The sequence below is a fragment of the Melopsittacus undulatus genome, chromosome Z (assembly GCF_012275295.1).
Source record: "Melopsittacus undulatus isolate bMelUnd1 chromosome Z, bMelUnd1.mat.Z, whole genome shotgun sequence".
Taxonomy (NCBI): Eukaryota; Metazoa; Chordata; class Aves; order Psittaciformes; family Psittaculidae; genus Melopsittacus; species Melopsittacus undulatus.
In genome coordinates this window covers 80,079,293-80,151,381 of record NC_047557.1, presented here as the reverse complement: position 1 = coordinate 80,151,381, position 72,089 = coordinate 80,079,293, and the positions used below count along the sequence as shown (strand labels likewise).

The 72,089-nt window shown below is 41.4% G+C and overlaps 1 protein-coding gene across 2 annotated transcripts; it reads left to right on the top strand.

The window, feature by feature from the left end:
- Window positions 1-27,112: 27,112 nt before the first annotated feature.
- PCSK1 (proprotein convertase subtilisin/kexin type 1) lies at window positions 27,113-59,132 on the top strand. 2 transcript variants are annotated; one of them, XM_034072877.1, is made up of 14 exons: window positions 27,113-27,472; window positions 29,241-29,345; window positions 32,830-32,940; window positions 35,190-35,336; window positions 35,775-35,851; window positions 37,748-37,836; window positions 41,959-42,131; window positions 46,061-46,273; window positions 47,416-47,516; window positions 48,630-48,863; window positions 50,335-50,492; window positions 52,466-52,599; window positions 54,610-54,771; window positions 56,148-59,132. In XM_034072877.1, the coding sequence occupies exons 1-14, from the start codon at window positions 27,293-27,295 to the stop codon at window positions 56,508-56,510; spliced, it is 2,247 nt and encodes a 748-aa protein (XP_033928768.1). In that variant the 5' UTR covers window positions 27,113-27,292; the 3' UTR covers window positions 56,511-59,132. The 2 variants fall into 2 exon arrangements, with proteins under 2 accessions (XP_033928768.1, XP_030907683.1); XM_031051823.2 differs by lacking the exon at window positions 27,113-27,472 and adding an exon at window positions 27,556-28,070.
- The last annotated feature ends 12,957 nt before the right edge of the window (window positions 59,133-72,089 follow it).

Genomic DNA, 72,089 nt, shown 5'->3' with positions numbered 1-72,089 from the left:
CAGGCTCATGTTCATTTTCTCACTGACCAACACCCCCAAGTCCTTCTCTGCAAGGCTGCTCTGAATCTCTTCTCTGCCCAACCTGTAGCTGTGCCTGGGATTGTTCCGACCCCGGTGTAGGACCTTGCACTTGGCATGGTTAAACTTCGTAAGGTTGGCATCAGCCCACCTCACAAGCATGTCAAGGTCCCTCTGGATGGCATTCCTTCCCTCCAGTGTAGCAACCGAACCACACAGCTTGGTGTCATCGCAAACTGATCAGTGTAAGTCCTTTCAAGAGGCTGTGCCACGGCAAGGGATAATTGCTGACACCAGGACCAGGTAGGCAGGAAATTTGCATCTGATTTTAAATCTCCCATTTGTCTCAGTAAAGTGCAAACCCTGAGAAGGAGGCAGGGTTTGACCGGTATCTTGTGCTGCTTGAAGCTGGCAAAGGAAACCATCCCCAAAGCAGCCCAGTGACATCTCTGTCACTGCTCAGGTGCCTGTGGCTTTGCTGCTGTCCAAGGGATGGGAATTGCTTTTACTATCCTTTGGTAAAGAGCAATGCCTTTCTCTGTCTCACACACACTCAAATTTCCAAAGCTGTACAAGATCTGAAGCAAGAAAGTATTATACAAAGACACTGCTGTTTTATTTTCCAAGTCATGCCAAATGACTTGGGGTGGGGGGGAAAGGCATATAAATAGCTGCAGGCAGAGGAGAAGACTGTTGTGCTCAATGCCAGTTTTGTGATGCCGAGGTGAAGCTGGTATGAGTCACGGCTATAACTTACATGAGCATGACATAGATTTTGACATTCAGTATTTTCTTTTTCACTTACCAAAAGTTATAATTACCCCTTGAAAGGTTGGTTCTGCTTTTTTCCCCCACTATTTAGTCCCTTTATATTTGGCATTTTGCCACTTTTCCAGTGCACGTAGTTTAACTGGGCACTTTTCTGGTTCTTACTGCTCTCATAGCTAAGTGCTCACATGATGGTATTCAGTGCATGTCTCATACTGTCCTTGTTAACTAGAGACCCAGGGAGTCAACACACCAGGTCACAGTTACACAGGCACTCTATGGCACAACCCACAGGAGGATCAGAACAGGTGTATATTGTATTTTGGCTGTGGGATCAAGTCTGTGCTTCAGCTCAATTTTCTTTTTAACCCAGATTACTTGGAAAGAGCCGTGGTATTTAAGAGAACTCAAAAGCAGGGTGGAGGAGAAAAGCTGGCCTTATTTCAATCATAGGCAGACCAAAGCCTATTCCTCTGGCTTGCTATCTTTTCTAAAGAGTGTGTTGTGTCTTAAAAGTAGCACAACCTAATTTTATTATAATGGCCAGTTCAAGCTATAGTGCAAGCAAGGAAAAACATTTATTATTCTTGCTTTTTCTTTTTTTTTTTTAACTTAATCATTATTTATATACAAATCCTTACCGGAAAAAAAAAGAACAAAACAAACACAAAAAAACCCCAAAGCCCGCAAAAGCCCCAAAACACAAACAAACAAAAACATAAACAAAAAAACCCCAAAAACCAAAAAAAGACCACAACAAAGAAACCAAACCACACTTTCTATCAGTGTACATGCCTAACTGTGTAACACACACACAGAGACATGCATATTTTCACAGTGGTACGTAGCATCATCCATTACAGACGTATGGGGGCCATCATTTGGCAGATGTGTCCTGGCAGTACAAAAATCTCTGGTTGTGTTTAAGTAGAGCACCATGCCACTGTAGGAACTGACCTGTTGAGGGTTTTACAGGTTGGGGCTCTGTGCTAGGTTCTCATGTCCTTTGAGGACCCAATAGAAAATGCATGTCCCCCATCCGTAAGTGTATTTACTTTACTAAAGAGGTTTTTACTTAGGGATGAAGATTTGAGCTTTCTGAGCTCAGAATTGCCTCCCCGCTACCCGCTCTGGAGACAGGAGAGAGTCCTGGCCCAGCCAGAGCACCCCGCTGCTTCTTTCTTCCACAAGGGAATAGCAGAAAGAAGCAACTGCCCAAAGAAGCTGTGGCTGCCCCATTCCTGGAAGGGTTCTAGGCCAGGTTGGAAGGGACTTGAAGCAACCTGCTCTAGTGGAAGGTGCTTTTATCAATGGTCGGGGTTTCAAGCTAGTTTTAAGGATACATTTTAAGGTCCCTTCCAACCAAAACCAGTCTGTGATTCTATGAACAGAAGAGGATAGTAGGTTTTTACTGCATGTGGAAGACCAGAATATTTCACTTACCTTGTAAGTCTTGAAGATGAAGCTTTCAAGCAAGAAAACACCACTTGTCATGAGGCAGTGCATGATTGCCAAAAAGTCACATGTTGGTAGTCCATGCCTGCACTGTATATTGCTTTGAAACAATTGCTTGGCTCTCATTTTTTAAATTATTTTAGGAAGGGTCATCACCTTTCAAAGAATCATATGCACCAACTGAAGAAGCTTCATTTCTTTCTTCTTGTGAGCCAGACCTCTCCCTGTGCTCAGGCATCGAATGGGAAGACAGGCAAAGATAGGAGAACCACTCCTATTCTGCTGCTGGTGTGGGTCCTCTTTGCCCCTCCCCCCGCCATCATTCATCAGCATCATGGGATCTCCAAAGACCCCTGGTGTTTATTTTTTCTGTGGGAAAGGGTGAGCAGGAGGAATGGGAAGTGCGGTTTGGTTTAGTGAGAAGCTGGCAAGTGCTCTGCTGTGTGTTACAGCAGCTCTTTAAAGATGCTAAGCAGGCTGTACAGCATCAGCTGATGCCTTTGCAGTCCAGGCAAAGATGATATTCATAAACGATGAAGAAGCAGATTTCAGGTGTGTCCTGGTGGGCAGAATCTGCAAGATGGACAGCTTGGGGGGTGGGCTTTCGCAAACCAGTGCAATTTTCTCTGCCTCTTTATCCATGAATGATGGACAAAAAGATGAAGTTCTTTTGTATAATGCCTTGCAATTTCCATTACTTACTAGTAATATTACTAGTACCTATTACTACGAAATCCTCTGTGAGAGGCACTGTGTGTTGTTATCTATGCTCCTTTATTTATCTAGGAGTTGGTAATAATTTTTTATTCCAAATGACATGGCCTATTTTAAAGGACATTTAAAATCTTCTTTTTCTCATTCTCCATAAAATTGTCCTAAATGCATGTTTCCTTACAACAGGGTATTAGAGTGCTGTGTGCATCAAGGATAAGATTGACAGGATATTTTTAGCATAATGAAAAAAAGACAATCTTGAGAAAGGTCAGTTCTTTCACTGTGCTAATTAAATTGCCGTGAAAGGAGATTATATCACGATGGTGGCCAGTAAGCTTGCCAGAACATCACACAGCAGCAGGTAGCCTTTGTGAGAGGGCTGGCATGAGCGCAGCTGACAGGCATGCTGACAGATTGCCCTGAGTCATTCAGCAGATTTCTTTCTTTGATGTTTTCATTTCACAAAGCAGGGCAAGCAGATAGATCTCTTCAAAAGAGATAATTTTTATCCTCTTTTTATTACATTTCCTATTAACTAAGTGCAGTTTGGTATATATGTTCTGTAGCAGCACAAGTGCCAAACCAAGGGATGCGTGCAGGGTGGTGCCTGTTCATCACAGCCATCAGTGAGTCTATGCTTACACGCAGCATACTGCTAACACAGCTTTTGAAAGAAACTGAGGATGCACTGAATAAATGGCAGGAGGGTAATTTCCCCCTCCAACACGATGGTGTCCCACAGCCTCTGTGTGGTTCACAAAGGCTGACCAAATCCTCATGTGTTTTCATGTCATGGCTTTGTCAAGTTTACTTGTTGGCAGCACAACCAACTTTCAAGCTGCTAATGACTTGACTTGTTACCGAATCATAGAATCTTAGACTGGTTTTTAGGGGATGGGGCAGCCACAGCTTCTCTGGGCACCCTGTGCCAGGCCCTCACCACCCTTGCAGGGAAGAGCTTCTGCCTAAGAGCTCATTTCAATCTCCCCTCTGTCAGGTTAAAGTCACTCCCCCTTGTCCTGTTCTTAGAGGCCCTTGTCCAAAGCCCCTCTCCAGCTTTCTTGTAGCCCCTTTAGGCACTGGTAGCTGCTCTAAGGTCTCCCCTTAAGGAGCCTTCTTTTCTCCGAGCTGAGCCAGCTGAGCTCTCTTAGCCAGTCTCAAGAACAGAGCTGCTCCAGCCCTTGCAGCATCTCTGTGTCCTCCTCTGGACTCGCTCCAACAGCTCCATGTCCCTCTTGTGTTGTTGCCCCACAGCTGGACTCAGGACTGCGGGGGGGGGGATCTCCCCAGAGCATAGCAGGGAGGCAGAATATCCTCTCTGACTTACTGCTCATGATCTGGGGATGCAGCCCAGCATTCATGGTCTGACTGGCCTGAAATGGTGGTTGTGCCAGACTTGGCCCTCATCCCTGAAACCCTCTGCACCCCTATCACATGTGCTATCTCTTTCCCAAACTGTCTGCAATTCTGGCCAGCCACCTTCCCTCCCCTGCACCCACCAGTGACTAGTCCAGCACTGGTCCTGTGTTCCTGCACCAGCATAGCTCTCTTCAGGGTTTCTGTCTGGGAACTGAGCAGAGGCCAGTTTTTGGAGCATGGTCACAGATCTCCTGCAGAGTCCTGAGGTAATTTAAAAAAGACCTTTCTGGCTAAAGACAATATTGACTGGTGACCAATGAATGGGACAAGGACTGCTCAACCACCCCGCCAGGCAACTGTCCTTTTCTAACAAGAGTGAACACATCTTCACACTTCTATCAGCAGACAACTGCTTGGGTTGTGTCTGTTCAGTGGGGGTATCCATCCTCTGGATTGGACCTGTCACCGTCTTTCAAGACATAGATCTTAATAAATATGTGCACAAAGCATTTAAACTCTAAACTGAATTACTGCTTTAAATGCAGCAATTAAGAAGATGAAGGGGGGTAAAGCTAGCCCATATACACTACATTAAGTGTCATCTGCTTCACAAGAGTTCCCAGGGTGGGTGTGATAAATTCCTGAGTGAATGGGCCTGTAGAAAAAGATCAGCATAATCAAACATAGGTGTTACAGTCATGGACCCCGCAAAGGGAAGTCGTGACTGAGGATCCCAAAGGGATCAACAGGGCTTTCATTTGGGTCAGATTTAGGATAGTAAATTTCTTATGAAATCCTTTAACACAATATATTTATATTCAAATTAATTGCCCCAACCTGCTGTTGGTTTTCAGAGCTGCTGACAGTGTGTCTCCACCCTCCTAAACACAGACATGAAGGAGGCTTCTGAAGGAAATGCCTTTGGGTTAGCTTTCACCCTGCAAACCAAGGAGCATCGCTCCCAGTGTCACATTGGTGGCCTCTGTCTCTTCTAGACATCCTCTCATAGACATTTTGGGTTGGATATGCAGGAGAATCGCAGCTCAGTATTTCTGACACTGTTTCTTACAGCAGCAATAATTACATGGTAAAATGCAAACTAACAAGCTGTATCTACTCAATACTAAGGATTAATGATCTGAGCTTTAGTCTTTGCTTCCCTGCAGGGCAGCAAATTTACTAAGATCATGCTTCAATAAATGCAGAAAGTGTGATACACAGCCTATGCAGAGTGTAGGTGTAGAAACAAGGTTCTTAATCTTCTTCCCTATTATCTGAGACCAGACTGAATGCTCTGTAGTTTCACTTGCCTGAGGATAAAACAAGATGTTGATTTGCCATCACCTGTGATGGAAACCCAGCTCTGCTCTCCCCAGGGGTCTTTATCCCCATTTCCATGCCACCTTCACCAGGTCTTTCTCATCATCCTTAATATGTTTTTCATATGGGTGAGTAGGTGCTTCCTGGATGCTGTGGGCCACACCACACAAAGGACTTGCAATGCAGCACTTTCCTTTTGAGTCTTCTCAGCAGAGCCACTTCTTACTGCAAAGATGTATTACTTCACACACCCTTGGTCCTGACCAGCCTGGACCTTCCCTGTGAACCATAGCACACTTGGATACCTTGTCTGATTGCTCTTTTGCTGTTGTTAGCATCCATCTCTCTGTCATGGTTTAAACCCAGTCAGCCACAAACCACGCAGTCTCTCACACACCACCCCTCTCCCCCACCTCCCCCTTGCCCTCCTCTGCTCCTGTAGGGATGGGGAGGAGAATCATAAGAATGTAACTCCCACAGGCTAAGATGAGAACAGTCCAGTAACTAAGGTATAACACAAAACCACTACTGCTGCCACCAATAATAATGCTTAAGGAAATAACAAGGGAAGAGAATACAATACCACCCACCAAAATAAGCCTGACTGAGAGAGAGTACCCTTCTGGGTAACCCCAGTTACCTCCCCAGGCATGATGTTCTGTGGTATGGAATACCTCTTTGGCTAGCTTGGGTCAGGTGTCCTGTCTCTCCTTCCTCCTGGCCTCCCCTCCTCCCTGGCAGAGCATGAGACTCACAGAGTCCTTGGTCAGAGTAAACATTACTTAGCAACAACTAAAAACATCAGTGTTATCAGCTCTGTTCCCAGGCTGAAAGTCAAAACACAGTGCTGCACCAGCTACTAAGAAGGAGAAAAACTGATTGCTACTGCTGAACCCAGGACACTCCCATCTGCCCACTGATGGTGGGCTCTTCTCGGGCTCCTTGCTGCTGGCTGGGTGGGTAGCAGAAGGCGATGAGCACAAATGGTGAGAGACGTGGGCAAGCTGCTTCAGTCCCACTTGGTTTATCTTCATGTTCATGTTTTGAGCCTTCTCCAAAGCCACATGCAAAGGGAAAATGTTGTTTGTCAGAGTATGTGGAACACGGGTTAGTATGAAAACAGAGCTGCCCATCCCTGTGAAGTTTCTGTTAAACCCTTGTCTCTCACATCACACCTCTGCAGGCAATGTGTGCATAGAGGCTGGTTTATGTCATCATCACCACAAACCACAGCAGAAAATGATTCAGTTCCCTATCCATTTTGATTTCAGTTTAAAGAGACTTGCCACTTCAAAGCAAGCCTCAGTCTCTGTTTGTGGTCACTTGTGTCAGATACTTATCCAAGACAGCAAATCTGCAGGTGCTCCTGCAAGCATGCAAGCTTTAAAAACTCTTCAAAGCAGAGTACAAGCTTCAACCATGAATGCAACTGAAACTTTCAGGGAGGGTTTTGCTATATGTTTGGTTTTTGTGTGTGTGTAAGCTACTTGAAAATGCTGCTCTTTCTTACCTCGCTTTAGCAGCTACTGCATGGAGTATTTTATCTGCATGACGGTGGCTGTGAGGGAACCAATGGGGTGTTTGTACAGACATCCAACTTGTTCAGCTTACCTGTACTAGCCCCGTGGGAAATGATACACTCAGAGCTCCCTGACAGATTCAAGTTTAACATCTGAAGCAGGAAAAAAAAAAAAAACCCATAAAAAAGTGGTATTTCTGAATGCAGAGAGCTGGGTTTTCTAAGTCTTACAGGCAGGACATACCAGAGCTGCCTTGGGCTCCAGGTGTTTGAGATCTCATCAAGCACCTAGAAGGAGAAGTGCATCTCTCCTCTCCTGCAGCACAAACCCTCTTTGTCAGGCTTGCTCACCAGCTAGTACATCTGTATTCTGGAAATATGCTGAAGGTTTCTTATTATGTCTTTTCTGTGGCTGATTGTGTGAGTAAATCTTGTAGTCAGGCAATGCGTGAATAGTTTGGCATATATAATTTACTCAATGTATTCAGATGTGGCATCCTGAATACTAAGCACCATGTTCCCATCAATGAAAAGGGACAATTTTAATGTCGGGTTTTAATTTTCCTTGACAGTTGGAGTTATATGTAAATCTTGTACTTGTGTGTATGTTTCAAATAAATTGCTCTGGTTTTGTGTCTGTTTTGTGGTTTTTTTTTTTTTTTTTGATAACCTACACAGACTTGCAATAAGACAACTCGCTTGGCAAGTTAGACTCCATGGGGTAATATGCAAAGAAAAGGCATCTCTGAACTAAAATGGGTGTATAAACCTAAGGCTCAAAGAAGTGTGCTCTGTTCCACCATGCCATGAAGCTAGAACATTCAAGCTTTTTTCAGTTCCTGAAGATGGTGTGAATCTCTGTCACTCATATCCAATTCTGTTAACCATTACCAGTGGCATTTTCATTAACATAAGAGTGCCCAGTGCTCCTTTCATTTGCACCACTGTAAATCAGAAGCAAATATACAGAATGAACAGAGAGTAGAAGAGAGTACAAGAATGAAGCCGATACACTACTTCCAAGAGCTTTGATCTTTATACTCTCTCTGCAGTTTTATTCTGGGATCATTCCCTTTGGATTTACACCATGGCTCAGCCCCCTCTGAGGGTACAGCCTGGTGCCCTTGCTTAGGGAAGCTTCTTGCTGTGGGTAGCAGCAGCTCTGCCAGGTGAAGCCTATGGGTGACACTTCTACCCCCCATCCCCAGGGAACAGCTAGGAATGTGTTGGCATTCACATTGGGAAATGAAGGGTGTTTAGAAGGGAAGCTTTCTGCTTTCCTTCTTTTCTTCTTATTTTTTCCTTTTTTTTTCTTTTTTTCTGTAATTAGGAAGCCAGGGAGCACTGTAACACTGAGCAGCTATTGTGCCACAGCCTGTCAGCTGTAGCACTGGCAGGTGGGTGTCTGCTGGTTGTGTCTTGTGTTTGCTGATAGGAACCTTGCACGAAGAATATCTTCTGCCTTCATCAGACCCTCTGAACTAGCCTGCCAGCTCAGGAGACAGGGAACAAGGCTTAAGCCATGGTGCTTGCAAGCCTCCAGCTCCTGCTGGCGAATAAGGAAGACAGGAATCAAATCTCATTGCTGATTTCTGATTGGTGAGACAATCAGACAGTTGAAATCAAACAGCTACAATTAGGATGAGAGGCACTACAGAGATCAAGAGAAATGCTTCTTCATAAGAACAAACTGGTGCTTCTCCCAGTGGGTGGAGGAAAGGTAGTCTGCTTGAAATGGATTAGCTATGTTAGTTAGAAAACTCAATATACAGACAGAAATGTTTTCCTCCTTTGAGCTCACAACTGATTTCAATGAAATCAGGTCTCACTGAGAAATATAAATTAGTATTACTAATCTGGCAGCTTGCTCAGCAATAAACAACTGATATTATTCTCTTTACCTTCATGTTGGGAACATAATTTTTAATGGCTTTTATCATTTTCAAGGATTCATGGAGGAGCCAACAGGGCCAGCTCCAGTTGCAGTGACTCCATGCTGTATGAATGGTTGCCATTCCCTGGCTTGCTTCCTTCACCTGCACCAAAGAGCAGTCAACCAACCTGGGAAGGAAAAGGGTTCAGAGGTGCTTCTTACCCAGCACTCACACAAGGGAGGCGCACAAATGTTCACCATTTAGTCGCGGCAGACAGCAACTGAGATCAGGGCTGTTACCACAGTTTCTCGTAAAAAAACTCCTCCCAAAATCATAGAATCATAGAATCACAGAATGGTTAGGGCTGGAAAGGATCTCAAGATCATCCAGTTCCAACCCACTGCCATGGGCAGGAACACCTCACACTAGACCATATTCCCCAAGGCTCTGTCCTGAGCCTTGTCCTGAACACTGCCAGGGATGAAGCATTTACCACGTCTTTGGACAACCTCTTCCAGGTCCTCACTACCCTCACAGTAAAGAACTTCTTCCTTATATTTAACCTGAACTTCTCCTGTTTAAGTTTAAGCAATCGCCCTTTGTCCTACCATTACAAAATTAGTGGTAGAAGGCATCCTCCACTAGCACAAAGCTCTTATCAGAAAAGTCACTTCACCTTCTTATTTCCTTCAGTGGTAATTTTAGTCTTCCATATTTAACATTGTCTGCAGGTTGCTGGTATCTATGATATTCTGATGCCACAGAAAATCAGTCATTACACATCTTGGATGTGACCTGTTTATCCACAGGAAACTGGAGATGAAAACTTTAAGCATTTGAAGAATACTGCTTCAGCATATGAATGCTGAATGCAAGCAGCTGACATCTCCCTAAAAGTTACTCACAAGCACCACTAATAATCTTATTTTTTCCAAAATTTTATGAGCGGTGTCAAAGCTTCAAAAAAATGAAAACAATCTGGAGAAGAAGGCTCTCCTAGAAATGTCAAGTAGGGGCCAGAGCTGTAGATGTTAAGGTCACAGGAAAAAGGAGCACAAAAGCTGAATTCCTTCTGACAACCTTTGTGGTGCAGCAATGTTGAGTATCATAGGAAAGCAGAGGTTTCCATCTCCAAAAATAGATTCAGACCAGAACATCAGAGAGCATCTTAGCAGCACAGTGCTGTAGCAGCTGTGGCACTTTCCTTGATCTCTCCAAAGCTCCAGTTAGAAGGAATCAGGCCACTGCCTTTTGTATATTGATTAAATTGAAACTCTCAAAACAAGCAGCCAACAAATACTTGGACATAAAAAAAACTTGCCTTCAGGGCTTCTGCTTTTCCACATGCAGTTTATTTTTCTTCCTTTCTGTTTGTGCCTTGTTCTCCAAAACTCTTGTTTTGGGTCCTTTAAAAAAAATCCAACCAAAACCCAGGATCAAGCACCTCTTTATGCTGAAGAAGTGCAGCAGAGGGAATAGTAGGCTCCTAATTAGGCTGCTGCTGAAGCAGACACCCCTACCTTGGCACTCTCTTCACCCCTTGTTGCATGCAGGGAAGCAGTAGGGACATCACTGATGTGTCCCCAGGGATTGGGAACAGGGTTTCTGTCCTTCCCGTGGGGTGCAGACACCCAAGCATGGGCAGCACCTGGGGCCACCCCATTAAAAATCAGACTGTTGAGGTGACACAGCCATTAATTTCCCCATTTTTAAACATCTGCTTTCCTTTGTTTAAGACATATACACATTTGGATGGGTGAATCAAATTATTTTTCCTCAAAATGATACCTACATGATCACAGAGACAGAACTTGACATCTACAGCATGTTATCTCCTGCTCTTGAAGAAGATTTCTTAGGAATGATGAAAATCAGGATGTAAATGTACTTAAATAATAATAAAAACTTGATTTATTTTGGCAGATGGATCCCCATATCCATACTCTATGCATGTCACCAGCAATGTAGTGTTTGTGGTTCCCACACGCACCTATTCTCTGTGGCACAGGGAAGAGGGTGTTTGAGTGACCTGGGCGATTGTGATAATCTCAAACATGAGCTCAGATCTCTGATTTATTCTCCCTGGAGCTGTGGCAGTAAGCTATATTAGCAGCCTTACAACATGTTATCATCCCCTCTCCTCTACCACTCTGCCTGTAGAAACAATGGTGGGGAGGGAACTTACAAAGATGTGTGAGGTTCCCATCCTTTATTCACCACTATCATCAATAAAGTTCAATGAAAATGCAATGGCATCAACACAATTTATGCTGACGACGTGGTATAAGAACGATTACAGGTTATAGAGAAGCTTTCTGTATATCATTACATTTTTTTTGTCTTTCTGAAAATTAGCTCTTAACATTTTCAGTACGTACTAATGAAGTAGTTACTTTCAGCAACCTGATCTAGTGGAAGGTGTCTCTGCCCATGGCAGGGGGTCAAAACATGTAAGGGAGTTATTTCAGAGCTTGAAAACTGACTTTCAATGAATATGAGGAATGAAAAGCTCTCTGGATCTTTTAAGTTAACTCACTGACTGCACAGAGCCCTGGCCTGGCATTTGGGATGCCTAGATTTTGTCTGCCTGGCTGCATGGTCCCTGGTAAGCCAATGCATCTCCTTCTTCCTCCAGTTTTCCTCTGTATAAAAAAGAAATAGCAATTCTGTTCCTCACTGTAAAGCATAAGCTGATGAATCATGCTGTCTTAAAGCTATATCTCTTAACTCGCCATTCTCCCAAAGGAAATAATATGAGACTGTCAGAGTACATATAAAAAAGCCACAAAAACCCAAAACAAAAACCAACCAACCAAACAAAACAAAACAAAAAAAAAAAAAAACCCTGGGATTTCTTCTTCTCATGATTTTCTTCACATCTCTAAAATCAGAACACATCATTATTTTCTTCAGCTGAAACAGATCTATGATTTTTGGCTTTCTTTCCAAACTAAGAACTGACAAACTGGTCTTAGAAATGGTGGTGGAACCTCAGGTCTGAATAGATTTGGGGATTTTTGATTTTTCTTTAATTTGCACACCAGCATGAGGTTTCTGCATGTCAGCTTTGTGCCTGACAGTGCTTCATCCCCTTTCATTGTTTTCATGAGCCAAAAGGAGAGGTAGAAATGGAGACTGAAAACCTCTCCCACGCTTGCCTTACTGAAGACCATCACCTGCTCTGTATCTGCAGCCAATGACACACTCAAACAGATAGACAGGACATGGTACCAATCTCTGCAACCATGGTTTAGGCACATGAATGCCTGATGAGTGTGGCACAGGTAGAGGATATCCTAAACTGCCTATCTAGAAACATGTATTACTCTGGAAACAGGATGGATTTTACTGAAGGAAGCACCATGATAAAATATTAAGATTCTGATAAAAAATCTCTTACAGTTCCTCAAAAGAAGCATGACCAACAGGTCGAAGGAGGTGATCCTGCCCCTCTACTCTGCTCTCGTGAGACTTCACTTGGAGTATTGTGTGCAATTCTGGTGCCCTCAACATAAAAAGGACATGGAACTGTTGGAACAAGTTCAGAGGAGGGCCACGAGGATGATGAGGGGGCTGGAGCACCTCCCATATGAAGACAGGCTGAGAAAGTTGGGGCTGTTCAGCCTGGAGAAGAGAAGAGAAGGCTGCATGGAGACCTCATAGCAGCCTTCCAGTATTTGAAGGGGGCCTACAGGGTTGCTGGTGTGGGACTATTCATTAGGGACTGTAGTGATAGGACAAGGGGTAATGGGCTGAAGCTTAAACAGGGAAGTTTAGATTGGATATAAGGAAGTAATTCTTTACTGTTAGGGTGGTGAGGTACTGGAATGGGTTGCCCAGGGAGGTAGTGAATGCTCCATCCCTGGCAGTGTTCAAGACCAGGTTGGATGAAGCCTTGGGCGATATGGTTTAGTGTGAGGTGTCCCTGCCCATGACAGGGCGGTTGGAACTAGATGATCTTAAGGTCCTTTCCAACTCTAACTATTCTATGATTCTATGATCAGTAAAATGAGGAAGGGAAGGGAAAGGAAGGGAAGGGAAGGGAAAGGTGACAATGAAATGAATGCCATGGTCACTTTGAACTCAGCAGCAACTTTTCATCAACCCCTCTTGTCTCTGCAGTCAGTTGGATAGGTGATAAAAGCACTGTGATAGTGCAAACAAACATCTGCTCCAGTGGGTGTGCGCTTACTCACTCCAACATGCTCTTGAATCTAATTGGGAATTTCCAGGCATATATTGCTCATGCTCTTTCTGAAATAACTTTTATATGTGTAAAGTGTATGAATTAATCATCCTTTTAATCCAGCAAAAGCTGTGCTATATCTGCTCAATCACGAGATATTTATTTCTGTCCTGACGATTCAGTATGGAGTATTTTTGTTATATTCTTTTTCTTTTCAGAAGTGCCAGGAGGAATTTCCAGCTTAAAGGAAAAGAAGCAGTTGGTTTTTGCAAGATTCACAGCCTGCAGTGCAGAGAACACTTAGCAGAATGGTTGTCCTAGGGAGAGGGTAGATGGGGGCTGTTTTTATTTGCTTAAGTTAGTCCAGAGCTTCACGCAACTTCAAAGCACAGTGTCTTGAAGCTCTGAGCTCGACGTACATGCCAGGTAGTCAGGACCATTACTCCATCATGTCTCCTTGGTGTGGCTGAGAGCGAGCAACACAGCCACACATGCACCAGCCCAGGCACTGCATGTCGTTAACCATTCTGATCATGCTACTGGCATACTGGACCATGTAGTCAGCCATCATGGCATGAATTCTGGCACATTGTTTAAGACAAGTCTACAGCACAGAGTGTGGTGCATAGGGCTGTGGGCAAGGATGATCCAGGCAGGTGGATGTGACACAGCCAGTACCACCTGGGCATCCCTGTCTACAATAATAAGTGACTGGTGCACACCACACATCAGGGCTCCTGAGCACTGGGTGAATGTGCCTGTTTGGTTCCTCCTCCTGAACTGCACCTGGGCAGCAGCCAGATTGCTGAGAAATGCACAAATGTCAGAAGACCTCCAAACCCACCATGGGAACCAGGGGTGTATATCTCAGCCCACTGACGTGGGGACAGGTTTATGTGCACTTACTGCTCTGCCTGCAGTGAGATGGAGAAGATACAAAAAATAACGCAGTTCCAGAACTAGTGATATGTAATAAATACAGCTTTGCCACTAAAGGAGACACTACTAAAGCCACTGGGGGTAATGACAAATCCACCTGCATGCTGAACTGTTTAAGGGCACCTCTGCCAGACCCACCACAAGGAGAAAGGATGAGCCACCAAGGAAAAGCACACTTCTCTGCAAGACCCTTCCCAGGCTGTGAGGCACCATCCGCTTTCTCACTCTCTTGCATCTATGAGGCAGGAGAGTGATCATTCACTGAGGCCTCCACACAAAATAAAATGAAATAAAATGCAAGTGAAAGGACATTTTATGTTTTGGATTTTTTTTTTCCTTACATGGAGAGTGTTTAAGTGGTTCTCACAGCAGTGAACATAAGGAATTTTTTACAATAGAGCATTTCAGCAAAAGTTTCAATTGCTGTTATTTGACTGGAAGAGAAAAAGCCATCCAAGTACTGATAGAATAGTGGAAGGACTCTCTACTTAACATTCAGCCTGTATCACATATTATTCCAAGGTGGTCATTTAATAGTGGAAGCTGTCTAGCAGCTTAATCAAAATCATACCTTCTAGTCAAATAGCACAAGTTTTAATGTGATATATTCTAGAATATGGTGAAGTATAAAATAGTAGTCACATAGTAATTTTAGATTTTTACAGAAGAAAGCTGTTAAAGGAGAAGAGGTTACAAGAAAGTGAAATGTCTACAGCAATTTAAAGATGTGCTGGTGTGGCTTGTCTTCTATATTGATTCTGCTTTCTGCTTAGCAACAGGATTTCATGCTGGTTATATAAAAATACAGAGAAACCTGTACATATCCTCTTGCTGTTGCACAAACAGCCAACCAAATTATTTAGGATAACCTGATCTAGAAATGTTGCTGGTATTAATTTTAGATGGAATTGTTATTAACTTGGAAGATTTGAGCAATAAAATACAAAGCCAAAGTATTTAATCTGTGGGGAACTAACTGGAAGCACTTGCTTGTACCTGAAAAAAAGCTTTTTCTTCAATTTGATTGAATAGGTCATTATAGTGAGTCCTGTTCAAACACAGAACAGGCAACAGAAGACAGAAGACAAAGAAGATGGATTGATGGAAAGCAGCTTAGAAGAGAGGGCTGTCCATAATGACATCTTTTGGAGAAGAGGGTTTAATAAATATTATACAAAATTTCAAGATAAAACAAATATTTATATCTATGCAGTTCATGCAACTTCCCCACAATGTTATGGTAGCGTATCTTTTGGCCTACTATGTTCTGATTTTAAATAACACCCAATCTGCCAGCTGTCACAGGACTACTGAAACATTTCTTTGACATGACTGGTCCAAAGTTTCAAATGCACTTTTTTTGGCTGTGCTAACCTTTTTTAATGATACTCAATTGAGTGTATTCCCCAGAAAGCACATTTTTGCCCATGGCTGGATACCATCATCCTGGAAGATGCTTCATGTTTTCAAGCTGTCACTGGAATTAAGTTTAGCTTGCTGGGAGCTTAATTTTCTTTCCTTACCCAAGCAGCCTCATTTGCCTCACACAGTTGTCTCTCATATCTCCCAGCCCATGGTACTGTGCTCTGCCTGAACCTCCTTTTTTTAAAGAAGAGGTTGCTCTTTCCTGGATGCAGCAGTGGTAGCTAGGGAAATCACAACATGCCTTTTGTATGCAGTAGTAAGAAATGTCTGTGATTGTTTCGAATGAGAAAGGTGATTTAGGGAAGATTGGTTTTGAGACATACACCATTCTCTTTGTTTTGTTGCTTTCCCCAAATACGGGATGCGAATAAACCATCCAGTGACAATTGAATCAGCTCAATTGATGGCTACTTAGAATCAGAATCATAGAATAGTTAGAGTTGGAAAGGACCTTAAGATCATCTAGTTCCAACCGCCCTGCCATGGGCAGGGACACCTCACACTAAACCATATCACCCAAGGCTTCATCCAACCTGGTCTTGAACACTGCCAGGGATGGAACATTCACTACCTCCCTGGGCAACCCATTCCAGTACCTCACCACCCTAACAGTAAAGAATTTCTTCCTTATATCCAGTCTAAACCTCTGCTGTTTAAGTTTCAACCCATTACCCCTTGTCCTATCACTACAGTCCCTAATGAATAGTCCCACACCAGCAACCCTGTAGGCCCCCTTCAAATACTGGAAGGCTGCTATGAGGTCTCCATGCAGCCTTCTCTTCTCTTCTCCAGGCTGAACAGCCCCAACTTTCTCAGCCTGTCTTCATATGGGAGGTGCTCCAGCCCCCTCATCATCCTCGTGGCCTCCTCTGGACTTGTTCCAGCAGTTCCATGTCCTTTTTATGTTGAGGGCACCAGAATTGCACACAATACTCCAAGTGAAGTCTCACGAGAGCAGAGTAGAGGGGCAGGATCACCTCCTTCGACCTGCTGGTCACGCTTCTTTTGATGCAGCCCAGGATATGGTTGGCTTTCTGGGCTGCAAGTGCACTCTTCCCGACCTGTAGCTGTGCCTGGGATTGCTCCCACCCAGGTGTAGGAGCTTGCACTTGGCACAGTTAAACTTCATAAAGTTGGCATCAGCCCACCTCACAAGTGTGTCAAGGTCCCTCTGGATGGCATTCCTTCCCTCCAGAGTATCACCTGAACCACACAGCTTGGTGTCATCGCAAACTTGCTGAGGGCGCACTCAATCCCACTGTCCATGTCACCAACAAAGATGTCGAACAAGACTGGTCCAAACACTGACCCCTGATGGACACCACTCATTACTGGTCTCCAGTGAACGCTTTGCACAAGTCCAGGCAGATGACATCAACTGCTCTACCTCTGTCCATCAGCTCCATAGCCCCATCATAGAAGGCCACCAAACTGGTCAGGCAGGATTTGCCCTTAGTGAATCCATGCTGGCTGTCACCAAGCACCTTGTGGTTTTTCATGTGCCTTAGCATACCTTCCAGGAGAATCTGCTCCCAGATTTTGCCAGGCACAGAGGTGAGACTGACTGGTCTGTAATTCTCTGGGTCATCCATTTTCCCCTTCTTGAAAATGAGGGTTATATTTCCCTTTTCCCAGTTGTTGGGAACTTCACCTGACTGCCATGATTTTTCAAATATGATGGCTAGTGACTTAGCAACTTAATTCACCAGCTCCTTCAGGACCCGCAGATGGATTTCATCAGGTCCCATGGACTTGTGTACATTTAGGTTTTTAAGATGGTCTTGAACCAGATCCTCTCCTACAGTGGGCCCAAGATCTTCATTCTCACAGTCTCTGTGTCTGCCTTCCAAGACTTGGGTGGTGTGGTCAGAGTATTTGCCAGTGAAGACTGAGGCAAAGAAGTCATTCAGAACCTCAGCCTTCTCCAAATCCTGTGTCGCCAGTCCTGCTGATAGCTTCCAGAGAGGGTCTCTGTTGTCCTTAGTCTGTCTTTTATTCGCTACGTACCTATAAAATTCCTTCCTGTTATCTTTCACATCCCTAGCCAAGTTTAATTCTAACTGGGCCTTATCTTTCCTAACCTGGCCCCTAGCTTCCCAGGCAACATCCCTGTAATCTTCCCAGGATGCCTATCCTTTCTTCCACCTTTTATAATCCTCTTTTTTCCTTCAAAGTTTCCTCAGCAGCTGCTTATCCATCCCTGGGGGTCTCCTGGCCCTCCTGTTGTACTTCCTTCTAGTTGGGATGCAACACTCCTGAGCTTGTAGCAGGTGATCCTTGAATATTAACCAAGAGTCTTAGGCCCCCCTGCCCTCTAGGGCTATATCCCATCGAACCTTACTAAGCAGGTTCCTGAAGAGGCCAAAGTCTGCTCTCTTGAAGTCCAGGGCAGTGAGCTTGCTGCATGCTCTTCTCACTGTCTTGAGGAACTTGAATTCAACCATCTCGTGATTGCTGCATCCAAGGCTGCCCTGGAGCATCACATTTCCAATGAGCCCTTCCCTGTTGGTGAGCACGAGGCCAAGCATGGCACCTCTCCTTGCAGGCTCCTCTATTAAGTGCAGAAGGATGTTTTCTTCCACACAGTAGAGAAACCTCCTGAATTGCTTGTGCTGGGCTGTACCACCATGTTGTTGGCCATGGTTGATGGCCATCCCACTATGTTTCTGTGATGCCAGTGATATCAATCCCTGTAGATGTGCACATATCTCTAATTCCTCTTGTTTGTTCCCCATGCTACGGGCATTTGTATAGAGGCATCTAAGCTGAGTTCCAAATGAAGCCGGCTTATTGGCTGGAGTGGCTGGAATATTTCTACATTGCTCTGAGCATTTATTATAGGTGCTGGCAAGTGACTGGGTGTGTTGGGATGGAATGATGCCCCCCCCTCCTCCAACACTTGTGAAGACAAATGCCACAATCACTAAGGTTCCTGCATCTTACTCCCTTCTTTGAGCTTTTATTACTCAGCATGATGTCATATGGCATGGGATATCCCTTTGGTCAGCTATAACATTTTCATGTCCCCTTCCCAGCCTCCATCCCACTCTCTGCCCTGATGTTTCGTGAGCACTGATCAGCAATAGCCAAAACATGGATATGTTACAACATACAACACTGGTTTAGCCACAAACATGAAGCACAGCATCATATAGGCTGTTATGAGGTAAGTGACCTCCACTCCAGCCAGTGCTGGCACCAACAAGGACTTTGGTAGGTTTACCTTGGTTGACTGCCAGATGCCAACCCAGCTGCTCTCTCACACTCCTGCCTCAATGGGGCAGAGGAGAAATGAGATGGAAAGGCTCGTGGGTTGATATAAAACAGGGATATCACTTACTAGTTACCACCACGAGCAAAATAGACATGATTTTGTGAAAATTAACTTAACACTGCCAACTATAATGGATAATGGTTAAAAACAAAGACAAAAACTAAAACCAGCTCTCCCCTTTGTCCTGGGCTCAACTTCACTCCTTTACTACTGACTCCTCCCATCTAAATGGTACAGGGGGATGAACAGTGGAGATTGTGGTCAGTTCAGCTCTCATTCCTCTTCATGCTTTTATCCTGCTCCAGCATGGGTCTCTTCCCTGGACTGCAGTCCATTAGGATAAACCCATGTTAGTATGGGTCCTCTGCATGGCCACAGATCCTGACTGAGAACTGAGAACCAGCTTCTACATGGGCACCTTTCCCCACACCATATCAAAATCCAAGTATCATCACAGCATCGACCAAGGTGGACAATTTTCACACACAATAATACTCCAGTGCTTGGCCCCTCACAACATTACAACAACAAAAAATTCACCACAGTTATTCCCTTTTCTGGCGATGTTCAGTCCAAGTTTTGTCCAATACCACTCCCACAATCAAATTCCACTATCCTTGATCAGACTCTTCCTCCTCCTACTAGAGGGGAAGGGAGACCCGTATCCGCCCTGATGCCATCCTCTGGTTCTTTCTACTGACCAGGGAGAGGATGTGAGGAGGTGATGGTGAAGCCATCTGTAAGCTGGCAGCCCACAGACACAGACAGATGGGAGAGACAGCTGCTCAGAAGGGGTCACCTCTTCCTTACTAATTGGTAGTATGGACCCTTCTATCTCCTTGTCTAGTGCTTCTTTTTGAGAACTGGGTGATGGCAGTAGCTGGGGGTTGGGTTGCTATTTCATCCACGGCATCCTTAGAGTTGGTGTGTGTTCCTGTCTCATCCATGTTCCTCCAATGGTGCTGAATGGAGGTATGATAGGCACAGGCCAAACCCCAGAAGAGTGGTAGGAGGTCTAAGCCTCCCTGAAGTCAGCAGGGCCAGGGCAGATCAGCTGGTATGGTGTGGGACACTTAATCATGGTTGTGGGTTTAAGCTCATGAAGGGGGGAGGAGGTGTCTTCTTATCCTTTCTTCTCACTATCTGAGTCTATATTAAATCATCAATAAATTATTTCAAATTAAATTCAATTAGTTAAATTAAATTAAATATTCCTAAGTAATAGAATCATTGAACTGTTTGTGTTGGAAAGGACCTTGAATCTCACCCAGTTCCAACCCCCTGCCACAGGCAGGGACACCTTCCACTAGACCAGGTTGCTCCAAGCCCCATCCAATTTGGTCTCGAACACTGTCAGGGATGGGGCAGCCACAGCTTCTCTGGGCAACCTGTGCCGGGGCCTCACCACCCTCACAGGGAAGAACTTCTTCCTAAGATCTCAACTCTATCACCCCTCTGTCAGCCTAAAGCCATTTCCCCTTGTTCTGTCCCTACAGGCCCTTGTAAAAAGTCATGTCTGTTTTGCCAGCCACAGTAATTGCCAAGTGGTATTGTCCTTATCTCAACCCACAAGCTATTGCAGCATATTTTCCCCTGTTCTTTGTCAAGGACGATGAGTGATAGAGCGTGTGAGTGGGTACCTTCAAGCCAGTTAAGGTTAACCCACTAAACATAAGAAGGTATTATAACTTTGTATCCTTACTACTTTGTAGTTAGGGTAACATCTGAGTTTAGTTATTTTCAAATAAAAAGTGCAGACAGTTTTTGAAAACTCCACTGAAAATCCTCTGGAGAAATAATTCATCAGTATGACAGATGTAGAGCAGAGCACATCAAGATTCAGGCTTCTTTAGTGGGCTGCGTATGTATATGAGATAATAGAAATGTGTTACTCAACATTCCCTTCTGGGCTCCAGAAAATTCTCTGGCAAGCAGGCAGTGTGGTTCCATGCAGCTTAGAGGTAGGGACACGGACCTGTCATTGGACCATGTTAGATGTGGGGGGTTGTATGCCTATGCAAATCTGCTGTGGAAATCCTCTGATTTTTCTACTGCATCTTTAAAACATTTTCTAAAATGCATACCCTATCCCTAAAAATTGTATTTGCTTTGGCTACCACACTGCTCAGCACTGGTAAAAATGCTTTCAATAGAATGCAAGAGAGGCATTGAAGAAGGGCCTGCTCTGCATTTGAACAGCAGCTTTGGTAAAGGGTGAGTTACATCCTTTGTAATGCCATTGCTTTACCAGAGCTGAACCCTACCTTGGAGAATATTTATAAACTCTTTGCCAACTCAGTGATGCTCCAGTATCTCAAATATTTGCTTTTTCAAGATGCGTTTTAATCACTTAATATAAATCTGCACTTCAGTTATTAGATGAAATTACACAGGTAGCTCCCAAAAGCCTTAAAGAGCACAAGGAGTGTCACTCAGTAGCACAGGACGTATAGCAGAGACAACCAAAATACTGCCCCAAGGAGCAGAGCACAGGCACAAGCCTTGCCTATCCACAGCCTAATGCTGTGGTGGTTGTGTTGGTCAAACCAATGTGGGGATATTCTAATTTCAGTTTAAGAATGACTTTATTTTTCATTGGGCACGAGGATGATCGAGGGACTGGAGCACCTCCCATATGAAGACAGGCTGAGAAAGTTGGGGCTGTTCAGCCTGGAGAAGGCTCCATGGAGACCTCATAGCAGCCTTCCGGTATTTGAAGGGGGCCTACAAGGATGCTGGAGAGGGACTATTCATTAGGGACTGTAGTGATAGGACAAGGGGCAATGGATTAAAACTTAAACAGGGAAAGTTTAGATTGAACATAAGGAAGAAGTCCTTTACTGTAAGGGTGGTGAGTCACTGAAACTGGTTGCCCAGGGAGGTTGTGAATGCTCCATCCCTAATGGTGTTCAAGGCCAGGTTGGACAGGGCCTTGGCTGACGTGCTTTAGTATGAGGTGTCCCTGCCCATGGCAGGGGGGTTGGAACTGGATGATCTTAAGGTCCTTTCCAACCCTAACTATTCTATAGTTCTATGATTCTAGTGCAACCCACAGGTAGATGTTTTAAGATGAAACAATGACAAGAGAAATTTTCCCCTGTTTGAATAAATCAGCCTGATTTTGGGCAAGTTTTACAGAGGGTAGGTGCATCTCCTGGCAAGGTGACCTTGGACATTGATGTGAGATGTGCAGTCTGTGCCATCCCACCCATTCCAGTGTAACATAAAGAAATGCCTTGGGAAGATGGAGGTAAACACAACATGCTTTCACTTACCTCACATTCACCTGTGCTTGGGGTCACTACCAAAAGGGACTTGATAAGATACAGGCACAGCTATCTTCTGCAATAGTCTGAAAGCCTAACTTCAGCCATTACTTGCCACTGAAAGGATTGTCAAGTACCAGAACAGGCTTCCAAGGGAAGTGGTAGAGTCACCATCCCTAGAGGCATTTAAAAGACATGTAGACATGGCACTTGGAAGCACGGTTTAGTGGTGGCCTTGCCAGTTAATTGTTGGACTTGATGAGCTTGAAGGTTTTTTCCAACTGAAACTATTCCATTTTTCTACTCTGTTTTATGATTCTTTTTGCTTTCATGTGTACATTATGGAGCTGATGCTGACTTTGGTAGAAAGCACTTTAACTTAGTTCCTCAGTTTTCTTTGGTGAGATTACTCTTTTCTAACACAGGAAATTTTTACCTGAAATCACCATTTATTGTCACTTTATATTACTTACTCATAAGTACAAAAAAAAAAGGAAAGAGAGAATTCTTTTACAGGGCTTTTATATAGCTCTGGGTGGGGTTTAATCTGCTTTCCCATGTATTTTTACTCTTCTATATTCATGCTCTCTGTACTATCCAGTCTTTTCTCTTTTTCATCACACCTGAAATGGAACATGAAGAGGAAGAACACTGTATAGGAGCCATTTAAAAATAATTAATCAGTGTACTTAGCCTTCTAAAATGACTTCTACAAAACCACCCCCTTTAAATTGAACATGTAATGAAAATAGTAATTTTCTCAGAAGTGTTTTCATCAATGCTATTTGTGCTGTTATTAAAATACATCAATGATTCATGCATTTATTCGTCCTCCCTTAGGGAAAAGCTTGCAATACAGGACAATAAAGTCCTTTACTGTAAGTAAAATATTATAAAGATGTAGAATTTATAAATGTTGGAGGTTATATCTATGTAGCTGAAGATGATAAAACGTTCCCCTAAAATATTTCCTTTCTTTGATCACCTCTGTTATCTAAATTATGAGCAAACAGTGCAATTGTGCCTCTTTCTAATGCCAGCAGTAAAATACTTTCAGGGACGGACTTTGTCTCTTCTAAGTAATGGCATTATTGCTGGTTTTTTCTGTGCTTTTCCACCTCTCCAACACTCCTGGCAATGCATTTTCCAGGCTTTTTGTTTGAATTAGGTTCAGCTATAGAGTAAACAGAATTAGCCAGGTTGCTACAAACGGACAGTTGTTCACCAACTGCTTCCTGCTCGCCTGAGAGTGTGCACAGGCAATGGCTTGTGTCATTAGGCCCCTATTTAAGCATACGTATGGCTTGGAGGTCATGTTTGTGTTTCATTTATACAGATATGATTAGTTGTTCTCAGTGTTCATCTGCCACAAAACTGAAAATGTGTCACGCGCTATTACCCAGGCAAATGTAATGCCCTCAAAATAAACATGCCTGCTAGTTTGCAGGCAGTAATTGATGGAAAAACAGGTGTTTCCCATGTTCTCTGTGATTGCCTACACATATGGCTCCTTTTATACTATCCTTCAATTACTTTGCAGTTTTGGCTCCTACAGAAAAAGAAATAGTCTTACCAAAAAAGAGGGGGTTTCAAGACAGTTCTTTGGTCCACCACCAAATTACATATAAGCAGCACAGCCCATTTTAGTATTTAAGTAATTAAACTACAGCAGCTACCACATCCACTTTAGACATCAAACTGCATTTCCAATTACTCTCATTCTAAAGTGTAGTGCTACGACTTGGTGAATTAAAGCTACATATGACACAAATTCCCATTTAAAGGGTTAACATTCCCAAATAGTACCTTTCAAACAGTAGAATCAGTAAAATCATATTGAAACCTGAAAATCAGTTGGCTTTATACTTTACAACCTGAAGTTTTATCTTTCAAAAGCATTCAGCTCCTGACAGCTGTGTAAGATCTACTGACGTTGCAGTGTTAATAATGGGTGGATTTTATAATGGCACACAGGCAGAAATATCAGAGGTCAGTTTATATAACAGGTTTTCTGTGACGTATTGCTCTTCTAAGTGAATGTAGTTTGAGGAGGAATGAAAGAAGGACAAGAAGATGTGCTATCCCCCATAAGGGTAAGAGCAGCTCCTCAGCAGTCAGGGTAGAAGTCGTGTTCTGCAAAACCAGCATTGGGCCTGACCCAGAAGCTGCTCCATGCACACCCAGCCAGCAGAACAGCCTGAGAGCCACCCTCAAGTCATGAAATGCAGTAGCCAAAACACTTAATCTAGGATTGGGCTGATCTTTGATCCTTGTGCATTGATCTCCCAAACAAGTGTCCCTGCCTCTGCATCACTATTTCTTTCTGAGCTTGCAGAGGACAGGTCTCTGCTCCAGCTCTCTGTAGTGGTAGAAGATACCGAGCACTGAGACCTAGTCCCATCTCTCTCTGACAACTCAGCAGCAGAGTACAGGGACGCAGTAATGTGTTCAGGCCATATTCCTGCTGCTTCATAAACATGCCTCTTCTGGCTTTCAAGGTGAGGACCTGTTGTTTACCTGCCAAGAACGACCAATATTTTAACCTAATTCAGGATACATGTTGAAAGAAAGCCCTGTGGTTAAAGAAAAAAATGCTTAGTTTCATTTTTAAAAATCAAGTGGGTTGATTTCCCTTTATGAAGTGACATGAAGTGCTCCCTGGCTTTTATCTTGTTACTGATTCAAAATGAAATGTGACTATATAATACCCTTCTTAATAAAAAAAAAAAAGATGATAAAATAATGGCATTCCCCTGAAATATTTTGATTTTTTTTTTCTGCAGATAAACTTAAGGGTTCTTTTACCTTCCTTTGGTTTTCCTTATGCTCTGTTCCTGTTTATCTCTGCTCTTTCATTATTTGCTTCAGCAATGAAGACAATTAATCCTCTTCTACAATGTGCACAAAGATGAAGGAATGCAACATTATTTCCTTCTGCACTGCTTTAATTTCAGTGACAGCTTTGTCACTTCACCAGTAGCAGGGTTTCATGCCTGTGTTTCCCACTTTGTAATTGGTGTATTTCTCAGGGTACCACCTGCCATTCAGAGGCAGTGAAGCTTTTGAAATCCTCAGCCTTCTCCCACATGGCAGATTTCACCTGACTGCATGGTTCTGACTGATTGGATGGATTTGTGCATGGTGTGGACGTGGTGAAGCTGCATGGTACCAGCTGCAGAGAGCAGTTCCCAAGCCAGCTCAGCCCCTGCTGCTCTTCCCAGGACCCTGTTTGCATACAGCCCTCTCCCTGCACCAAGTCCCACAGCAGTCAGGAGTCGCTGTCCAGAACAATGCCACAAAGCTGAAGTGGAGAGTTGGGCTCAAGAAGATGGACTTGAGCTTTGAATAAGAATTGCTAGTTTTAAAATGTGTTAGCCCAAATAACGAGCAAGGAAACATGGTGTTTTGTTTAAGTGCTTGGCTTTTCAAAGCCGGTCTGCCTCCCTCTCCAGTGGGCAGGATCAGAAATGCAGGTACAGAAACACAGCTGTGGCCTGAAACCTTTACAGGCCTTTTGACAAGGAAATAAAACCCAGTAAGTTAAACTCCTAGGCATGAGAGAGCTGGAACACTGCCTTTGGCTGTAATGGAAGTAAGTTTTCACATGGTGTGTGTAAGGACATTTTCAATATGATTTTCATCCAGATGTAGCAGACCAAGTCACCAAATAAATAAAAAGTTCTTCAAAGTACCCCTGCAAGCTAAACGTGCTAAGGAGTTATCCAGAACATAAACAGTGGAGATATGTATATTGATGTATATGTATATTTACACTTGCTGAAGCAGTATGGGATTTGAGAAAAACTCCTGCCCCATGTATTCTGATTTGGGTTCATTTATGCTGCTGTAATACACTGGTGATTTACAACCTTGTTACGTCAATATTGGGACTGAGAAGTTTCACATGTGGCACTCCTGCAGCCAGTGGCTACAGGCCTTTGTGAGTTAGGATTTCATACTCAGTCTTACTGTATTGATGGACACCTAACTTATGTGCAGGGAAATGTTTTGCGTTTGATCTGCAAGAAGGCAGTTCAGCTCGGAAAATGTAATGATTCCCACCCAGCTGCTATGCATCAGAAGAGCTGATTTAGTAGCAATTCCCCACCAGATGCAAAGAGGTTCTTATCAGGATGTAGATCACATAGAAGTACATCTGACTTGAATATCATAATAACTGAAGTTTAAAAGTTGGGTGAATTGAGCAGTGAAATACAGTTAACTATGACCCAAAGCTTTAAGAGGGTGTATTTCGGAGGCAGAGGCTAGAGCATTTAGGGCGCATCAGGGAATTTTTAAGAGGCAGGTTTTTTACATGTGGGAAAAGTCAATGTAATGTTAGTGGTAAAGCTCAGCGAGACAGAAAGGAGCTAGGGAAATGCAGATGCAAAATAAAAACATGGAAATGATTGAGTCTTGGTCAAACTGCAGCGTTTGATTAGAAAGTGCAACGTGCAGACCACTGGATGTGATTGAAAAGAGATTTTTTTATTCCTTTTTTAAGAAAAAAGTTAATTTAATATAATTTTAGAGCGAGTGACTGTAGTTCGGGGTGGCGGTGCCCGTTACATAACCAGCCATGGTAGCGGTGCCAGTGAATACCGCATACTTACGATGGGGTCGCAAGTACCAGGGGATGCAGCGCGTCCATCGTGCACGTCCCGAGTGATGGGATGGATCGGAAAGAAGAGGGCTTGCTCTGCCCTTGCGCCGGGAGTGAGAAGGGAGAGAGGGACAGCTGCAGGGGGAGGGTCGGGAACTCGCTCCAGCAGCCCCTCATAGCCCACTGCCGCCAGGGTAGGGCACGGCGGAGCGGCACCTATCGTACTGCCTCCAGGGCCACGACCCCCGTCCCAGAGGGGCCGCAAGCCGCAGCGAATAGGCCGTCCTCCACCGCCCGCCCGCGTCCCGCCCGCTCGCTTCCGCGCACGCCGCCCGCCCCTCCCGGGAATTACCACCCCCCTCCCGGTTCGGGGGCCAGGTACACTTGACGTCAGGATGTCTGTCGTCGTTTTGACGTGTAAACACTCATTTCCATTCCGACTCCAGAGGGTCTGGGTGCCGCGCAGCCCCTGGCAGCCGCGCCAGCAGGCAGCAGGGAGGCAGCAGGCGGAGACCCCTATCCCGGCGCTCGCTTAGCAACACATCGCCCCGCCGCCGCCGCGCCCCGCGGCCATGGACCGGCGCCGCTGGGCCGGCCGGTGCTTGGCAGTGGTGCTGATGGCCGTCTGCTGCCTGCCCCGCGGCGGCGGCACTGAGCGCCAGTTCCTCAACGAATGGGCAGCGGAGGTCCCGGCGGGCCACGCCGCCGCCAGAGCCATCGCAGAGGAGCTGAACTACGACCTCGTGGGGCAGGTACGGCTGCGCACACAGGCGGGCTGCCCCGCGCCGGGTTCCCCTCAGTCCCTCCTTTTCTCCATCCTTCCCTTTCTCCGTCCCTTCCTCCGAGCCGCACCGAAACTTGCGCCTGGCGGCTGTTCGCAAGGCTCCGGGGAGTTTGCAGTGCGTTCTACCCCCGCCTCCCCTTCCTGGACCCGGGTCCACCAGGGCGAGGAGCCCCGCGATAGCGGAGCCCAGCCGGGTACTGCTGTTCCTGAAGGGGCCGGGCAGGGTCGGGCTCTCCCTGAGGAAAGCGGGGAGAGTCAGGCAGGGAGACTCTGCTCTCCCCGAGGGACTGGGCAGGGTCGGGCAGGGCACCTCGTCTCTCCTTGAGGGAACCGGGCAGTGCACCCCAGTCCTCCTTGAGGAGATTGGGCAGAGCACCCCGGCTCTTGCTGAAGGAACCGCGCAGTGCACCCCTGCTCCCCGCCGGGAGTTCTGGCAAAAGGAGGCCGCGGGCAACCCATCCCGGAGGCTCCGTCGCCATCGTGGGTCTCTTCTCCATGAAGCCCTCCCGGCGCTTTTTTGGGATGCTGTGACGTCAGCGTTGTCAAGGATGAGTACCCGCCTTTAGGTGATAGTCCCGTATCCCCCCACACCCCGGCCCCCAGGTGGGGGTCGTGCGCCGGGCAGCGAGTCTGGGAGCGTTGGGGACCCTGCTACCGGCCGCCGATCCACGGCCCTGTGCCGGTAGCAGGCTGGGAGAGGCGGAGCAGCCTCTGCCCGAGCGGGCCGTGTGCCTCAGGGCAGCCCATTCCCTCCGGGAGGGCGAGCGGGCATAGCCCTGCTCAAACCTGGGGTGTGATCGCACCGCCGTGGGGTTGGCCTTTCCGCCTTTGGAGCGAGGGGATTTGCCCCTACCGATTTCAAACTGCACTGCTCGGGGAAGAGGGATGTTTAAACCCACATTTGCGTGCGAGCGGGTACTGTGCCTGTCAAAATGCTTGTTTGGAATATGCCTGTACGAATCAATCTTGCAGTGAGGCTTCTGAAGCCACGCGGTGTTTTTTACACCTGTTCAGCAGCTGAAACTGGTGTGTGATTACGTTAAAACCTGTTCTTTGAAATGTGGCCATGTCAAGGTATGTCCATGACAAAGTATGTCCATACTGGTCACTACTACAAGTAACTACATTACAAAGTACTGTAGTAGTAATGACTGCTACCTCACTAGCTCAAATGCTTCTTCTAGCAGCACACAGTCTGTGATAAACACTCAATACTTGAAGAGTGATTTTTAGTTTAGATTAGAGTAGAATCATAGAATGGTTAGGGTTGGAAAGGACCTTAAGATCATCTAGTTCCATCCCCCCTGCCATGGGCAGGAAAATCTCACACTAAACCATGCCACCCAAGGCTCTGTCCAACCTGACCTTGAACACTGCCAGGGATGGGGCATTCACAACTTCCTTGGGCAACCCATTCCAGTGCCTCACCACCCTTACAATAAAGAACTTCTTCCTTATATCCATCTAAACTTCCCCTGTTCAAGTTTTAACCTGTTACCCTTTGCCCTATCACGACAGTCTCTAATGAATAGTCCTTCCCCAGCATCCCTTATAGAGCCCTTTCAGATACTGGAAGGCTGCTATGAGGTCTCCACTCAGCCTTGTCTTCTCCAGATGCTTGTTTCTTGCTCTTTTGTCTTTGAAGCACAATGAATTTGGTCAGGTTGCAATTGTTGGTACTTTTTTGCAGTATTGGAAATACCTCTTGTTAGTTAAAGTACACCTGTGACTTACAGATCGGATCACTCAAAAATCACTACCTGTTCAGACATAAAAGCCATCCAAGGCGGTCTCGAAGAAGTGCCGTTCTTATCACCAAAAGACTTTCTGATGATGACCGGGTGAGTTACATTTACTTCTTGTCATGCTCTGTGTTTATTCTTGTCTCCTTATTGCTAGCTTTACGATGAGGTCACAAGCAGGCTTTCCTTGTTTTGCAAGTCTAAGCTATTCAGACATGCATATTCGAGCTGAATAATACTTTATTATTCTGTCATTAACAGGCAAGGTCTGACCCTCTCTTACTGTATTTTTTGCTAGTGCTTTCTAAATTAAGATTTAAAATATGCAGCAATGCAGAGGCTTGGAATTTCAGATGTTTGTCTGTTACTGATGAAAATACAACCAACCACAAGGCTTGATTCAAAGGAAAAATCGATGGATGCAGTAAGTTTAATCAGGCCATGCCTGAGCAATTACCATGGGAATACATTTGATTTGAAGTGATTGAATATTAAATAACAAAAAAATAAAGTAGGGGAAATGGGCTGAGGTTTTGCTGGAATCGCTTCTGTGACAACCTAAAACCTCCTCTCAAAGAATCCATCACACATTCTAGACTTGCAGTCTTTAGGTACAGTGGGATCCCATGGCAGTCAGAGAACAGGCACAGTGAAGAGCCAGGGATCTAAGGATCTGCACTGGTGCAGTAGGCACCCCAGTTATCTGACTTTATTTAGGAGAGAAGCATGTCTGTTTGTAAGCATACTGAAAACCTGGGGTGGGTATTAGATTTAAAGAATGGACCAGAATGCCATCAACTCCTCTTAAAACCAGTTTCTGGAAAATTTCAGAACAATCAAATTTTAATTTCAAATCAGCATTATTGTAGCAGTGATTGTAAAAATACGGATAGCCCAAAACATGAAGTAATAACCCAGTTGTGAAAACCAGCAATTTATCATATAAGGACAAACCATTTGACGAGTAATTGGTTATATGGAGGTTTTAGAGGCAAGTGTCATCTAGGAAAAAATATTCTATATGTAGCTAGAAGAATTAAAGGAGGGGGTGAGATGGGTTATTTGCCTGCTCTGCTTCAAAATGGTACACTCCCATCTATGTATACATGCAAACATTGGTTTAACAGTTAAAATCTTCCTGGTGAAATTGCTCTAAACTGAGGATGCTCAAGACCACAGCTTTAGTGTAAATTCTGCCTTATAGCCACACCCATGACCAGATGTTCAATGTGGTCATAGTGCAATGTTCAAGAACAGTTTTGGTTCCAGTTCCTTCCTTTTTCAGATTAACTATATCAAATCTATCTCTGTAAGAGGGAAGCATGACTGAGTTTAATATACCAAATTCTAATGCCATAAGCAGAATGGAAGTGATTTTGTTACACACGTTACTGCCAAACATTATTGCAGACTTACGTACTCAGATTCAAAACCAGAGTTTGAAAGTGCTGGAGTTGATTTGATAAATGTACTCCAATTTCACTTTTATTTACCAACTAGTATGCAAATTAACTATGTGAATAAACAAGATGTAATTATGTGATTACGTAAGAATATAAACACAAAGCAATCATGTACTACTGGGTACATGGACCTGCCCATGACAGGGGGATTGGAACTAGATGATCTTAAGGTCTTTTCCAACCTTATCTATTCTGTGATGCTATGACTACCTCTCCAAAAAGCTGTTCTTGTTCAGTAATTGCCTATTTAAAAAGATTTAAATTCAGTCTCTAAAAAGGGAGGGAGAAGGGAACAGTGCTTTTGTTTGAGTAACGCCTTCATGAATTTTACGGTATGTTAAGTGTGAAAGCTGGGGTAAAACTTGGCTCTCATCTGAATATTTATTTGCTTCCTATAGATATCCCAGTGTTTGTTGTAAAACAGATAAAGACTGTGAATATATTGAAGGGATATAATTATCTGGTTCCCTTAACTTCTTCCAGTATTTGCTATAGTTCCACAGTCTACTTTCTTGCAAGGTATCTGCAAGGTTATTTTCACTGCTTTATGTATCTTTGACTGGAAGCTTGGCACAGGGCCTTTGGCTTTTGCTGTAGATGGATGGTTGGAACCTCACCCAGCTGATGAGTGACAAACATTTGGCTTGTTTGTCTGACATATGTGCTTGGTAGTTTCATCTCATTTCCCTCAGTTCAGTTGTCCACATTGAAAAAAATAACAAGCATGGAAGTTGTCAATTGTTAATTACTGTTGACTGATGAAGAGGCCAAGCTTTGCTGTGGGCAGGGAATAGTGATAAAGGTAATTGGTCTAACCTGTTCACAAGTATGTGTGGCCCTGGGTGTAAATAGGACAATTTAAAATGTTTATACTTGCACTGGTATATTCATCCTCTGTGACTAACTGTAGTTTATAGGGGCTTTAACACTGAATGTATAGCAACGGGAGCAGCATTCAGGAGCTTTCGGTAAGCATGCTTGGAGTAGTTACCATTTTCAAGGGTTTATATTATTGTAGTGCATTTTCATTAGGCTCTCAGTAGGAAATCATGTTTTAATCAAATCAGTATCATTTTTAATCATTACAGTTTCTGAGTTACTCATTATTGTTTCATATATGGTGACAGATGTAAGGATCATAAAGAAAAATAATGAAATCTATGCAGACATTGAAAACAAAAGGTTAAATCCAAGTCATCCTCTGCTTTAGGCTTATAGCAGGAACTTGGCCATCTAGTGCATCTGAGTTTGCTTTGCTCGTTTTGAAGCTGGGATGAAAAGCACCAACTTGATCTGTATCAGAGTGACCATTCAGGTGCTAGCAATTAATAACATCTTATACCCACTTCCAAAAGGTGCACACAGCATGGAAGAGGTATTAGAATCAGAATTTGGTTTGGACTGGGTTTAATAATGCCTTCAAGGGAACTAGGTGGGGTACACTTTTAAAATGCAGCCTAGTGGCTTAGAGATTGCTGTGTGAGTGCACAAATGCTGTGCTGCTTGTACTGATGCTGCAGCAAAACATGCTGAAGCATTATGGCTTTCATTTTCCTGAAGCTGAACTCTGCTGTGATGAATTTAGTCCAATATTTATAGCTTACTAATTGATCACACTTCAAAACACCACTTTGAAGGAGACTTGAAGGTCCAGCTGAGCTATGAATAACAGCATCATTATGATTGTTAGACTAAAGCCAGACATAATCTTTCTCCTTTCCTTTTAAATCCCAGTAGAAATAGATGGGCTTTAAAATGTAGGTAGGAGAAAGAAGCAGGCTGTGGTTTTGCTTGTTTCAGTAACCACCACTGCTTAGATAACCTTCTAGCCGTATTGAACATTTGGCAATGAAAGCCTGTATTGTGTGGCACTCACAGGAGTTCTACTGTTCACTTGTACTAAATGGTTTTCTATTAATTGATTCTAGAGAGTATTGTGATTTCACTGAATCCTCTTCCCCAAAGTACGCTGTGCTAAAATAGAAACAAACCTCTCTGTATCAAGCATTGCTCATTTTGCTTTAGGCATCAAAATTTTGCTGTGTGAGGAAAGCCTTTATCCCCTAAAAGAGTCATAACCCATAAAGGCTTACTTGTCATATCTATGCAAATAATTGTAGGTGTCATGGGCGGAGCAGCAATATGAAAAAAAGAGAACTAAGCGTGCCATCGTGAGAAACTCAGCAGACAATCTTTTCAATGATCCTATGTGGAATCAGCAGTGGTATCTGGTAAGAATTTATTTCACTATGGAACTGGGGAATGGTGAATTTCAGTTGTGCTATCAGCTGCCTTATTTTACTAGTATGAGTGCGACTACAGTGAAGGGAGTAAATGAAGAGTCCCTCGCATTAACATATGTTATAAAATGAAAGATTTCTGCACATAATATTTCTGGGCAACCTTCTGTTTTCCCTGAGGTGTCATTTGTACAAAGACTCTCAAAGCCAATTCAGGCAGCTGTTTAAGATGGAGGTTGATGTTAGAAAGCGTAGGAGTTAAAAGATACCTTTATGATAATTTAAAAATATTTACTATTGGCATATTAGTCATCCCTTATCATGTCTGAAGGTTCTATATTTCTTTATTTCTTTATTAAAATTAGTAGTGCAGAGTGCATGCTCCAGACAAGAACAAAAGTATGCACATGCATATGACAGGCACCTTCAATCTCGTGGACTAGGATTTACATAGAAGTGGGTCTCTACAGCTCACATGTTCAGAACCTCAAGAAAGAGAAATTTCCTGAGTTCTATAATTCTTGTTTGCATCTGGCAACTCAGAAATACAGTTGACCATTTATGTTTTATATGGTTTCTTTTGAGAGTCTGTATTTCCACTGTGCATTCTAGCTGTACCTTTGTTCTAGACTTCATTGCTGTCACTCAGAATAGGGGTGGGATCAAAGGTGGGTGCCACAAATCAAGAAGAAAGATCAAGCACAAATGTGCCCCAGTTGGCTGCAAATATTTTTCTCTTCTTCAGCTCAGCTTAGGGAAAACAGACCAAAATCTATGCTGTTTATATAATGTTTTGTCCTTTCTTTCTTCTGTTTGAGCTAGGAAAAATAGATTAGAAGCTGCATAGCATAAAATAGTTTCATGAAGATTCCTGCAGACTTCTTTTCAACATAAAAAGAATTATCATTAAGAATTTAACTTTTACTTGAAGCTGAATGTCTGTTTGCTCCTGTGCCTGTTTCCAGTGGGAAGCAGGAAATTTCAAAGATGTCTGTGTTAGACATAAATGCAAACACACACAAAGAGCAGAAGAGCAAATTGTAAAAAAACCAATGTCCTATTCTCCAGGAGACATAGCTCCTTTTTCCACCTCTCTATGTTTTTCACTTCTTCCCTTGAGTTTTCCCTTATGAGAAACAGAACCATGATGCTTACCTTTGTTTGCAGTGCAGGTTGATTTTTTTTTTCTGATTAAATGCATAAATGTGTTAAATATTTTCTTCCAAAATACTTTTCTTGTTTTGTAGTAAATAAATTAGTATTACCTTATTATTGTGATTTGCAACAGTTTTTAGCGTCATTCAGTGTACCTTCACTCATCACCAGAAAAAAGGATTATTTGATGGCTACAAGAGAATAAAATGTGAAACCTCAAATAACTCCCTGAATGGCAGCAGTGAGAATAGAAAGCATAAAATGAAAGAAAGGTCATTTCCATAATAAATTTATTTTTCTAAGCCTCATACTTTAATGCAGAATTCCTGTGGAAACAAAGAAATTAATAACTTGTGATCAACTAATATAATTACGCACAAAGAAACAGAAAAAAATGGCTTTTTTTTTACACCTTTGTTTTTTATGGGTTTTGTAAACAAGTAATCTAAATTAAACGTATGTACTGCACATCTAATATTAAAGAGGAAAAATCACCCCTGTAGGAGCTACTCTTCAAAGAATTTGCTGTGGAAGAGAAGGCTATAGATGATTCATGCTTCCAGTTGATTTACCACAGGAACTGTAATGAGGATAGTAAACAGAAAGTTGTGATTCAGCACAGTTGTTCCTAATCAAAGGACTACTTTAATTGTTTTATCCATTAATTGCTTTGTTCTGGCAAACTTGAATGTCAAAGAAAACACATTTGGAGAAAACACAGCTCACTGTACTATGAAGTACTGTCTTGGCTTCTCATCAAGGGAAAAAAAGAAACATTAGCAGGTCTGATTATTAACTCAGCATTCCAAGGTTCATTAGTGCATCCTTACCATTGCCATGTTTCTGCTGCCTTACACCCAGTAAATACAGGATGCTCTTTGTTCAGAGACGGTTTTCATAGATCTTAATTAAGGGCATAAATCCTTCAGTGCTACCACTAATTTTTATTTTATCATTGCAAAATACACGCAAAATCTACAAGCTCAGGCTGGGATGGTTTAGAGTGTCTTTAAAATACAGCTTTAGACCTGTGTAGTGTAAGTGGATAAAAACGTTGACGTATTTTAATCCTTTCTGTCTCCCAGCAAGATACAAGAATAACTCCATCCCTGCCCAAACTGGATCTCCATGTTATTCCTGTATGGCAGAAAGGAATAACAGGCAAGGGTGTTGTCATCACAGTATTAGATGATGGCTTGGAGTGGAATCACACTGACATCTTCTCTAACTATGTAAGTTTGGCCATTAGAATGCTATGGAATAAATTAATCAACTGTAAATTTGATATACAGACACTCTTACTCATCTTGCTGTCTGTTCTGTAAGTCAGCTTCTGCAGTACAGAGACTGAAATATTTGCCTTAGGCATAATTTGGAACCTGGTCTGTGTCACAGGAACTGGAATGTTACTTAGCAATGATAGTGAAGTGATTGTTTTGTTGTTTTGATTTTCTGTTGGCGGATTTAGTTCCCAGGCATGTCTGTTAAAGCTCCATGAAAAATTTATGGAATTGCTAATGCCCATCAAATTCTACCAACTTGATTGCTGTCAATATGAGGCACACCAGATAAATAAACACAGGCTGTAGAACGCATTTTGTTACATATTTTAAAATGCATTTGTAGTTGTCCAAATCAAGTAAGTCTGTTGTTCTTTTTATTACATGTAGGATCCAAGGGCAAGTTATGATTTCAATGACAATGATCACGATCCCTTTCCTAGATATGATCCAACAAATGAAAACAAGTGAGTAATCTTCTAGCTGCATGAACAGAACAAAACAGCACAGTGTTAATTTGTCTCTTAGAATGTGCAAATGCAGGAATACCTGTGTATGTCCTTTATGACAATTGTATAATAAAAGGAGGAATTTGTGTAACAATATCACAGGATAGTTTAAGTTCAAAGGGACATCTGCAGGTAATCTGGTCCAAAACCTGCTCAGTCAGGGAGACCTAGAGCCAATTGTCCAGGGCCACATCCATATGGCTTTTGAATATTTCTGAGGAGGAGGGAAGACTCCACAACCTCCTGGGCAACCTGTGCCAGTGCTCCCTCACTCTTGCAGTGGAAAAAGTGTTTCTTGGTGTTTGGGAGGAACCTCTTTTGTTTTAGTAATCTCCCTCTGTTGTTTTAGTAATCTCCCTAGATGTACCCTGACTTTCTTCATATCTTTGTCAGGTAAGCTACTGACATGTTTCTGTAACTGAAGGGAACTATCTGTTCATGTCACTGTGTGTGACTGTGGAATGATACCTCCCTAAGTAGAGTTTTACTTCAGTTCTTTGCTTTGCATCAGGAATTTTAGAACAATATGCTATAAAGGGCTCTGAAAAAGACTGTGTCTTAGAGGAATCTACCAAGGAACCTATTCCTTCAGGTCAGCTGTTGTAGCCAAGGACACTCTACTCCAGTTTTGGCAGTACCTTTTAGACTGATAGCATAGCTCCTAGCTCAGTGGGTGCAGCCACAGGTGAAGTCAGACTTCTGATCTCATGTGAATTTGACACATGGTCAGACACTGAAGTAGGTTACATTCACTCCCATGACAATCTTTCTGTCTCATCTGAGGCATATGAAAGCTTTATTTAGACCAGATGTAGCCTAAATATCCTCAATGTAATAACCTAGGAGGTTACAAAATGCCAGCCAGCTCACTTAGTGGACTTGAGTGGCCTGCGAGGTGAGAGAAATTTTTTCTGATGCCCTCTGTAGAGCTATCTTTCTGATACTCTGTGGAACATCTGGATGGGTTGTCATATCCAGTCATGTCTGTTGTGCTTCAGGGAGGGATTTTGTCTATCAGAAAGGGAAGAGAGTGGACTTCTTTAAAAGCTGGTACTTTGAAGAAGTCAGTTTCCTAAAACAGAATGCTGCTACTCAATACAGATGCATCAGGAAACTAATGCACTGGTTCCCTATTGTCTCTCAGACAACACAGTAACATCCACAACATAAATCAGTGTATGGGGAAAACCCCCAAGCAATTAATCAAAGGATAAATATCCTATGAATAAGACATTTCAAAAATGACATTTCTACTTTGTTACAGCATTATTTAAGAGAAAGAACCCATTATCCTGTTGTTCTGATGACATTATCTCTTAAATCTACCTGGTTTACCTCTAATCTTTATTAATAATAAATGGAATTCTGCCTAGAAGCATTCAACACTTCATTGAATAACAGTCTGTACTATTAAATAATACAACTCTTCTACAATTTACACTTATATGAAGATATTCTGTATTGTGGCATCAGAATCACCTATGGAAAAAAAAAGAATTGCATAGAAAGTAGTTGGTTACAAGAAAAATTTGGCGATGATGAAGATACTTTAAAAGCTTAGTTTCTGAAATACTGGCATCTAATGGGTCTATTGACTTCAGTGTGTCTTAGATAAGGTATTTGTCATCTCCTCACAATGATCCTTTCATCATGAAGTAGATGAAGTTATGTTGCTTGAAGCCTGTGAGAAACAAGTATTTTTGTATTACATAGATGCAACTGAAAAGCTATTCAGTAGCTGCATTGCATCCATTTAAAGGAAGACTTCCACCAAATCAAGGTCACTGATGACTCTTTGTGTACATTACACAGAGATATTATGAGATGTTGCTTGTTCTTGCTATATTTATTCAGGCATGGAACACGGTGTGCAGGAGAAATTGCCATGCAAGCCAACAACAGAAAATGTGGAGTTGGAGTTGCCTATAATTCCAAAGTTGGAGGTAAGAAAACAAAAATTATTGGATGCCTAATATGAACAGAAACGAGGCAGATCCTGTGAAGTGCTGAGCATTTTCACCTACTGTTAATCTGAAACACCAATGATTGTTCCTTTTCAGAAAACATCAGTCTTGCAGTGTTAGGCTACAAAATCCAAAGTCTGGCCTTATTGCAGAGTGTTACTCTATATGACAATGTTTCATGAAAATGTTTCATGAATAGCAGCACACTGTCTGGAATCTGGTTATCAGTTGAATGTAGGCAGAGTATATAGCAACAGCAACAACAATATAGGTGGTGGTGATGATGATGGTGATAATAGTAGTAGTAGTAGTAATAATAATAACAATGATAGCAAAAACCTATATTGTACCCAACAGCAATAGCAAATATTGTATCGAGAGATAAGACTATATCTTTTAAGGAATGATAGACACACTTACAATTGCTTATCCTGAAAGGAGGTGGGTTGAGGAAGAAGGATTGAGTAGAGTGAAAGTAAGAATACACAAATTTATACATGGAATCATAGAATCATAGAATAGTTAGGGTTGGAAAGGACCTTAAAATCATCTAGTTCCAACGCCCCTACCATGGGCAGGGACACCTCATACTAAACCATGTCACCCAAGGCTTCATCCAACCTGGCCTTGCTTGCAGAGTATTGTTTACACAATTACATTTGAAAGGTCATATCAGTAAGGATATTCAAACTGCTGTGGTTTTTGTTTCAACAGCTTACTTCTCTACTATGATCCTAAGTTAATTTTGAAAATAAGTATTTTTGCTTGCCTGTCCATCAATATTGCAATTTTTTTTTGAAGTAGTGACGGAAAGCTTAATCCATTAGAGGTCTATGAAATAGTTGTGATCAAAGCATCAGTGGCAAATGGTTATTTAGCTCAGAGGAAGATACTTGTACAGAGCTAGTTTTAACATTACTCCCTTTTTCCCTTTTAAACAAAGAGATGATGAGTGGCAATTGACAGCCATAACTGCCTTTCCACCATTTCAGTCTTACGCTTGTAGGTTCCCATTTACTCTACTGAGCTGTCATAGATGTCAGCTTTGTGGTCTGCCTCTGCCATAAAGCATTATGCTGTCATCCTCTGTTTAAGTAAAATACCTCACTCATAAGAGGAAGACGCCAGGGTTTCAAAGCAGGGGAAAATGGATGAAACTGAAAAGATGTCTGAACTCCCGCTGTGCCCATATTTTAAGGCATTTGCATCTACAGAGAAGATTCTTCCAGTTATTTGCATATGCTCTGTGTTCATTTGCAGATGCAAACTACAGATACATGCAGGGTGATTTGTCTAGAACAGGAAAATAATAGGATGAAAAGCAGTCCAGGAATCCGAATTACACAGAAAGCTGCTTATACCTGGGCTGCAGAGGAGGAAGAATGGAAAAGTTGACAGAAATTGTAAGCTGTTATATACAACAAGCTTGATTAAGATAGATACATAACAAAAATGTGTTCAAAGAGCAGTAGAAGATAGGAGAAGTCTTCAAAATATTAATGTAAATTTGAAGTGGCTAAACACTGGAAGGCTTTTTTGATGTTCTGTGCTATACAGGATTAAATTCTTCACAGTCTTTCCTGCTATTTTTTTTTTAATCCATGAAATGGCACACTACATACTTATATTTGGCATTAGTTCAGGATGACTTCTTTAAGTGTCTCTTTGCTTGTAGCAGTTGCTGTACTGAATAAATCCAGTGGTCCACAGTCAATGCCTTCTCTTTGACAGTCAGCAATAGCTGCTTTAGGGAAAGAAACCCTGACATGTGGAATACCGTGTTCTCTAACCTTCAGCAAAGTTTAACGTTCTCTCGAAGGGTGAAAACAAAACATGCACTTCAGAATGTTTTGTTTTCCATGAAAATACCGTCTTTAATAGTCCTGAGTGTTCTCACTAGTAACATCAATGTCTGGATCTATTCTGAAACCACGATTAGTCTCTTCAGTACTCTGTGCCTGTGAATTCCATAGGCTTTTCACTGCACTCTGTAAAAAAAAATAAAAATGTCTCTTAATACCAGTTTTCCAAGTGACACCTTTCAGTGTCCTTTAATATTCACTTCTTGTTCTGTGTAGTGCTAAGAAATACATGTGTGTCAATCGTTTTTGGAGTAAAACAGGGTGTATATGTTTTAAGTGTACCTAACCATAGCGCTGTGCTCCAATATTTCCATGGTGCTACCATGGAAATCAAATGATTAAGAAGCTCCATTTTACAAAGGACTGGGCTGAGAGATCCTGCACAGTGACATGTTACTAAAAATAGCCTTCTGCCAGGCAGATACATGTATGTGTCTGGAATTACTTTGGCTTTGGATTTTGATTTTGTGGGACTGATGATGGCAGCAAGCATGTGCAAGAATACAAAAGAGTTTAGGCAATAGGACATAATTTGAATCTGCTTAGGGAAATATCACTGCAGCCATCAAATCCCGAGTTGACTTAAGCAAGCAGGATTTTTGGCGATCACAAAGACAAGACAGTATTTTTTTCCTTGCACTGTTTTCATCAGTGTGTTGTCAGTGTTCTTGCTTTCTCCCTTATTACACCATTTATCTTCAGAGTTGGCTCTATTTCTGTGGGAAATATCTGTATACTACTCTGCATTTTCAGTACCTCATTATGTGTTTCAAGCTCACACCCAGAGCTCACAGTCATATTTCCATGCAGGCAGATCTTTGCTCACAACACACTGCTATGAGAGTGTCTCACAATTCTGAGCCAACTGGAAAATGAGTATTCAAAATGTTATGAGTTTAAGCCTATCCAGGGTAAGTGGTATTTTTAGTACCTGAAGCACAGGAGATATGGATATACCTTGATTATTTTTCCAGCTTTGTGAGTGATAGTGGATTAGCAGTGGTTGAGTGGATTAACTCCTTTGTCTGGTTTTGATACTAATTAACATGAAAGAATAAAGCCAAGCTTTATCTTGGAAGTAGTATGAGTCTTAGAGGCCTGGCGTATGGGAAAAGGATTATGTTTACAGTCCTGCTTTACAGTATGAAAATAATAGCAAGGCACTGAGCTACAAGAGCAAAGTTGTTTATGGTTTTTTTTCTCTCCTTTTTTTTTTTTAATACATTGGTCACATTTTTCCTACTATCTTTTTGTGGGGGGGGGAAATCCCCATTTTGTGAAATACACTAGAAAATGAATCCTTGTATTTTACCAATGCCAGTAATGGTGTAGCTGCTGTAGCAATAACTTCCTGTGTTCAAGAGAACACAGACATTTTTACTGCCTGAAAAAGAGGCTTAATCCTGACAACCATGGCTCTTACATTGCTGCTGTTGCTGGGAGAGCCATGTCATAGTGGGAATTTTGCCAGACTTCTGCTATCCCTGTGCTCCTCCAGCACTGGGTGGAGGTAACAGTCCTACTGCAGAGCTTCAGTGCTGATGAACCTCTGTCTGCCACTGAATTTTAAGTACTGCTGAGATCAGGCTTGCTCTGAAGAAGATTAGAACATGCAGTGCCTAATAAAATGTTAAAGGCTAGGTGTCTCTAGCATCTTGATATTGCATACAAGAGAGAAAAAAATGGTCTGTAAACAACAGTGGGAATTTTTTGTGGTGAAGATTGAAGAGCTAGTGAGATACCAGCGTCAAAGGCAGCAAAACCGTTAATAACTGTGAGGATAAAGTGTTCTAGTCGGAACATTCGGAACTACATCTTTGAACTAAAATTCTCAGAACTCTTAGAGATAAAAGTAATGGTTATAAAACCTATTTCATTTTAGTGATATGTTAGCAGTTTCAGTTTATTACAGATCTAACACAGAGGAAGAGTAAAGGAAGAGCTCAATACAATAGGGAAAAGCAGAAAGAGTAAGGAAAATTAGCTGGTTTTATGTAGAAAGATAGAAGTAAATAATAGTCAACTAAGATTTTTAGAGAGTTTTTTTAATGTTTGTAGGGAGCACTGAGCTCTGCATATAATGGGTAAGTGTACTGTTTCACACTGACATGAATGTTGCTTACATTAAGAGCAGTAGGCTGTGCTTGCAGTAGTTACTTATTAATTTTTCTGGAAACTTCACAGTTAACAAAGGAGGGAACAGAATGTAAATACAGTCTGCTTCTTTTTCTTCATTAAGGTATACGAATGCTGGATGGAATAGTCACTGATGCTATTGAAGCCAGTTCAATTGGTTTCAATCCAGAACATGTGGATATTTACAGTGCAAGTTGGGGCCCTAATGATGATGGTAAAACTGTAGAGGGACCTGGGAGACTGGCACAGAAGGCTTTTGAGTATGGAATAAAGAAGGTATGATGCTTAAGAGAAAGAATAAAATGTGGTAGAGAACAGAATTATAAAATGGTTGACACGGGAAAAAAAAACACCCATGGTTTGTGCTCTTTTTGCTCAAATGTATTTAAAAAGAAGGAGATATATTTTAATAGTGCAGGTCAGAGAAATTACCAGCCAGAAGAGCACTGTTGAAGCCTTCTAACTGGTTTTAAGCTGTTATTCTCCACAGATAAGCTTTCTTTTTCCAACCTCACTTTTTCTGCCTTTATCTCACCCTGCCACCCTTCTCTGCACTGAACAGTAATTGGATTTCTGCACTGAAAGCCTATACAATTTAATATAAAATTTCTGCTTTGTGAATATTTTGCTGTGTGAAATAGTGATGCATTTCAGCACCCTGTGGTTGGGCTTGTTTTATATTAATTGCATTAGTTTATTTAGATTCTGAATGGCTTCTTTGCCACTGTCTTCACTGGCAAAGGCTCTGACCGCAGCACCCGAATCTTGGAAAGCAGACGCAGGGACTGTGAAAACCTAGACCTTGGGCCCACTGTACATGAGGATCTGGTTCGAGACCATCTTAAGAACCTGAATGTGCACAAGTCCATGGGACCTGATGAAATCCATCCACGGGTCCTAAAGGAGCTGGTGAATGAAGTTGCAAAGCCACTGGCCATCATATTTGAAAAATCATGGCAGACAGGTGAAGTTCCTGACGACTGGAAAAAGGGAAATATAACCCCCATTTTCAAGAAGGAAAAAATGGATGACCCAGAGAATTACAGACCAGTCAGTCTCACCTCTGTGCCTGGCAAAATCTGGGAGCAGATTCTCCTGGAAGGCATGCTAGGGGATATGAAAAAGAGAAAGGTGCTTGGTGACAGCCAGCATGGCTTTACTAGGGGAAAATCCTGCCTGACCATTTTGGTGGCCTTCTATGATGGGGCTACAGAAGTGATGGACAGGGGTGGAGCAGTTGACATCATCTACCTGGACTTGTGCAAAGCGTTCGACACTGTCCCACATGACATCCTTGTCTCTAAATTGGAGTGTCATCAATTTGATAGGTGGACCACTTGGTGGATAAAGAACTGGCTGGATGGTCACACTCAAAGAGTTGTGGTCAACGGTTCAATGTCCGGCTGGAGACCAGTAACGAGTGGTGTCCCTCAGGGATCGGTGTTGGGACCGGTCTTGTTTAATATTTTTGTCGCTGACATGGACAATGGAATTGAGTGTGCCCTCAGCAAGTTTGCCGATGACACCAAGCTGTGTGGTTCGGTTGATACGCTAGAGGGAAGGAATGCCATCCAGAGGGAACTTGACACACTTGTGAGGTGGGCTGATGCCAACCTCATGCAGTTCAGCCATGCCAAGTGCAAGGTCCTACACCTGGGTGGGAGCAATCCCAGGCACAGCTACAGGTTGGGCAATAAGGAAATTCATGGTAGTCCTGTGGAGAAGGACTTGGGGGTGTTGGTCAATGAGAAAATGAACACGAGCCAGCAGTGTGCACTCACAGCACAGAAAGCCAACCGTATCCTGGGCTGCATCAAAAGAAGCGTGACCAGCAGGTTGAAGGAGGTGATCCTGCCCCTCTACTCTGCTCTCGTGAGACCCCACTTGGAGTATTGTGTGCAGTTGTGGTGTCCTCAACATAAAAAGGACATGGAACTGTTAGAACAAGTCCAGAGGAGGGCCACGAGGATGATGAGGGGACTGGAGCACCTCCCATACAAAGACAGGCTGAGAAAGTTGGGGCTGTTCAGCCTGGAGAAGAGAAGGCTGCGTGGAGATCTCATAGCAGCCTTCCAGTATCTGAAGGGGGCCTATAAGGGATGCTGGTGAGGGACTCTTCATTAGGGACTGTAGTGATAGGACAAGTGGTAACAGGTTAAAACTTAAACAGGGGAAGTTTAGATTGGATATAAGGAAGTTCTTTACTGTGAGGTAGGAGGGGCACTGGAATGGGTTGCCCAGGGAGGTAGTGAATGCTCCATCCCTGGCAGTGTTCAAGGCCAGGCTGGACGAAGCCTTGGGTGGCATGGTTTAGTGTGAGGTGTCCCTGCCCATGGCAGGGGGGTTGGAACTGGATGATCTTGAGGTCCTTTCCAATCCTAACTATTCTTTGATTCTATGAAATGGTGCATGTCATGATCCAGTTAAAAGGAATATAGTAAAAATGCATCATTAAGAGAATTGGAAACAATATTTTTACAGTTCTTTTTCATGTTATCCTCTTTATATCTGGTTGGAGGATAAGTAGGGTATAAACTGAGAGCTACTGAGGTTGTATTAATACTACCCTGCTCTTGCCAGTGAGGTAAAAAGATACCTAAAGGTGGACAGGTGCTAATACAGAGAGGAAGACAGATTCAGAGATGAGAGAGGAAGGAAATGGAGGGCAGCTTGAAGGACAGAAGCAAAAAGAATGGATTTTGGAAGACGGGCGATTAACATTAGCAGAGGAGAGAAGAAAGAAGAGTCTGATAGCTGGCAGGCATACTCTTGAGGGAAGAATGGACACCAAGAGGAGTGGGCTGGCGATAAACAGATCTAAGTCCATAGGTAGGCAGAAAGAGAAGAAGGAGAATTAAAGGCAATAATTAGGGAGCAAGTGTTCAGTGGGCTTACTCTGAAAAAGCAGGTTTTTTTTTGGTGAAGAAAGTGTCTTTTTTTACAGCTCATATTATTTCTCAAGGGGAGCAAATTTGCCCATTCATTTGTCAGGCTTTCTTTGATTTCTACTTGGCTTAAAGTCAGACAGAGTTGGGGTGACCAGTGACTTTCATCCCTGGCACCTTCATTGCTGGCCTGTATGCTTAGTCTTAAGTGTCTTAAGAGGCATTAGCAGTACTCTTAAGTGAAACCAAAGCAAGTATTTACATATACTGGTGCTTTTCTGGACTGCAGCCTTTATTCTCAAAGTAAGATACAATCTAATTTTCTGTAACTGACGTAGCTTATTCTTCCCATTTTAACAGTTGTATCACAAAGAGTGCAGTCTGCCTTTTCTTTATTTTTGGCATTTTAAGTGCTGCAAATGTCTTAATACTTCCATGAATAATTTCAAATCTCATCTGAGTGGGAGGATAAAAATCTGTATTTAACTGCTGTTTCTAATGAATGTGCATAAACTAGTAACAAGCAACATAAGAACTTTTGCTCTTCATGTGAAATTTTTTTTTTCCCCCTGAAGGACCAGCTTAAGACTGGATAAGGTAATACATGTTTCCTCTACAATAGCTCTGATACTTTACATGCTGTCAGCTGCCAGCATCAGTTGTTAGCTGCTGCTCCTTTACATACTGGAGACCAGAGCAGGGAATGAACATGGTTACATCGGGACACTGTTGTTGCTGGCCCACGGGCCTGTAAGAGAGAATTTTCAGTGAGATGTGCTTGCTGGTATCCTGTGTTTCAACAAGGCCAACCATGAAAGGCTTCCTTACAAAAAATGAATTAGTGGAAAAGTCTTATTATGCACAACATTCATACTGTTTATGCATACCTCTATGACTGGAGGAAAGCCAAGTGAAGTAAGTGAAATACATAAGATTTTACTTCCCATTTCTTTAAAAAAATAATTGAAAAAAAAGGCTTTTTTCATAGAAATAGTCTGAAATAAAACATCAGTGTATGGGAAAACTTACCTGTTGAACACAGATTCTTTTTTTAACTTAAAAGCCTATTCTGAGGAAAGATGCTGTACCTGGAACACTAACCCTCAACCAGTCAAACTAAGATATGTACTGTAGGGTGTGTAGTAGGATACCTCAAGTAGCTGGTTTCTTCTGTCTCTGTCTGCTACAGTGCACATGGAAAACTGTCTTTTTCTGTCTGAAAATATTTTATTTATCAGTTTATTTTGGGGGAGAGGTTGTTGAGAGTACATTACAGAGACCAAAATCTCTTTGATAACTGCTCATTTCCATTTTCTCTAGGGTCGAAATGGGAAAGGCTCCATTTTCGTATGGGCTTCTGGGAACGGAGGCCGTCAGGGTGACAACTGTGACTGTGATGGTTACACTGATAGTATCTACACTATTTCCATTAGCAGTGCTTCTCAGCAGGGCCTTTCTCCCTGGTATGCAGAGAAGTGCTCTTCAACTCTGGCCACAGCATACAGCAGTGGGGATTATACAGACCAAAGAATTGTAGGTTGTTTTTATCAGATTCAGAACAAACATAAAAATGTATTTTGTATGCAAATAAGAAGTGAGAGCTCTTAAATGCTCATTTTCTAGTATCCACTTTGTGTTATGTGTTACATGCTTAGTGCTTTTCCCTTGGAAAACAGAGGGTTTTGTGAGTCAAAAAGTGATTGCATTCCTGGAACATCTTCCACTGTAAGCAATAGCTAAACAAAATCATTATGTTGATCCAGTTAAATCAGCATGCTGAATTTGCCTGCTATTTGTATTGTAGAGGTCTCTGCATGAAGCTTTATATGGTCTCATTATTCAGAAAGGGCAAATGAATGGAGTTTTAGAGGAAAGGCAAAAAGAACCTTTGAATTTAGTGAGTCAGTATCTTTGTATACCTTGCCATTACCTTTTGTAAGATTGTGACGGCAACGGTACTGCTTGCAAACCTTTAAAAGGTACTCAGCAAACAGGCCTATCAGTCTGCAGGCTTTCATTACTCTGCAAGAAATAACTTGTACTGAAGAAAGTTCATGTGATAAAATAATGTTGAAGTACTTATAATTTCTGTTCAGCACTGATGGATGCTAATTTTACTATAAACTACATTGATGGGGATTAAAATGTCATTCCAAGTTAGCCAGGAAATGCGTCCTTCCTAAGTGGTTTCTCTTCATACCTAAGATGTAGACACATGGGTAGAAGAGCTTGATATTTAATTTCCAAATAAAGCACATGTTTCATTGCAAATTATAGTTCTTCTGCTGAAGAGGGAGCAGAACACCAATACTAATCCTGTGAATAATTTTCTAGCAAGCAGTAATTTTAAATGTTCTAGGTCCAACACAATGATCTGTTTTTATGATTCACCAGGAAGCCTGAAACACTTATTGTGAAACCTGAGAATAAAATAAGGTACTTAGTGTGGGAGTATTTTGTTCTAACACAAAGTGTTTTGATACAAAAATTATAGTTGAAGTAAAAAGAGTGGATTGAAATATGAACAGATTTAAGCATCCATCACTTTTGTGATGGTGCGGAATGTACTGATGTGCACCAAGTAAAGGATATATGGTTATGCTTGTGAGTGTGGGTATAACTGTATTTACAACTGTTTCTTCATGCAGTCTTTTTTTGGTTGTTTTTTCTCTCAGACAAGTGCTGATCTTCACAATGAATGTACAGAGACCCACACTGGGACCTCTGCATCTGCACCACTGGCAGCAGGAATTTTTGCCTTGGCACTGGAAGCAAAGTAAGATGCCACACAATTACCTCTGAAACTCCTCTTCCTCAGCTACGCCACCATCTTCCCTGGAGTGTTGTCTGTATGAAGTGGCACCATCTCATGCTGCAACTCCAGTTTTTGTCAGTCAGATGTGCTCAGGCTGATGACAAAAATAAGCAGCTACTTACCTCAACACCTTCCAGCAAAGAACCAACATAAGTAATATGTGATGACAGAGGAATTTTAGTCCATTTCATGCATCGCCCACAATTGTTCACTGAATTCTGTCAATTGCACTTCAAAGCAATTTGAGGTTTGCAACAAAGTTTGCACATGTATTGGAACATAATTTGAAGGCAGTAGATTGGAGGAGTTTAAATTAAGTCTTTAGTCAATTTACTGAAGCTTTTCTGCTGATGATGAGACATAAAATGGAAAGTACCCAGCCTTGACTGTCAGAGCAGGCTGGGAGCAGACAGGTTCAGATCCTGTAGGGCCGGTAGTCGGAATGTAAGACTTAAAGAGGATAAGAAAGAACAGGGTAAGACAAGACAATGGCTTTTTCACAGAAAACACATCATGCATTAAGGAGTAGGCTTAGTGCTTGAATGGTGTGGGTTCAGCTCCAGTTCCCATTGCATACTCCTTTGATGGCATAAGCCAAGATACATAGGGCCATAGTGTTAACCACAGATAGAATCAAATATCCAGTTAATTTTCAAAATCCATGTCCCATAAAGACTGATGGAACATACTGAAATGCCTGAATAATTTGGAAGAATTTGACTCTTAATTTTGCTAGGTAACTGTTCTTCATTTACACAGAAACCTTGTCTACCTGAAGAAGCATTGTGAGGATAAGCATGTATATTTTAAGCACTGTATATTTTTAAATAATGGAATGCTATATGCATTCAAATTGCATTCTGTTGCAAACTAATAATAATAATGTAATTATATCACTATTAATAATAATAAAATTATTATTTTTATTATTTAGATGCATTATTATTACTTATTATATTTGTAGTTATTATTAATAATCATATTATTATTTATATTATATTACTATTATTACTGTAATAATAACTGAGAGAAAAATATCCCTGAAACAATTAACAAGGAGCATTTTCTCAACAGCCCAAATCTAACATGGAGGGATATGCAGCACTTGGTAGTGTGGACCTCAGAATATGATCCACTGGCTGGAAATCCAGGATGGAAAAAGAATGGAGCAGGACTGATGGTCAACAGTCGATTTGGGTTTGGACTACTCAACGCCAATGCGTTGGTAGATTTAGCTGATCCCAAAAGATGGAAAGGCGTACCAGAAAAGAGAGAGTGTATTGTCAAAGACAAAAGCTTTAAACCAAGGTAAGAATTTGCATTGCAGTAACTAGGCTTATATCTCTTTTATTAAAGCCCGAAGGATAGTATTCTGCACAGATTGCTCTGAACCAGAATAAGAGAGTTCTTTTGATTAATTTAATTTTGCCTTACTGTGTTTGTTGGGCAGACAAGGAACATTTCCTTGCTTCCTTTTTTTGGTGTAAGACTGATGGTAAATGCTAGCATGAAGCTGTAACAAAGATATTTATGTCTGCTTGTGCAGCCATTGTATGAATGGATGATGCTGTGGGACTGAAACCAATCAGGTAAGCTATGAATGTTTAGAATGCTGTCAGAAGATGGGTAAAAGATACCAAAGATTCCCAGAGATTTTAGAAAAACTAAAATCTGTAATAGGTCTTAGCAATTCTTCTCCTGTGGTAGGCACAGTACATGTTGAAGTCAAGGTGATAGATTGAGATTTAGCCACACGTGGCATGTCTCTTATGAAACACAAATCTCAAAGACTCACTAAAAAGACTTACTGGCCACATTCAGAAGTGCTCCCAGCTTAGTGAGACTAACTGAGCCCAACATGCAGGTAAGTTATAATTAGTCGCTAAGCTGATTGATTAAGAAGTATATAATTTTTGTCTCCACTTACTCACAGACTTGTTGTCTTTAAAAACACAGCTATTTCAAAGATTGAAATTACACTGTGTGAGTGCATTAAAAATCTTTCTGCAGAAATATGTTACTGTGTTTTGGAGTTTCACTTCTTGGTAACTTCATTATTTATACTGTTTTACTACCAATTTGCTTTTGTGAGCTCTCCAAAGAGTGTTGACCCAGTACTGACGTATGTAATACATTCTGTTTATGTATCTGTATTGCAGTCCTCTATGTTACCTTATAAAAACAAAGATCCCACAATTCTGAGTTTAGAATAATTTATGTGCAGATTTGGATACCTCATTCTCATTAGAAGTAATGAAATTTGTACAAGGAGAGGTTTGCATAGTAGCTCTTTGTACAGAGAATGTACAGATGTTAGCTTTTCTTTCTTGAGATGGTGCTGATTACAAAAGGTTAAAACAGCTGTGCCTGCTACAATAGTTTAGCTCCATGATAACAGCTCTTCCGAATATTTGAATGAGCAACTAAGTCTAAGCCTGATATAGTCATGTGATGCAGATTGGTATTTTGTAGTCTCTGTTGGACAGCAAAGTTTTGATAGAAACCCTCAGTTGTCAGACTTGCTTGCTCCCGGGGTATGTTGCACAAGTCTGTCTTAAGCAGCTCTTATCATTTGGTCCACTTAACCATTATCTATGCTTCCAGAGCTCCCCATGGCTTTTACTGGGGCATTCAAAAAATAGTGAATGTACAGTTTGCCTTTACTTCTTTCTTTCTTATAATTTCGAAATGGGTGTTAAATGTGTCATTTGCACTAAACATAACAATCCAGAATCAAAAGTTTCTACACCCAATCAAAGAACTCTTGTAATTTTGCCAGATTATTAAGAGCAAATGAGGAAGTCATCATTGAAATTCCCACGAAAGCCTGTGAGGGTCAAGAAAGTTTCATTGCATCTCTGGAGCATGTGCAGCTGGAGGCCACGATTGAGTATTCCCGTAGAGGTGATCTTCATGTCACTCTGGTATCTCCAGCAGGTACAGCAGGCAATTACATGCTTTGTTTGTGTTGCTGTGGTGTGTAACATCTATTTCCTTAAAAACCACCTCCATGTTCTTCAGTGGTTTAAAAAGAGCTAAATGCATTGTCAGACAAATGTAGTGACCTCCAGTGGGAGGGCATGAGTACAAAGCACTCTGGGAACCAGAAAACTGGTTCTCTAAAACGCTTTTTGCACCTTCATGTGTTCTGGGTTATATTTGTGAGAAAAAGTTTGAAAGTCAGACTTCAGAAAATGAAGGCAGTGTTTATAATAGGTTTTTGTTTAGCAACAGGGCCTATAAAAACTGAGAGTTCCTGGCAGACAACAAATTACAGTTAAATAGTGCTTATCAGCCTTACTACAATTAAACAGACTAATGGAAAGCTGAGGAAATCTGACTCCCTAGATTTTGTGTAACTGTGTCTTCCCACTGGTATATTTAATAACATGGTGTCTCTGTCAGGTACCTTTGTACAGCTATACTAAATGTGTTAGAATATTGCAAGCCATTTTGACAATGCCCAGAAAAACACCATGAGAAGAAAAAAAAAGAGAATTAGTCTGAACAACTTGGTAGAGAGTAAGATCTGTTGGATGAACTGGTGTTAGAAGGAGAAAGACAGGCATTCAGGTATGAATTTAAACATGAGGCTGATCTAATTTACTGAAATTAAAGGCTAATCTAGTAATTCAGAGATAAACTACTAGAGTTTTCATTTGTATTGTTACTGTAGGATCTCACTAGGGAGCAGGGTTAAGATACTGTACATGCAGTGTATTTCAAAACCCTACCTTGTCTGGAATTCCTTTTAAGCCTAACCTTAATTCTTCCTTGTCTGTGTCTACCGTTTGTCCTATGGGAGCAATGTCATTGTGAGGTGTTTTATCCTTGACTCTTGGTGGTACCTTCAAATTTAATTCCATCTTAGATAAGTTTTAGTTTGGGAGTAAATATATAGGCTGTCTCTACATAAATCATGGAGATGACAGCGATAGTAACTCTTATTCTACTTTTAGAGAGGTATTTCTCCCCCAGAACACTGTTGTGTTGCTAATCTGTAGGAAGCATGGCTTCATCATAGAAAAACACCTCTTTTTGAAAGACTGACAGCAGTCATATATTCTTCATCTTTGTATATATTTCAAAGAGTTTAGCTGAGATAGTCAAGTTCTGCTGACTCCACTATAGTATCATGTTTCCTTCATGGTTAAACTATTTTTCCTTTGGTGCTTGCTATTTTTCCACTTTTCTGCAAAACAGTGATACCAAATGTTTGTCATTCCTTCTCTGAATTTATGATGTTACCTTTAAACATATATATAGCTTGTGATCAGGCCCCCTGGGGCTTCTTTGTTCTTATTATATAACTCACTTACTCTCCCGTTATATGCAGAAAAGCACAAGAAATTTCCTACTATGCAGCAGGATCTTTTTTGCTGCAGAAATATTCTGTGAACTGCAGCATTTTTGTTATAATAGTATCAATGCAAATTCTTTTCATCCTGTTGAAGTCTCAGGCTGTAACTCACACGAAAATCCCAACTGTGATAAATTTAGGATGAGGCTTTGATTTCACAATACTGTACAAACTGCTTTGACTTCAGAACTTCTATCTCAGAATTTTCTTGAACTGGTCGTCAGTGAAAAAGGCTGACTGCATCTGACCTCTGTTTCTTATATTTCTTTATGTGCATTCACTGTTTTTTTGTGTTGGAGATTGAACACTAAGCAAGATGTACCTTTTTAGCATGATCTAATGTGATAGTTTTTATGCTGTTAAATACTGCTATGAAAATAACTAAAGGAACCACTGAGCAGAAGTAGCACATTTCCTGTTCCCCATGCCATTATGCAATAGTGCATTTTCCAGGTTGTGTGTGCACTAAATAATGTGCAAGCTAAGCAATGTGAAGAGTAAAAGAGGTCACATATGAACAGTCACTACTGTTGATCTTGCACTAATACAGGGACCAGCACTGTCTTACTGGCTGAGAGAGAGAGAGATAGATCTCCCGATGGCTTTAAGAACTGGGATTTCATGTCTGTTCACACATGGGGAGAGAATCCAACAGGCACCTGGGTTTTAAGAATTACTGATATGGTAAGTATGTCTGTATGTTAACTAGCTACATTTGGAAGCTAACACAGGTAAAAGGATCATTAACCACTCTCCTCATTAAGTAAGCTACAAGAATTCATTCAAACTAAATCTCCATCTGTATTAAAGATATGGGGCTTTGAGTAACCTCATCTAGTGGAAAGTGTCCCTGCCCATGGCAGAGGGACTGGAACTAGATGATCTTTGAGGTCCCTTCCAACCCGTACCATTCTAGGATTCTGTGATTAAAATAAAAGATAGGATCAAATTTTCTTATTCTTTACATAAATGCAAAGAACCATCCTCATTACACCAACATGTACCTGTCAAAAAAATTTCATGTCTGTATTTCTCACACATTATATGTCAATGACAGGAATCACTTCATATATTTTTCTGTGATTCGTGAAGTGAAATATGTAATCAAATTAACATATGATTAACTATTATTTAGTTAATAATATTTCTTTTTCTGCAGAAGAGAACACAGGCTAGATCTAGTCTTTTCTTGGTGTGTACATAATTTTCACTAGTTCAAAACTTTTTGAAGTAATGAATTTCATGTGAATGAATTCATGTGAATGAATTCATGTGTAAATGAATTCATGTGAATGAATTTCATGTGAATGAATTCATGTGTAATGAATTTCATGTGAAATTCATTAGCTGAAAATGAACCTCAGAGACCTGTTCTGATGTATACCTTTCCCTAACTTCTTTCTTAGAGTAATTACTGCTGAACAACCTTTAAGGATTAAAGACAAGAAATCTACAGATAGGAAATAAATAAGTTTACTAGAACCACCTGGGGATACGGATTACAACAGCAAGACATCAGAATAAAGCTGCTTGATAGGCAACTGAAAAAATCATTCTCTTCAAAGAGGGAATGATCAAGCACACTCATTTCTGGATGATTTCACTGAAGCTGCCTGTAAATAAGCTTGTCATTAGGGATCAGATCCTGCCAGAAACTGAATGCTTCCTAGCAGACACTGAACCTCCAGTCCCTATTAACCTCAGATATTAACCTCAGACTGTAAACAGGAGGATAATGCCAAGTACTAAGCCGATGGACAAGGCTGTAGAAGTAAATATCAGTGTCAACAGTGTAGTGGTATTGCTGCAGGCGTATAGATAACCCCATGGTTACAGATACCCTGCTCTTTGTAATCAATATAATGTATTTTTTTAAAAGTTTAGAGCATTTTGTTTGCAATTATCTCTCATTTTCAATTTTCAACTGAGAGTTTTCTGAAACTTATAATAAACCAAGCATTTTGCCCTCAAGATGTCATGTACTCTTTCTTCAGCATGTAGGGTTATGCAGTTCCTGAAATAAGCAGAAATCACAGATTCCCGTACAAAGTTACTCATAATTCAGTTGTCGTGTGAGTTGTGTATGTTAACTTTGGTATAGACTTCTGGTAGGAAAGAAGAGCTTCAGTCTCTATCTTCAGTCGCCAAATGATAGAGCAAAAATTCTGAAAGAAGCTTGGTAAAATAAAGTTTCAGGAGTATCTGTAATTGTCTCTTCCATTTCCTACTGCTAAAATGCCACTGCCAAACCTAATGGGCCTAAAGCTGTCTTTCAGATTGCTTTGTACATCTCTGCAGCATGTTATTCCAAATTACTGTCCCAGTGGTAACTTTTGTGAGGAAATTGCCAAGGAATAGCCTAGTGAATAGATAATAATAATACAAAATACTACATCAGTGATTTTTAGCATCCTGTGGTATAACAAAATTCCATTGATGCTCACACAATTAATTAATAACTATGTTGCATTGAAGTGTGATATTTGGAGTAGTCAAACCATTAGATTAAGTCCCACTTTCTAATATATCCTGTCTCTAATATATCTTTTTTTATGCTTATAAATAATTGTCTTAATTTAGATACTGAAAGCCTTATAATTTATTTTAGTCACTTCTGTCTACTTTACAATCAAATGTCCTGTTTCCTCTTCTTATGTCCTGAGAACCTATGCTAATGCTATGCATGTCTTTTAGTCCAGAAGAATAGAAAATGAAGGAAGGATTGTAAATTGGAAATTGATTTTGCATGGCACTGCTACACAGCCTGAACATATGAAGCAGCCACGTACATACACATCTTACAATGCTGTGCAAAATGACAGAAGAGGCGTGGAGAAGATGACAGATTTTGTAGAGGTAGTGTTTGGTTAGGTTTTTCCCCAATTATTTTACAATTTATAAGAAAAATGTTTTTTTTTCCTAGTAGTAAGATATGTACTCCTTCTGTATTTATGTCATCTAGCCCCTGACTACTTTTGAGTTTTGTATTTTAATTTTGTCCATGTCCACAACTGGTATTTTTATTAGTCTCTGTTTTCATATGCCAATATGTAAGGGTTTTAGGATATTAAGAAGATATTGTTACCAAAGCAAGAATATATTGTTACTAAAGCAGTAAACTCAATAGCTAATGCAGTATAGTGATAGAAGGAGGAAGACACCTTGGACAGACACACTAAATTTATGTAATCTAGTGAGAACAGGTGTCACATCCAAAAGGAGCTTTGCCTCCTGGAGTGCTTCCAGGATGTTTGGAAGGAAGTTAGTAACAGAAAAAATGACAAAAGTCAGGGATTCACTGATTCAGGTTTGCTTCAATGGATGTGTTGCTGCTAGCTCCTTTGTCACTCTTGGTTACAAATCAGGTAGAGTGCTCTAAACAAACTCCAGGCTTCTGAGAGTGACAGTTTGTTTCTAGATACACAGAGTGGTATTATTGTACATTTTCACAACACTTGATTATGTCAACATCTTTAAAATACTTAATTAATCACGTAATCACAATAATGTCCATAAAGTATGGAGGGGTTAACATTCTTCAGCTGGGTTTGAAGGAGAGGATGGAGGGAAACATGATTATGATCTTTAAACACATTAGATAAGTGTCCGCAGGTGCAGCAGCCATGTACATGAAAATTAATTGGAAGAAATATGTCAGTATGGGAGGCGTAATAAACACTGTTGAAATAAGGTTATGCCTCTCACCAGCTTCTCTGTGCATCTGTATCTGGCATTAGTCTTCCAGGGTTTCCAAGGTATATGTCATGGCCAACGGTTAGCATATTTCACCATCTTTTCTCAGGTGAGATTACCTGCAGAGAAGGTTATATGGAAGTGCAAGAGTATGTGACGCAATCAAAGCTGCCATCACTACTGCATATGCTTCCTTCAGTTACACTGCTGAGGAGCTGTCTCCCATAGTACAAACAGAAGTATCTCTTAAGACTGGGACAAATCCTACTATAAAATGATGTGTTGTAACCTGCCAATGTGGAATCTGAATTTATAACTTCCTATGTTGGATGTGTGGTGGAGGGATTTGACAGTTTATAGGATATAGTGCTTTGATAGTCTCTTTTCTTGCAATTGTCTAGTTCTTTTCTAGATGCTAAGTGGCTCCTGAATGAACAAACAGCATCTACCCACACATAGATAGAAATAGATAACCAGATCAAATCTGAATCCAGTTGCTTTTCTCTGTCACCTAACATTTATGCTAATATGTATTCTAGGACCGTACCGCACAAGAGAACTTGCATGAAAAAAACAATGTCACAGAAAATACCAGTAGTAGCAGTGACAAAGCAGAAGATAAAATCCCATCAGAGGCTATGCTACATTTGCTGCGAAGTGCTTTTAGCAGACAGATGGCTCAGAAGCGACTGCCAAAGAAGACTCCAAGTGAGAAGTTAAACATTCCATATGAGCACTTCTATCAAGCCCTCGAAAAATTAAACAAGCCCTTCCAGATGAGAGACTCGGAAGAAAGTCTGTACAGTGACTACGTTGATCTTTTTTACAATGCCAAACCATACAAGCATAGAGATGATAGACTGCTGCAAGCCTTGATTGATATTATAAATGAAGGAAACTAAACTATAGGGTTTGTCACTGAGTTGGATATATTTATTCTCCCCACTTCATGTGTAGCCTTTTTTCAGAAGTCTGTTGTATGCTCTAGTTGTGTGATTGCTGCTTTGATTGCTTCATATTTAATACAAATATCAAGGAAGGAAAAAAAAAGTGTGTGGGAGTATAAGCCAGTAAACTGATGCTTTTTAGTAATAGCTTTTTTCAAAGCCTTTCTTCATTACCATCAAAAGTAGATTTGCCCCCTCAGGCATGAAATCCAGTAGTATTCCCCTGAAAACTTGAATGCTCTATTTTAAACAATTTTCACATTATTTATTCTTCTACCCTATTCAAAACTTTAATTACCAAGCAGTTTTGAAGCAAACTGCCAGAGCTATGGGGAGGTGCTCTCATCCCTGGGTTTTTAATGGCTATTGAAGTCTTATGTTTGGAATTTATTGCAGATTTAACATGTGTAGCCAGTACTGCTTCCATCATAGGTTTTATGTTCGTTCTCCAAACAACAGTGCTCCCTTACCCTTCTATTCTCCCATAAAGGAGCAACTCAGAGGCTGGAGTTGGACTGGAGCATCAGTGGACACTGATGAAGTTATTCACAATTTAGAATACAGACAGACACTAGCATAAAATATCCCCAAATGAGGATGGCATTCTCGCCACCTAACTTTACCTAAGTGAAGTGCCTGTATTATGAGCCTAGTCATTCTAGGCTGTATGTAATGAGGGCAGAGGCTCCTACAGATAGCACTTCAGAGCACTTGGATAGTCTTTATGCTGTTTTTATTTATCTGGATGGTGTACTGATCTTTTCGTATCAACTATATGAGCTTTGGAGACCAACCACCTGCCTATGGAGCCTCAGTCAGATTTTTAAAATTAAGTAATATAAATGAGATGCCTATGTCTGCAGTAGTCAGGACAACAAAGCTGAGATCTCTTTGTCCTTTCTTTGAACTGCAGCCGAGGTGGAATGAAAGGGTTAACTGCACCAGCAGATCCTACTTAAAGACTGGATCTTGGAGTGTCTGGGATAGATTGTAACATTTCCCAAGTACCTAGGAATTTAAGGCAAAGTGGAGGGGGAGAGGTATGAAATGCAAAAAGTACTCCAAGAATGGAGTCAGAAATTTTCCACACAAAGCTCTCTAAAGTCAGTCAAGACTGACATATTATTTTGCTTTTCATAATTAAATTAATGCAGTGTTGGATGCTCAGAAATTAACGGGGATCTAGAACAAGGAAATGGAGATTCCCAGGGGATATTTTTCTCATTGCAGTGCCTAAGATAATCGAAACAAGTGCTGAATGGTTTTTACTTTCTCTCTCATCTACTACTGAAATGTGTTTTCCAGACACTCTAGACTATTTGATTCTCCTTCACTGTCTACTCTTTTAAAGATGATGCAAGTGTCTCTAAGTCAGGAATTTAGCTTTTTGCTCACAATTCATCAGTTTGGATAGTGATTTTTCATACTTCCCGGTAAATTCTGTAATTTAAAGGCAAATCTATTTATTGGAATAATATTTAGGTAATCTTCTGTGGGAAAGGACCTGCTCTAAAGACAGTTTTGAGAACTGTCTTTCCAAACTGGAGATTTAAAAATCTCGGCTTATTCTTTCTTTGTGATAGTTTCATGCCTATCATGGGCTTAGTGTGCTTTATTGCCAGCTTTAGATAGGTTTAGCTTAGTTGATTTAATAACTCTTCCATATTTCTTGTCCATGCTTCAAGGATAACAGCTCCATGATTCTGATACTGACTCATTTCCTCTCTACTAAAAAAATTTGCTTAGAATGAGACGTCATGAAAAAAATCCCCACAAGTGATCCAGATCAGAAAGCTTTCTTCTGCTGTTCCTTGCATGTACAAGCTTTCTGGCAACTTATAACTACTGAACAAGCAAAACCATAAAAATTTCTAATTGCTGCCATTGCAGAGTGAGGGCACTAACTTACTTCCACTAATGTTTCATTTTCAGAACTAGAAGTTTATCTCCATGGTAAATATTCCCATCTGGAGAGGCAGGACCACTTTTAGTCCTGTGCATTGAAACTCAGAGGTTGGTTCCCTCAGATAACAGTGATTTTTGCAGTCTTTGTTCAGGTATGTTACAGCAAGGAAAGTACTAGCAACACTAAATCATGCATTGAAAGAGGTTTTCAGATAAAATGGGTGAAAAACATAAGACCTTCCTTTCTTTTAAGATTAGTTCCCACGTTGTAGCCAAAGTTTCATCAGAGGACAAGTTTAAAATCTCTCTTTTGAATGTTTCCAACACAGAGTAGATTGTAAAGGAGTAAATTATTTTTATTGTTAGTCTTTCCTTGGTGCCTGTGTGGGTTTTGTGAAAAATGTAAAAGGAAAAAAAAAGTTTTCTCTCAGAATTTTAAATTATATTTTCATTACAGGTATTTATAATATAGTAAAGATTTTATTGAACAGACAGAATTTTAAAAGGCATAATAAATTATATTGAAGAACCAGATTTTTCTTGGGAAAGAGACAATTTCATCCAATAAAGATATTTTTTAAAAGGCATGTTCCAATAGCAGCTGTAACATGTATGTAATGTGATGTTAGATTTGTCTACCAGTGACTTAATACAGTGTATTAGCAGAGCACAGTGTGTGGTCTTAACATTTTTAAAGAAAACAATAAGCTGAAGTCAAGCTATTGACTTAAAAGGACTGGGGAATACAGTTTAGAATTAAAAATAATGGCTTGAAGAAATAACCTGGGATTGGGTGGAGAAAGCGTGTGATATATTGAATATGGCAGAGGATTTCTTCACCAGGAGCACTGGAGTGCTTACTCTCCACAACTGCAGCCAAAGTAAGATTTGCTGCAGACATCAGTGACAGTAGAACTGTCTGTAACTAAGATCCCATAGCTCTTAATTACAAAATTCTGCCTTTTTCACATAAAAGTGTGTGTGTCAGAAGCACTATAATGAAATAATGCAACAGAATGATACAGGGGCTCAGCATTAAATATGACGAACTTTACTGCTTGCATCAAAGCAGGAGCAGTTAAAATATTTGTTGTTCCTCCCCACCGCCCATTGCTTGTATTTCAAGCCAGTAGAAAAGCAAGACCTTATATACCATTATGTACTGGAAATAATTGTGGAGAACTGCCTTGTAGTGTACCTGTGTGCTGCTCTGTACCAAGGAGTGGGCTCTGTGGGGACCATGTGTCCATGTACACAATTTGGGGTGTTCCATGGGCTCTAACCTGCACTGATGCACAGACATAACCAGAAAATTCCACCTTCATGAAACCCCATTCTCCCACTGTTAAGCTGAAGGGACATCAAGAGCAAAAACGGCAGAGATGAATGAGTCTGCTTTCCAAAGCTTCAAGATCTTGAGGACTTATGTATCAGGCATCTATTCAGTTTGCTTCTGAAATCTCAACTAACTACTGCTCAATTACCAAAATCCTGCTTTGTCAAGTGCTGTAAGGATAGTTAAAACATTTTCTGGGCTTTCAATAAGCTGCATTTCTATAGCAGAAATCCTTTTAGTAAATGTAAAAATAGATTTCTGCAGTAGCATTAGGAAAAAATAAAATTTAAGTTTACATTTGAGCAGTATTAACTGGCTTCCACACTGAGCAATGGATTTTCTCTCAAGTTGGCTGGGCTTTTTAATTTCATGCTACAGCTCTTTTGAGTTACTCATGAAGAGTTTTTGATCAGTCATGCCTTGTACTTCCAGACTTGAAATGCCGTTTTCAAAAGAAGCATCCTTTTACCTTCCTCAGAGTCTCTTTTGAAATTTGAAAACAATCACAAGCATTTTCTGTAAAAATAAAGGTATTTTAAGAGAGAAGAGGGGACTTTAAGAATAGGTTTTAGAATCATCTTAGTATCAGAAGTTAAGAGAGGATGTAGTCTGTTCATGCAAAGTGCACTTCATGGGAAGGGGAAACATGTTGCTTATGAGTTCTTAACATGTCTTAGGTGCAGATCACACAGTGGAGGTGACAGCCATGTTTAACAGCACATGCATCAGCCCAACAGCAGGAACAGTGCTGTCTCTGAGAGGCTCCTTCTGCAACAGCAAACCAACCTCCACCACTGCAGACATTGCAAACACAAGGAAAACTGGCTCCTAGAGTAGTTCAGCTCCGACAAAAAAAAAAAAAAAAAAAAAAAATAAATTAAAAATTACAGGGAAAAAAATGGCCATTATGCAACACCACTTTTGTGTTTATGCAGACACAGAACATCTGTACAGCCTAAAGCCTTTCTGTTTGATGTCTTCTTTCCTTTCAGAAAGCTTCAGGAAGCTCCTTTCCAGAGTTCCTAGGAACCATGTCCTTCACAACAACTCTGTAGAAAGCAACAACTCCAGAAATGAGTATTTTGTTCTGAATCAGTTACATGGCCAGCTAATATTTCTGACTACAAACATATATTCTGACTGCAGCTAATATTTCTGACTACAAATGACAAAACTCCAACACTGCTAGGCAACAGAGATGATTTCTGTAAACATTTTTCTATTTAATTACACAAGAATTCATTAAAAGTATTGCTTCTCTTATTGCAATTTTCAGGAAAATGTAACCAGAAAGAATGAGAAATTTTGATTCCAGCAATGCAGTAAATGCTCAGTGGAAAAAAATTGGTCAGATGTGTTCCAAGTTCCACTAAGGTACCAGGGAAAAATAAGTAGATAATATGTGAGTATGAGTAGTTATCAGGAAAATATATCTTAATGGTTATATGATTTCAGGTACTGGGCTACCTCCAATCAAATATAGCTGAGCATATATCTCTTTCTTTCTGGTGTTGTATTCTTTCCCTAAAACAGCTGAATTGGTTGCTGTTACGTGTACCATTTTGTTTGACTATGCCCACATTATTAGTTGGTGTTTCAAATCATAAACATGCATCATAAAGCAATGCCATATATTCTGATAAGGAAATGCACTTAGAACTGAGGACGTGCAGCTTTGCATATGCCAGTGCACAAACTGCTCATGTGGAAAAAGACCTAATGTAAAGGTTAGACAAAGAGGAAAGACATATGCCAGCTCCATTAGGTCTATTGTCTGTTCTGTTCTTCAATACAGCTATGGTATGATGTGGAGCATCCCTGACATCCAAAAAGCCAAGGCACCATTCAGTACCACAATTCAGTAGTGAAATCAATCATCTTCATGCTAATTCACAATTTGTAAGGGATGTATTTAAAAATGAAAATTCAGAAGAAACACATGGATATGAGTTTCTCTTCTTTTATGCTGCATTTCAATAACCCTGCTTTAGAGGGATTAATGACATTTTTCTGAAATCCCAGGTTGGATGGGACTTGGTGCAATCTGGGCTAATGGAAGGTGTCCCTGCACATGGCAGGGGATTGGAACTGGATGAGCTCTAAGGTCCCTTCAAAGTAAGTAAAATTCAAAGTATTTTAGGATTCTATGAAAACAGCTGTAGATCTTAAAACTGCTGCTTAAGCCGTGAGTTACACCAGGCTGTCTGAAGCCCATACAATTCGTTGCTTATACCTTTACATGAAAAAATAGCAATTATGTGTTCACCTCTCTCCACTTAAGCTCTCTTTAATGGCAGAACCTAGCAACTTTTAGTGGGAACAGCAAGAAGGAAGAAGCTGCAGTACTAATTTGCTAGAGAAGAATTTAAAGATAAATTTCAGCTCAGATTTTGCAACACTGTAGTATTGATAATAGAGGTTATTTTGAAGAAGAGCACAGAACAAAGGCAGATTTGTTTATTTGATAATCCTTTTAAAAGCGGGAGTGTATTTTGTCAAAGAATTCTGTATTTCTGCAGCTGTGTTAATGGAAAAATAATCCTAGTCTCATAAAAATAGCCATAACTCTGTAGGCAGCTTTGAACAGTTACGTAATGCTGACTTTTGTAAGCCAACAGGTATTTTATTAGGCTCTGTAAATGGTGGATCTTGGCTCTATTGTTAAAACAATGCAGTTAGAATTCCTTCTTGGCTTTGAACATTGAGTTTGAAATTCACTAGGGAAGGATATTTATAGTACTCTGAATATTTCCTTAGATTTCCCTTAAAACTAATAGGAAGTGTCTCCTTTAGAGCATCTATTAGGATTCAGGGTTTATTCTGCACCACACCATGGATAAAGCTGTCCCAGCGGGAACATACTGGCTCTCTCGTGAATGGCCCAACTCAGGTGCTGAATTTATGTCTCTGCAATTAGGCAGTGTGGATGCTGTCCTCACCTCTTCGCACTCTTACTCCCAGACTGGCGCTGAGCCATGCTGAGCATTGCTGGGTTATCTGCACACTGCTTGAAAGGCTAGGCTGAAGGGGATGAAAAATCATCCCTTCAGTCAGCAGGGGCTCTCCAGTCCAGTGGTGGCTACAGGAAATTTACAAGGATGTCAGTACAGTGTAGCTGTGCACAAAGAGACACCATATATGACCACTGCCATGCTAGAGGAAAATTAACTCAGTAAACAATGGGCATTCTTCAGTTTAACAAGTTGTTTAAGCACGTGCTGCAGGTGATATAAGGACATTAAACCTGCACTCAATCTTATTTTCTTGCTTCAAACATTCTCCTGACCTATTTACGTATAGTTATAGGATCAAGTACCTGGCTGAATCCAAAAGGATTGCCCCTTGAGGGTGCCTCTGCACAGAGTAAGGGGATGTGATGTTAAAGTTCTGCTTAGTTATTGCAAATGTCTGCTTGCAATTCAGTATTAAATGTTGTGAGTCAAGCTTAGATTTTCTTAGAGCATGCAAGTGAGTTTCGTGAGTTGATTACATTGCAGTGTACTGTGTCGCATCCTGGTGCAGTGAATCACTTTCCCTCAGGAAGGTGTGCACAAGACATTCTTTATCAGGGAGGCAAAATTTACAGAGCCACAGGTGAGCCCTGTAAAGAGGAGACCTTACTTCAAGGAGGTTAACTTTATTTTTTCCCCCAACATGTAAGGGAATGGCTTTAACCTGACAGAGGGGACACTGGGATGAGCTCTTAGGCAGAAGTTCTTCCCTCTGAGGGTGCTGAGGCCCTGGCACAGCTTGCCCAGAGAAGCTGTGGCTGCCCCATTCCTGGCAATGTTCAAGGCCAGCTCGGAAGGGGCTTGAAGCAACCTTGTCTAGTGGGAGGTGTCCCTGCCTGTGGCAGGGGTGTGGAACTGGGTGAGCTTTAAGGTCCCTTCCAAGCCAAACCAGTCTGGGATTCTATGGTTTTATGTTCTTACTAAACATCTCAGGATTCAGACATATCTAACATATATGATCTTTGTTTTCTTAGGAGGTTCAGAGAATGATGTCCACTTTATAAGAAGCTAGACTGAAACTAAATTAATTATCATAGTTATTATATATTATCTATATATTACATACATAATATATATATATTGTGCATATATATATTCAAAATCCAATGCGGTTTTCCCACATAGGTCGAAGAATTGTTGTGGTTTAAGCCCAGACAGTAACTCAGAACCACTCAGCCACTCACTCACTCCCTCCTACTTCTTCCTCCCATGTTTCTGGAGTGATGGAGAGGAGAATGGAAAGGATGTAACTCCCACGGGTTGAGATAAGAACAGTCCAGTAATTAAGGTATAACACAAACCACTACTGCTGCCACCAATAACAATGATAAGGGAAATGACAAGGGAAGAGAATACAATTGCTCTCCACATCTACTGACTTGTGTCTCAGCTACTAACAGAAGGTGCCCTACTGCCCAAGAGAGAAAATATAGGAGAGAGAGAAGATATAGAATATATAGAGGATAGAGAAGATATAATAGATAGAAGATAAATAATATATACATTTATAAAATATATTTAAATTTTATATATAAGTAATTATTATAATAATTAATGTGCTGTTACTTTACATGAATTTTGAGTAACTCCACTGTCCTTTATAGGCTAACTCCAAACTTCATGTACCTGACAGATGAAACTAGAGGAAAATAACTTCAGTCAGATGTTGTTCCACAGCAGTGGAAAGCAAAAGAGGAAGACAACAGAGTTGAGACAGACCCAGAAAAGATCGAATTTTGTGCTTTTTTATTCAAGCAGTTCTCAGTTGCATAACTCTGGCTTCAAAGGACAAATTTTTAAGATCTTTCTGCTGGTCATGCTGATGAGTCAGATATGGTTTGTTTTGTAATAAAATTCATCACTTTCTTGATCTCTCACGTCTCATTTCATATAATTCTAATTATAAAATCCAAAGCCCAGCATTTCATATATTCAAGGTTCATCAGCTCTGCAATTAATCTGAGTTAATCAGCTAAGCTCCTTGACTTGGCGTCTATAATTTTACACTGAAAGTCTAAGGCGTTATCCATTTTTAAGAACATTCATCAACATGTGCTTACCTTTGAAGTCACTCAGTGTTTACTTTTCTCAGCAAATCTAATGGTGATTGTGTCAGCTCAGCTTGTTGCACAATTCAAAATCCCTACACACACCTATTCGAAGCGTGATCACAGCTCTTTGTTCTTGCAGAGGTGGGCTTACGAACGAATGTGTCATTGCTGAAACTTCAAAAGGGAACAGAAGTAAGTAGGGGCTCAACTTCCTTCACCTGTCAATGGCATCTAAAGACCTAAATCCCTTAGGATTTTTGCTAAACCCCAGCCTACACTTCATCTCTCTGGAACAATATATCCCTGACAGATTGCAAAGTGTAGCTGGGGGATTATGCCCAAAGTTGAATGTAATCATCTCCTATTAGCACAAAGCTGAGGCTGAGCCTGCAGGTGTCTTCTGTTTGACTGCATCTGCAGCATGCATTCATAAACTTAGTTTCTTTGTGTAGGTGGAAGTAACAGTGGAAGAGGTTTGATTTACTGCAGCACACCTTTCACATAAAGAAGCCTGATGCCTGGTTCACCTTCCCTCCCTACAGAGGCAAATAAGCTAGCCTTTTCCTGAGTCGTGAATGGAGCTTATCCACTCATGATCTTTGTTTTCACCCAGCAGTACTGCTGTCAGTCTGTTCAAAGAATCAAGTGATGAAAGAGTTAAGAAACTATATGCATTTTTTTTTTCTTCAGGGAGACATCCTCTTTGCCCTCTCAACCCTCAGTAAATGGTTGAAGGTGATTTTCCTTCTACTAGAGGCTCCCTGCAGAGAACTGATCACATGATGTACAACTATTTAGCAGGAATGCATCTTTTTCCCTAATCTGAGAAAGTTTGAATAACCTGTGAAATCCAGAGTAATTCTTTAAGAGTTGACAGATGGAGGCTGGTATTTCACCCACATCTAGCCCAGTCCTGCCCGGCCTGAAGTCTCCTTCCAAAATGCCCAAATAAAAAGTTTCTCTGCTGATCACCACTCTACCTACAATCAGCTAAAATTTCAGCTGTTCTGGGCACTTTTCTGGTATGGCTAGTCCAGGAGCGCTTACTTCAGTGAAACAGTGATTCTGCAGCATAGCTCATATTGATTCTCCAAACAGAACAAATTATAGGAGAAGTGCATTTGTTTTCCTGGTCTGTGCTTTGACCAAAACATTCTAGCTGTCCAAACACTTCTTGTCTGTTTTACATATAAGTAGAAACACTGTGGTTTGGATTCAAGTACATTTTTTGTGCAGTGAAATCAACAACAAAACACAGTATCTCACTTATTTTTGTAACCGTCAATAAGATCTACACACTGTGTGCAAGCTTTGCAGGTCCTGTAACATGTGGGGATTTATTGGTTCCTTTGCAAAACAGACTCCAGCCTGACAATAAGTGCATTATCAGGACTAGGAACCTGTAAATTAGCCAAGAACTGTGAGATGCGAAACAGAACTAACCAGCCTGAAAGTAATGGTTGTTCTCCTCTAGAATTACTGATAACATACACATAGAAGCACTCATGTACCTCTGTATAAAACGATACAAACCTTATAAAAATGAGTATCACTAACTCCTCTCTTGGGCAGCTTTAGTGTTCCTTCAGTGACAACGTTTGTCTCTCATTTGTAGGCAGCAATGGGAGAGCAGAGTGCTGCAGCTTCCTCATTCTACAGGCTGCCCTGGGTTTAAATGTTTTCCATCCTGAAGATGGCTAGGAGAAAGAAGAGCACCAGCACTTCAGCTAACCAAAAAAGTAACACAGAAGAGGCAAGATCACCTTTTGTTTACCCTAAGAGAGTAGCAGGCTGAGTCACCTTCAGGCACACCACATGTTGGGTGTCTTGCTGTGCCATCTGTGTGACTGCTGTTCAAAAACCTTCCGATTCAGGGTTATTCTTGGCATTCCCCAGGTACTGCTGCTGACAAACAGGTTTTTCAGAAGCCTCTCAGAGAGATTAAATGTTATTTGTGATATTTATAGGTTTAGGTATTATATAATCCACAGCAGTGCTTTTCTCTTAATAACACAACCTGAACAAGGTGAAGTGGTGCTGTATGAGACAGCTGTATGACACAGACTGTGTAGGAGAGGCCCTACTCTGAGCAGACTGTAGTTGAAGCAAATGCAGCAAGAGGAATAGTGAAGGCAGGATATGGATGTCAGACAGCATTTGAATACTTTGGCAGAGACTTCTCTGTGCATATACATAGAATCATAGAATAGTTAGGGTTGGAAAAGGCAAGGGACAGGGCATGGGCATGGGACACCTCCCACTAAACCATGTCACCCAAGGCTCTGTCCAACCTGGCCTTGAACACCGTCAGGGATGGAGTATCTAGCCAGTCTTGCAGTAATAGCAGTAATCACAACTCCTTGTTTCTGTCTGGTTGCCCAGCAGCTGTTCACTTTGGAATGGCAAAGACCATACCTGTGATCATGGCATTCATGTTTGGTGCTCGTCATGATCTTTCACATGCAAATAAAGCATTTTTGTTTTCTGAAGAATCACACTCAGCCTGGGTAATTTTCTTGGCAGGAATGACTTGCTTTCCTCTGCTGTAAACAGAAAGACTGCAAGCTTTTCAGGGAGCTGCCATCTTCCAGAGCTCCTGCTCTCCAGATGCTGCTCAGCACCTTCCTCAATTCAGTTCTTCTTTCTTCCCAGGACAGGCAACCCACGTTCCATTGACATCCAGATGCAGAAAGATCCTCACAGCTTTTGCTGCTCTTCTGCTAGGGCAGGGTCTGCTTTGCAGGGTTGGCAGTTTCAGACAAGCAGCTCCCTTGTGATAGCACATATGCCTGAGTCCTTTCTTGCCATCCAGAGATTGTCTGAAAAAGGACATGTGAAAACAGCTATGATTTATAATGACCCGTAGGTAACACTGGTTGTCAACACCTACCATGGACAAAGGACTCAATAGGTTCTGTAGAGAAAGTAAACTGGGGAACAAGATGTTAGCCCGGTGTTCACTTCCCTAGAGCCCACCAGAGCCTTGGTTTTCTCACAGCTGTGTGTCTGTGAGGACTTGGCTTGCATTGGATACTAGACATTGCAGCAAAACTGGAGGACACCTCTGCACAATTGTCTCTAGGCAGGTAACAGCTCACCTCCTGCATTGTTCCAGTTAGCAAGCCTTTTGCTCCCTTCTGGGAACAAGGTGAGGAGTCTGGGCCAAGTGTGCAGAGATGGGCGAGCCACCACTGGGCCTACTGAGCTACCTGGACTTCGGACACTGCTCATCTGCCTGCTGATGGGGCTCAGGCCCATCCAGCCCAGGAGAGGATCAGGATCCTGTCTGGTACCACTCCTGAGCTTCTCAGGTGGTCCTGGTGTGACCTGAGCCTTGGACAAGAGATGGTCAGATACTATTTCTGACATTACAAATAACCAACAGCACCAGAGGATTCCTTCTTGCCCATATTATGTGGAGGAATTAATTCTTTGTGGAACCTGATTTTTCCTGCGAACTTGGAGTATTCTTTGTGTGCTTTAATTTCAATTCTACATGGCTCCGTTGAGATAAAAAAGAAATACCCTGCAGTATTTTTACCTTCTCTTTTCTCTTTTGATTATTTAATGTAAGAGTCTTGTTGCAGCTACACGGACACATGGAGTACCTGGAGAGATGCCCCTTTTTTTGCTGCTGTACTGCTATGGCCCTGATGAAATTTAGAGCAAGGTAAGTTGACATGAGTGTATGATTCTATGATCTTCCTTGCTTGGTAGGTGAAGCTGTGGTTTCAGTGCTCTGAGCTGCGTTTTGCCTTCCTATGCCCCCTCCAATAGAGGTGATGGGTTTGCCCCCACAAGTCCTTCCCAAGCTGTGGCTTTGCTAACCTGTGCTACAGCAGCAAAGTTGCGGCACTTCCAGGCTTTTCCCAGAAATTGAAGTGCCTAGGTCCTTTTCTGCCATTTTCATTGGTGTTTTATGGGTTCTGGGAGTATTGAGATGTGCAGGTCACAGCAGCTGAGCACAGTGGTGCTCTCCAAAATGGTGCAGAGATGTGGAGGCTGCTAGGCTCCCCACTGGACAACGCAGTCTTATGTGACCCCAGTTTTTGCTGCAGTACCTTTGCAGCACAGCCTAGTGCATGATAACTCATCTGCTCTCCTGCGGAAATTGCTTTCCATGTTACTGCTTCCCAGGTTTCCTCTTACCCAAGTGATGTTTCCTCTGGCTGCAATTTCCTCAGGTTTCTCTTTATTAAATTTGGTTTCCACCGGCAATCTTTGTGCCTTTTGTTCTCTGCCCATTACTGTGTCATCTGTTGCTTTGCATTAATTTGCAGCTTTCACCAGTGCTAACTAATCCTCTCAAGTATCAAGTCTCATTACGTGCTGCTTGTTTCTTCTTCTGGATTATTAATGAGGATGTTAAACAGACTGACCCTGACCACTATCCCTTTGCCATCATATTGAACAAACTCTCCTCACTTTGCTATATTATAACCTATCATTTTGTTTTCAGTCTTTCAGCCAACTTTAAAATGAGTGTTCCTTCCAAGCTGGATTTACTTTAATCTATCAGAAGGAAATTTTATTAGTGTGTCAAGTGTTTCACTGCAGTCCAGTCTGGCTGTTTTTTATTCTCCTTCAGCCTTGACCTCTAGTGCTTATTTGGTGTTTCTTTCAAAATAAGAAAATCAGTAATATTATCCGGAAACAACTTGTTTCTCACTGCTCAGAGGTCTGGCCATCTAAATTACTGGCATTACAAACAACTGCATGTTAGTTGTGTTTCACTTCTGTGCTAAGATTCAGCTGCTCTTTCCAGTGACGATGATTATCTGGTACAGTGTACTGTTTCTTAAGCACAGCCTGCTGCAGATGTCGTATATTCACAGGAACATAGGACTAGAGGACGACATGATTTTCGGATGGATGTTTAATTTTAATCATGGTCAGCTGCAAACCCTTGTTTCTTGCCATTCCAGGTAATGATGAAAAAAACTGGGGTGAGAATGGAGAAAGGAAGGATGGAAATGTGACCGTGAATGGGTACATAAATGCAGGGAGATTTTGCCTGCTCACTTAAACACCCTGGTGCTTGCAGCTCAGGTTTTGTGAAGTGTTTGCTAGAGTTCCTGGTGCTGTGTGTTGCTTTGTGCATTGCAGCTTGCTGTAGCCAGCCCAGGTCCACATCCCTCTTATGTTTGGGGCCCAAGAGCTGGACGCAGGACTGCAGGGGGAGGTCTCCCCAGAGCACAGTAGAGGGGGAGAATCCCCTCATTCGACCTGCTGCTCATGCTCTGGGGATGCAGCCCAGTGCATGGGGAGGTTCTGGGCTCAACGTCACACTGAAGCTGTGTCATTCATCTCATCCAACATCCCCAAGTCCTTCTCCTCAGGGCTGGTCCCAATCCATTCTCCTCCCAGTCTGTAGCTGTGCTTGGAATTGCCCCAGCCCAAGTTCAGGACTTTGGACTTGGCCTTGTTGAACTTCATGAGGTTCACATGAGCCCACTTCTCAAACCTGTCCAGGTCCTTCTGGATCTCATCCCTTCCCTGCAGCGTGTTGCCTGCACCACACAGCTCAGTGTCATCAGCAAACTTGCTGAGGTGCATCAGTCCCACTGTCCCTGTCACCAGAAAAGATGTTGAACAGGATCAGTCTGAACTCATGGGGGTCACCCCTCGTCACCGATGTCCGTTTGGACATTGAGCCACTGACCACAACTCTCTGAGTATGACCATGCAGCCATAATCCGATGGGAGGGACCATACTGAAAGCAGGGTATGAGTTTTCCTCCTCCTGCTCCAGGGAAACATCAGCCTCCCCAGGGGTAGGTGTGTCCATCAGCAGAGCATATATTTATAGATTTAATATTATATCTTTTCATATTATATTATATTAAATAGGTATGATATTAATATGTGTAAAATATATTAATGAATATAAAATACAGATTTACAGTCTACCTGTGGTATAGTACATACCTAGTTTTAACACTGCACCCAGAATCCTTGTGGGTTTGGTACTATCTGTTCCCAGTGAACTAAGCAGAGCTCTTTTCACTGGGTTTCATCTTGTGCTCTGGTAGGTACTAGTAAATAACATAGTTTTTTCTAGTGCAGAGTGAACTGAATAATATTTGTTTTGTGTTCTGGTGTTTGAAAATGTGATGTATTTTCTTACTTTCAGCAAGAAAAAACATGCTCTGGTCTTATTTTCATAGTTAGCAAGAAGACCATGTGTAATTATAGCACTGCCAGGTGCCTTGTTATTTAGCATGCTTACAAACCATGCAGAGCTCTCAGGCTGCCTTGAAACTCACTGAGCTTGTTAAAACATAAAAATGGTACAAAATAATTGGACAATTATCAGTGTTGAGAACATCCTACATTTTACCACAGGAAAATTACACCCTTTACTGAGAAGGTAATTTTCATAAAATCAACCCTTTGGGATAAGAATGTATTAAGCAAATAAAAAGGTTGATTACCACTACTTGATAAAAGCTTGAAATAGTCAATGATAAAATACTAATAGCATGAAAGCCTCTTGCTCTTTTTTTTACCAAATCATGTTATCTATTGATGCAATAATTACAGCATACAAGTTCAAGAGTAGACTTGATTTTGCCATCACTTAAATGAAGGAAAATCCAATATTACTGTGAAAAAATTGAAAATTATATTTTAATTTTCATATCACCTTGTGATCTTCAGAAATAATTGCTCTGTAAAATTGAATGTTTTCCTTCAGCTCTTCAAGGCTGTCCGGTTTGTTTCTAATTAAAACATGACCTTGCAATGAGGGTGAGAGTGGCCTTGTCATTATTATCCTGAAGTGTTCTTCTTGATTTCCTTAGGTGCATAAATACCATGATTTAATCAATCTTTCCATATTTCTCTAAGGCCGACAAGCCCCCTGCTAGCTGAAACATTTTTGCCTTTACCTTAGGTTCTGGTAGCCCATTCTTAAGGAAGTGCTCTCCGTATCATAGTAAAACTGATGTAAAACTTGTAAGATTTCCTTTTTTTTTTTTAGCCTTACTGTGTAAGAAAGTGTGAAAGTGAACTGCATTTGAATCAACACCCAAAGTCCACATTTATTTGCAACTATTTGGTTGTGTTTGTGCTAAAGTTTGAAACACTTCAATAACCCTCAGTTAAAATGAAACCCCATTACATGAGAGAAACGAAACTTTTGGTTGGATAACAGAGCATTGTTGTGGTTTAAACCCAACCACACAGTCTCTCTCTCACCTCCCCCCCCTTTTCTTTCCTTCCCCCTCCC

What these genes read in the sequence shown, in the direction of transcription:
- PCSK1 (XM_034072877.1), top strand. Translation starts at nt 27,293, where the DNA reads ATGGACCGGCGCCGCTGGGCCGGCCGGTGCTTGGCAGTGGTGCTGATG. An exon ending in ATTATACAGACCAAAGAATT is followed by an intron (nt 46,274 to 47,415) that starts GTAGGTTGTTTT and finishes TTTTTCTCTCAG; the next exon opens with ACAAGTGCTGATCTTCACAA. An exon ending in GACAAAAGCTTTAAACCAAG is followed by an intron (nt 48,864 to 50,334) that starts GTAAGAATTTGC and finishes TAATTTTGCCAG; the next exon opens with ATTATTAAGAGCAAATGAGG.